The 72,089-nt window shown below is 41.6% G+C and overlaps 2 protein-coding genes and 1 pseudogene across 10 annotated transcripts; 2 read left to right on the plus strand and 1 right to left on the minus strand.

Moving 5' to 3' along the window:
- The first annotated feature begins 8,738 nt into the window (after positions 1-8,738).
- On the plus strand, positions 8,739-11,016 carry LOC309610534 (RNA transcription, translation and transport factor protein pseudogene; annotated as a pseudogene). The gene is made up of 2 exons: positions 8,739-8,744; positions 10,345-11,016. The product of its transcript is annotated as an RNA transcription, translation and transport factor protein pseudogene (transcript).
- Positions 11,017-28,930: 17,914 nt separating this feature from the next.
- SRSF10 (serine and arginine rich splicing factor 10) lies at positions 28,931-45,131 on the plus strand. Of its 7 annotated transcripts, none has more exons than XM_082397917.1 (7): positions 28,931-29,134; positions 30,614-30,718; positions 34,298-34,401; positions 36,389-36,551; positions 36,761-36,814; positions 36,947-37,048; positions 40,348-45,131. In XM_082397917.1, exons 1-7 carry the CDS (start codon positions 29,070-29,072, stop codon positions 40,406-40,408), a joined length of 654 nt encoding a protein of 217 aa, XP_082254043.1. In that variant the 5' UTR covers positions 28,931-29,069; the 3' UTR covers positions 40,409-45,131. The 7 variants fall into 7 exon arrangements, with proteins under 7 accessions (XP_082254043.1, XP_082254045.1, XP_082254046.1 ...); XM_082397918.1 differs by lacking the exon at positions 40,348-45,131 and adding an exon at positions 31,174-31,534 and having other exon boundaries at positions 29,002-29,134; positions 30,614-30,785; positions 34,305-34,401; positions 36,947-40,108; XM_082397919.1 differs by lacking the exon at positions 36,947-37,048.
- Positions 43,990-47,883, minus strand: PNRC2 (proline rich nuclear receptor coactivator 2). Of its 2 annotated transcripts, none has more exons than XM_082397941.1 (3): positions 47,498-47,883; positions 46,390-46,595; positions 43,990-46,089 (listed from the first exon to the last, which is right to left on the minus strand). In XM_082397941.1, exon 3 carries the CDS (start codon positions 46,069-46,071, stop codon positions 45,652-45,654), a length of 420 nt encoding a protein of 139 aa, XP_082254067.1. In that variant the 5' UTR covers positions 46,072-46,089; positions 46,390-46,595; positions 47,498-47,883; the 3' UTR covers positions 43,990-45,651. The 2 variants fall into 2 exon arrangements, with proteins under 2 accessions (XP_082254067.1, XP_082254068.1); XM_082397942.1 differs by lacking the exon at positions 47,498-47,883 and adding an exon at positions 47,202-47,420.
- Positions 47,884-72,089: the final 24,206 nt, after the last annotated feature.

Below are 72,089 nucleotides of genomic sequence, written 5' to 3' on the forward strand. Positions count from 1 at the left end.
AGCCCCACAGCCTGTGTTCCTCCTGCCGCCCCACCCCACCTCCTTTGAAAATTCATTTGGTAAAAGGCCTCTTTGCCAAGCTAGGGACTTTGGATACATTCTGTTGGCAATTCTAAAAAAAGCAACTGATTATAAATATATGGGAACTACTAAGGAAGGAGGAATTATTTCTGCCTGAGATAAATCAGAAAAGCTACCGAGGGGAGGTGGGACTTGTATTTCTATTTCATTTAACTTGTGTTTGCAGAGGTTATCACTGGCTTTTGGTTCCAACACATGACAATCAACAGCACTTTGTATTCATATGAGTTTTCCATCTTGTCATATTTTCAGCAGGTCATTCCTTTGGGACCCCGTACTTTTACGTATAGCCATCTATAGCCGTTTACATCACTTCATTGCCAGAATTTATCATGTTCTGGCAACAGCCACTTTCCAAGGGGCTGAAGCCTCCAACTACAAACCTTTAAGAAAGCAGAGAGCGTGGAGTTTGGAGCCTGCTTGAACCAACGATCCTGTTCAGTGACTTCACAGAGGTAGCTTGAAATTAGCCAAGATGAAAGCATTTACACGGCAGAAACCGACAAATGCTTTAAACTGAGGCTCTTTTTTGTTTCCCCTAGGGAGCCGGTTGTTAAACATTGCACCAACACACAGTTGGCTTAGCTATTGTGAAAGAGCAGAGAGAATCCTGGATAGAAGTCAGAAAACTTGAGTTTTAACCTGGTGATATTACTAACGCACTTCAACCTCAGGCAAGTCGTCTCACCTCTCGGGGCCTCAGTTCCCTTTTCTATTAAATGGAGGGAGATTGACTAGATTCAAAAACCAGTATTGTTAGGTCCCCAAGTTATTCCTCAAAAAGAAAACAGTTTAGAAGTTCTTCAAGCAATCTTCAATATTAAAAAGAATGAAAGAAAGAAAAGAAAACCATGCATGAATCCCCTGATAAGACCCAATAGGTTAACTTAAGGAATAAATTGTGTTTACTGGTTAAAATCTTTCAAAATCTGAAACTCAGGGGAAAGACAATAAAAGCAGTCACCCCTCTGCTCCCCTCAATCCAATATATTGAGCACCGGACATGGGGCAGTCACTGCTGGTCACTGACGCTGTCTTGCTGGGGAAGACACAGTCCCTCCTCCCGGGAGCTTGCAGACTAAGGAGGTAGATAGACAAGCAGGCGAGCATTGTAACAAATGGGATCCATGCTCTGATGAAGGAAGAACCAGGCTTTAAGGGAGCATAGACCAGGGGCACTGTCAGTGTTGGGAGAGAAGAGGAGGCTTCTTGGGAGAAGAGACATCTAATGGGAATTAAAGCCCAAAGGTCAAACAGGGTAGGAACATTGGGGGGAATTTTGCAGGCATGGAAAGTAGCTGAAAAGCATGGGACTAGCTGATGCCGGAAAGGCACTCAGGGCCTTTTGTATCAGGTAAGGGAGTTCAGAATTTAGAGTACCGGGAAGCCATTGAAACGTGTGTAAACAGGTGAGTAATTTGAACGTTATAGAGCTCATTCAGGCTGTTACGTTGGGCAGGAATGGAAAGGAAGCAACACTGTTAGCTGGGGCACCAGTTCAGAGGCTCTTGCAGCAAAACAAGAGTCTGGTGACTTGGTAGAGTGTGAATGCATTAGGGCGTGTATAAGTACCCTGAGGCTGCTGTAACAAAGTACTGTTACCGAACAGGGTTCTTGGCCTTCCCCAAGCAATAGAAATTGACTAGAGGCCAGACAAGAAATTCAGGCGTGGCTTTATTGGCGCCTCTGCTGCCCCAGGGGAGAGTGAGAACAAACAACAGGTTCCCTTGCTTGCTCCATCACTGAGGGGGTGGAGAGCTTGTTTCTTATATGGGGTGAGGGTAGGGATGCGTCCAGAAGTCGGGCCAGAGGGGTGGCTTAGGTGGTGGTGTGTGCAGGGGGTATGCGCTGCTTTTGCTCCTGACACCCTGTTTTTTCTCCAGGCTCTTCAAAAGTGGCATTTGGGTTTTTCCGTCTCTTTGTATCTTTTGGGTCCAGAATTTGTCCCAACTGCCCATGCAGGCAGTTATTTTTAGTCCCATATAGTTTCTTTGTATTTTGTTGCTCAAGGAGAGGTGTGTCAGGTGCAAGCATTGCAGCCCTGCAGCAAAAGTATCCCAGGTCCCAGCAAAGTGTCCCATGTCCCAGCCTGTCTCAGTACCACACATTTGGCGGCTTAAATAACAGAAATGTATTCTCTCACAGTTCTGGAAGCTAGAAGTCCAAAATCATGGTGTCAGCAGGGCTGAGCTCCCTCTGAGACTCTGGGTAGAATCCTTCCTTCGCCCTAGCATCTGGTGGGGCCATCAATCCTTGTGTTCCTTGGCTTGCAGCTGTATCTCTCCAATTTCTGCCTCTGTGTTCTCCCTGTGGGTCTTTGTCTCTTCACGTCATATTCTATAGACGCCAGTTGCATTGGATTAAGGACCCACCCTGCTTCAGCATGATCTCATCTTAACTAATTACATCTGCAACGACCTTATTTCCAAATAAGGTCCCATTCTGAGGTTCTGGGGACCAGGAGTTTAACATCGCTTTTAGGGGGACACAATTCAACTTGTAATAGGGAGAGATTTAAAAATTGAATCAATAAAACTAATAAATGTATTAGGTACTGGGGGAGGGGCAAATAAAGGATAGAAGTCAAGGGTTGCATGTTGATTTCTGAGTAGATAGTGGTCAAGGGAACCAAGTAGGGAACACAGGAAGGAAAGTGGATTTCAGGAAGAAAGTGATGAGTTTCATTTTGGATGTGTATCAATTTAAAAATGTGTTCGGCAGCAAGAAAACAACCCCAAGGCTATGGGGGTTTCCTTGTCCCATATAACAAGCCCAGAGGTACAAAGTCCAGAGCTGGTACAGTTGTACCCCATTGCCATCAGGAAGCCATGCTCCTTCTGTCTTTCCAGTTGCCAACATTACCATGTAGGGCTTCACCCTCCTGTCTGTGTGTCCTGGTCACCTACAGGCTATTCCAGCTCCAGCAACTACATTCCAGACAAGCAGAAGAAGAAGGAGGTGAAAACAGGAGGAAACTGTTAGAAAAGCAAAAACATCCCAGAAACCCTAAGCCTGTGTGTCATCTGGCCACCTCTGCCTGCAAAGGAGACTGAAGTGGACAGTACTTTTAGCTGGCACATTGCCACCCTGAACAAAATCAGGGCTCTGTTAAAAAGAGATAAAGAGGGCTTCCCTGGTGGCGCAGTGGTTGAGAATCTGCCTGCCAATGCAGGGGACACCGGTTCAAGCCCTGGTCTGGGAAGATCCCACATGCCGTGGAGCAATTAAGCCCGTGAGCCACAGTTGCTGAGCCTGCGCGTCTGGAGCCTGTGCTCCGCAACAAGAGAGGCCGCGATACTGAGAGGCCCACGCACCGCGATGAAGAGTGGCCCCCGCTCGCCGCAACTAGAGAAAGCCCTCGCACAGAAACGAAGACCCAACACAGCCATAAATAAATAAATAAATAAAATTAAATTAAAAAAAATTAAAAATAAATAAATAAAATAAAAAAAGAAAGTACTCTTTAAAAAAAAAAAGAGAGATAAAGAGAGAGTAGATTTGAGGTAGAAAACCAGCAGTTTCTGCCACAGTCCACCCCTTTGGCTAGCCAACATTCAAACACATCCTTCTTCCCATAAATAAAAAGCACTTACCCCTCCCCAAGGAATACAGCTGCAAAGTTCCATCTTGTCACCGACTCCAGTGTGAAGTCCAGGATCTTTAGAGGCTTAGAGTCAAGATGTTGCTTCCCTTGAGCAAGGATCCATAAGCTTAAAGCTGAAAGACTAGTTTCTCTCCCCAACAGTAGCGAGTTATAGATACAGATACAGATGTAGATATAGATATAAATAGAGAAAGATATAACTTAAGTGATCACTTATACAAGTGACTGATTGATCACATTTTAAACCTTCTTTGGGAAGAGCAGAGCATGGCAAACACCCAGCTGCCACTGGTCCATGGTGCCCATACAATCCCACTGGGCAGGAACAGTGAGCATTCACTGTCCTGGCAGTGTAACTCCTTGGTTAGCACCATAGCAGCCCTCGTTCTGGCCTCTGGAAGGATTCTCCTTGTTTGCTATTCCCTACTGAAACCAGATGGCACTTTTCAGATGGCACTTGAACCCAGTCAAAACTCAGATTGGGACTTGAACCCACGATCCCTGACTTAGGAGGGAACTCGAACCCACTGTCTTTTTTTTTTTTAATAAATTTATTTATTTATTTATTTTTGGCTGTGTTGGGTCTTTGTTGCTGCACGCTGGCTTTCTCTAGTTGCGCAAGCGGAAGCTATTCTTTGGCTTTCTCTAGTTGCACGAGCGGAAGCTACTCTTAGTTGCAGTGCGTGGGCTTCTCATTGCAATGGCTTCTCTTTGTTGCAGAGCACGGGCTCTAGGCATGTGGGCTTCAGTAGCTGTGGCACGTGGGCTCAGTAGTTGTGGCGCACGAGCTTAGTTGCTCCACGGCATGTGGGATCTTCCCAAACCAGGGCTTGAACCCGTGTCCCCTGAATTGGCAGGCGGATTCTTAACCACTGTGCCACCAGGGAAGTCCCCCCACTGCCTTTTACTTGAAACCACTCACCTGGTGTCTGGACTTACTGAAGCTCAGGTTCTTTGTCTCAGAGCAGAAAGAATTCAGCAAGAGGCAAAGCAGCAGGCAAAGAGTAAGTTTATTAGCACGGGACGCTTGTGAGAGATACAAGCGGGCAGGCAAGAAGGCTCTACCCCGAGGACTGAGAGGACTTTATTTTTATAAGCAAAAGAAAAGTGGGGAGGGGGAGAAGACCACCTTCTTCCTCATTTGGGTGTAGATATCAAGGCTTGTATCATTAGTTCCTCCTTAAACCCTATATGGTCTAACCGGGACTGCCATGCCACCATTTAAATCATATGTATATTAGCAGAAGGGTGGTAATATATACTAAAATCTGGTAATTCATCTCAGGTTTCAGTATAATGTCTCCTTTCACTTAGTGTTTTTCCCCTTTCACCTCTATTCCTATGTTGGCTACAGGCAGAAATGCTACTCTTCAAGGACCATTTACTCCCTGACTTCATGTAACAAGATTCAGACCCCATTATCTATTGTCTTGTGTTTCAGGTCTGTGGCTTGAGTGTGCCTGGTGCTTGAATGTGCCTGGTCTTCCTTCAAGGTAGTGTAGATTGTTACTAGGTTACTGGATTCTTTTCTTGAGTGGTCATTAGCCTACAACAGTCTCCCAAACTCCCTTAAAATTCCCTCTCTCTGCCTTTAATCCCCTAGTGGAATTTTTTGTTAAAATAACTATTTATTTATCCTACTCTATCCCTATCACTGCGGCTGCACCTGATTCGGGCACTGGGAAGAATACCCTTCCTGGAGGCTGTCAAGCTTCAGTAGACACTGCTGCTCATGTAGATCAGGTCCCATCAATGCCTTAGGAGTTTCACAGGCTGTACTGAACAGCCTGGGGGATTCTTTGATAATCCAAACCTTCAAGATCTTAGCAGGCTTCCTCTATTTGTTTCAGTTCTATGAATAACCCTCATCAAAAGATCTTGCCCAGCTCTTTTCCAGAGCTGAAAATTGGCAGAATATGCCAACCCCAAATATGCTACTTTGCCATAAGGATTATTTTGAGCTAAAGACATTTGAAAAGCAGCAGGTACAGGAAGGACACTCTGAACACCTGTGCCCACCCCCTACCCCCTGCACTTTTCTTCCTGAAAGCAGGAGATAAATAACTCCCTAGTGCAAGATGCCAGGAGGAAAGAAACATTCTTACCACCAGAGATGGGGGGTGGAAGCAGGAGAACTCTATACAAACAGACAGACTTTTTTAAAACAACCCATCCTACCTTGGTCTCCCCATATGTTTTACTTTTCCACAGTTGCTCCTCTTTGTTCAACTAAGTTTATAAACACTTGGGCCTTTGGCTTTGTGGAGGGGGCGGGAGGTGGGGGGGGGGCGCATCTTCATTTTCCTATGGGAAATGTCCACATAAAAATCCATATGCTTTTCTCCTATTAATCTTGGTCAATTTAATTCTCAGGCCCAGCTAGCGACCCTGCGAGAATAGAGATACAATTCTGCCTCCCCTACAGATTTAAGTCTGAAGACGTGATTTTTTACCTCTGTATTCTGCCAACCTACTTCTCACTTAAAGGTCTTTGTCTTGAGGCAATCCAAAATTAAAGATGGGGGAGGGCTGGAGTGGGGAAGGAAATGCCCAATGCCCTCTTTGCTGGTAGACCTACTCCCTTGAACTGGCAGATACTTCTTAATGGAAAATGTCTTTTGGAGGACTTTGCCAAAAGGGGCAGGAAATCAGTACACAGCAACCTTCTAAATGTTTTCTATCATTTCCTCTAGCCCTGATTGGCATGACTCTGTCCCAGTGTGTAGCAAAAAACAGTTTGATTGAATGCCACTGCATAACAAAGCTCACCAGCTTTCCAGGCTGCAGCTGTTGGGACCTCATTAACTACTATTCTCCTCCACTCCGTCAATTCCACAGATTAGGGCCTGTGACTTCCAGAAACCACCTTAAAATATGAAAGTCTACATGCATCAGGGTTCTTAATTGTAAGCAACAGAAGCTGATCCTGGCTGATTACAGAGAAAATAAATGTATTTAAAATAATCTCAATAGCCCACAGAATCTGTGTGAAACTGAAGAAACTGGCTCAAGATTAAGCTTCCAAGAAAAGATCGAAAACCGAAAACTTGGCCTGATGAAGAAACTGCTGCTTCTGCTACTGCACTTGCCACCATGATGTGCTAATGCGCCATCTGCATTTCGACCAGAATCTCCATTTGATTATAACCACCGCTACACCAGTAATGCTATCACTTGTGCATCAAGAGCTCAGCTCGACTTGAAAATGCTGTATCCCTGAAAGCAATTCACGTCTGCCACTGCCAGGAAAATGGTCTCCACGCCAAGCCTCCTTCCTCAGATTGTGCCATTCTGAATCAAAGTTTCATATGGGCGAGTCCCATTGGTGGAGAATAGCTCACAGGTCTAAGCCTGACCACAAAAGAGACTGGGAAACACCTTTCTGAGGAAAAGGGACTGATGAGGCTGGGAATTCCCCCAAACAGAGCAAAAAGTACTGAGAATCCAGAAAACATAGCTCTGTGGGGCACTCAAGTGGAGCAATCTGGTAGATGACGACTATGCATATCTATAGTTTGGGAGAGCTGCCTGGGCTTGGGAGCACAGAGGTGGTATTATGGTTTGAATTGTGTCTCACCAAAATTTATATGTTGATATCCTCCTCTCCATTACCTCAGAATGTGCCTTTATTTGGAGATAGGGTCTTTCCAGAGGTAATCAAGTTAAAAAGAGATCATGAGAATTGGCCCTAATCCAACATGACTGGTGTCCCTCTAAAAAGGGGAAATTTGGACACAGAGAGAATGCCATGTAAAGATAAAGGCAGCAAGCCAAGGAACATCAAAGATTGACAGCGAACCACTAGAAGCTAGGAGAGAGGGAGGGAACAGGTTTTTCTCCTCACAGGCCTCAGAAGGAACCAACACCACCACACCTTGATCTAGGACTTCGAGACAGCAGTGAGCGGTCCCAAAGAGAGATATTATTTCCCTGCCCAGGAATTGAACCTGGGTAGCCTGGATAAAAACCAGGAATCTTAACCACTAGACCACCAGGGGCTAGAGGTTGGAAGGAAAGTGGCCCTGGCTCTTGTCCCCGTTTGAAAGCAAGAATGTTTCAAGGAGGCAGAAACTGTAAAAACGAGTACAAAGTTTATTATTAGAGACACAGCACAACAAGTGGGAGAGCACACAGAGAAAGAGTTTAAGACTGAAGCAAGGCTGAAATACACGCCCAGAGAGAAAGGGTGTGGGCGTCCTTCCTAATGAGGAGGAGCGCAGGAAAGAGGTGATTTAAATCACTTGTATAGGGCTTCCCTGGTGGCGCAGTGGTTGAGAATCTGCCTGCCAATGCAGGGGACACGGGTTCGATCCCTGGTCTGGGAAGATCCCACATGCCGCGGAGCGACTAGGCCCGTGAGCCACAGCTACTGAGCCTGCGCGTCTGGAGCCTGTGCTCCGCAACAAGAGAGGCCGCGATGGTGAGAGGCCCGCGCACCGCAATGAAGAGTGGCCCCCACTTGCTGCAACTAGAGAAAGCCCTCGCACAGAAACGAAGACCCAACACAGCCATAAATAAATAAATAAATAAATAGAAATTTTAAAAAACAAACAAACAAACAAATCACTTGTATAGGGCAGTCCTTCTGGGTCTTGGTTTACCTTTGGCCAATCATCTTGTTTCTTTTTTCACACCTGACTGGGCCCAGGATCCTCCCCAACATGGGTGCTCAACTTTTCGCTAAGACGGATCCCACAGCAGAGGCCTGTGACGGTATGTCCATCCTTATTATGGGGTGGCGCCCCCTCCTTTTTGACCCCCAAGGAGTCTTTCTGCTCCTGTGCAGTCGGGGAAGTTTCCCTGACCTCAGCAGTGGTCATCTTACTTCTTTATTCCAGCAGAGCTGAGCTTCTGCCGCTAGCTTTGTCCTTGGAGTGTCTGGGGGAAAACAAAGCTTCACTTTTAGTCCACTTGACAAACACGAGCTCTCCAGCCCAGGAGCCCATCTACCTCCTACCTCGGAAGGGTAAGGAAGGGGAGCGAGGGCTAATACCTGGGGACATATTAAAGGGAAGACATCTCTTCCTCCATGAGAAGAAGGAGGAAAAGCCAGATGCAGGTGAGTTGAGGATTCCTGGGCAGTGACCTATTAGGAAGCATTCTCAGGAATAACCTGAAGGGAAGCGGAAAAAGAAAACAGGAAGGGAAGGGGGCCAAGCAAGAATGCCATGACAGCAAAGTGCCATGAAGAGCACCCTGACTTGGGTTCATCCCCCCGGGGAGCTCTCACACCTCGGAGTCATCCCAGTCATGGGGCAAGTTTGTGGGGGTATTTATACTCCCGAACCCGTCAGTCAAAGGTTAAGAGCTGCCCTTTGTGGGTGGAGGTGGGGAGGATGAAAATTCCCGGCCACCTCAGGTTTTCTGTGCAGGCAGAGTGATTCAGGCAGCCTGAGGGCAGTCCTCAGACAAGAGACAGAGGTGCTGGCTGTGGGGAGTGAAGGCACATGGGGGTGCTGGTGTGCCCTCAGACAATGAAGGAATCCAAGGTGACATGGGCAGAGTTCTGGCAGCCTCTGCTATACAGCTGTGGGTTGGCAGGACAACAAGAGAGTAACACATGAAAGATTCTATATCCCCTTCTATTCTATAGGGAAGACATTTGAGGAGAATGAAGAAGGTTTAAAGTATGAAAGAGGTGCTCGCTTCAGCAGCACATATACTAAAATTGGAATGATACAGAGAAGATTAGCATGGCCCCTGTGCAAGGATGACACTCAAATTTGTGAAGCGTTCCATATTTTGGGGAAGCAGATTCGTGAAGGATTCCGCATTTTTGGGAAGCAGCCGTATAGCACAGGGAGATCAGCTCGGTGCTTAGTGACCACCTAGAAGGGTGGGATAGGGAGGGTGGGATAAGATGGTAGGAGGGAGATGCAAGAGGGAGGAGATATGGGGATATATATACATGTATAGCTGATTCCCTTTGTTATAAAGCAGAAACTAACACACCATTGTAAAGCAATTATACTCCAATAAAGATGTTAAAAATAAATATATTTATTTATTTATATAATAAATAAATAAAATTATTTTATTTTATTTATTTAAAAAATAAATACATTTATTTATTTATATAATAAATAAAAAATAAAGTATGAAAGAGAAAGCTGATCAGGAAGGTACAGAAAGATTGCCAGGCAACAGTGAAGGCCCAGTTGAGAGAGAGACCATGACCTTATTATGGCACAAACACCAACAGCATCCAGGTATAACAGGACAGTGGGGCAAAAGAGGAGTGATTGGCAAAGATGTGGTAAAGGCATTCGGTCTTTCCTGGGCAGGAAAGGAACTTAGAACCTTAGAACTGAATAGAAAGGGAGACAACGGAGAGGCCAGGGGCTTGGCAGTTTTAACAAATTTGAAGAACAGGTATTGTGGGAGCAACTGTGTTAAAAAAATGTGGACGGATGAGAGGGTGTGGTCCCAGATTTAAGAAATGATGATGCAAGGTCCAGGCTGTGGCCATTACGGTGGGTTTACCTAAGGTGGAACAGAGGGGAAGGTCACTGGAGTTGAGGAGGTCAAAGAACCAACAGGCTGCTCTCACTACGTTGCTGGTGCCTGAATCACCCACTCCTCTTCCCCTCTCCTCTCCTGGCTGAAGCCTGGGGGACCACAGCCAGAAGCTGGGACCACTGCAATCCTGCCAACTACAGTGCAAGGATGAAACAGAATTTAGGAACAATTGTTTGGCTTGAAGACCAGAAAACCAGACACTATGAGATTAAAGACAGAAATAATTTAAGAAACGTTCACAGCAGTGACTGACCCAAGTTCTTTGAAAGGTATCTCAGCGCCATGAACTGTTTTTCAAGATCGCCAAGTAGCAGTTGACTGGCTTCTTGGTTTAGCTGTTAGACTTGACTATGGAGGTAATACTGAAAAATACAAAGACTTGGGACCTGATGGTGCAAAACATGCAGACAGTGCAACTAAAAATGCAGAGCCATTGATCAATTTGGATGTAAATAATCCTGCTAGGAAGGCTGGGGTAAAGGCTTTGCTAACCTCCTTTGGGTTCAGCGTCACAGTGATTACCTGGTAACGATTAAGGCACTTCTCATTATGGTCCAGGAGCTCCTGAACAGGATGCAGTTGCTGGAGGAAATCGAACAAAAGAAGGCTTGCCTGTTGCTTTAGACAAGCATATTCTTGGCTTGGACACAGGAAATGCAGTTCTGCATGAAGCTACTCAAATTCTGTTGCATATAGAAGAGCTCAGAGAGCTGCAGACAAAAATGAATGCAGCCAGAGTGGCTGTTCAGACGATTCTTGCTGATCCAAAGACAGACCACAGGCTGGGGAAAGTTGGAGGACGAACACTGTAGGATTTCAGCTTCTCACCCTGCTTAGTACAATTGAGAACCACGTACACTCTGGCATATGTTTGGAAATCAAATGTCACATTTTCAGAGGAGAAACCCCAGAAAATGGATGATGGTCTAGAGATTTACCATCATTGCTTTTTCTTTAATAAAGTTCTAGGAAGTGGGGAAAAGAAAAGAGAACTAACAGGATGGGTGTGGAACGGGTCATGTACATGGACACTGAAGACGCACAGGAAGCCTCAGAGCCAGGGAGAAATGCTGACAGTAACAGCCATCACTGACACATACTGAGTGCTTCCACCTGCTTTATCTCATTTCATCCTTCTCTTCCTTCAGGTCTTAGCTTAAACGGCACCTCATTCCCTAACCCCCTTCCCATCATAGTTCTCCTTCATTCTATCTCAAACTCTTCATAGAACATATATCAATTTATAATTATTTTCTTCTGTTCACTTTTTAGCTGAATGACTGTCGAATGCCAGTAACTATTCTCCAAAGTGGTTACTATTACTATCCCACTTTACATCTAAGAAAATTTAAGCTCAGATATTATTAAGTGCTTTACCCAAGAGCACACAGTGAGTAAGTGGCAAACCTGAGACTGGAACCCAGGAACATCTGACTCCAAAGCCCACATTCTTAATGGTAACACCTCCAAAAACTTTTCAGTGACTGACAGGAGATGACCAGGAAGTGGGGAGAGAGCAGGGCAGAGATGGGTATACTACCCTGTTCTCAGGTTATACGGTAGTTGTAGGACCAAGGACCTCCATACTAGAAATAGTTCAGAAAGTAGCACTGGGAAGGAAGGAGGGCTTTTAACCTACCTTCTGACCCCAGGTGTTCGAGGTGTGGGCAACGCATAGTATCCTTTTGAGAGAGCTGCAGAGAAATCTCTCGGAGAAGCTCTGGGTTTATGTTAGCCAAGAGGTAGAGGGAAATTTCCATGAAGAGCTCACACTCCTCGGGAGGGTTTGCTTAGCATAGGATGAGGCTCCAGGGGGTGCAGTGGGAGGCGTTAGGGGAGCAAAGCAGCAGGAAGAGGCAACACAGAGCAGAATGTAGACGAGGGTGTGAAAGAAGATATATAATGGGGAGGCTTATATTTTGAGCACTAAACCAAGGATCAGAGGGTTGTGGGGAAGGTCAGGTTCAGCTGGCCACATATTTGCAAAGAATCATTCTTACCAGTCTTCTGATGGGCAGGAGAAATTCAGAGCATTCTGGAAGAAGTCAGTCTTGTCCTAAGTTGGTTGGGTTTTGAAGACGGTCTCATCCAGGTACACTGACCCATGAAGTTCTATTTAGTCCCCAGGACTCTATCAGCAGTTGAACACAGCAGAGGGAGTGGACATGATTCAGGTCTCCAGGAATGTGTCAGGGATGGCCTGTACTGATTTGCTTCAAACGGAATCAGACAGCACAACAGGGTAAGCCTGCAAGTCCCTGGGCAAAAACTGTTTACTCAGCTCTGTAACTCCAGAATGTAACAGATGCCCACCTCACATACCAGAATGAAGCTCGCTGAATGTTTGTTGATTGAATGATTGCGGGTTTATACTCTTTGTGATGGAATTCAGCACAGCCATCTAGTAATATGGAGTATTATAGAGACATTTAAGTTCAAGATTAGATTTGAGTAAAGATTGAATCAGTAGGTCTCCCCCGCAAAATCCTTGAAATATAGCAAAATGGAGACTATTTTTTTGTGTGTAGTGAAAAAGCCTAACATAAGATTTTCCATCTTAACCATTTTTAAGTGTACAGTTCAGTGGTATTAAATATATTCACATTGTTGTGAAACACATCTCCAGAACTTTTTCAGCTTGTAAATCTGAAGCTCTATACTCATTAAACAACCCCCCTTTTCCCCCTGCTCACCAGCCCCTGGTACCCACCATTCCACTTTCTGTTTCTATGAATTAGACTACTTTACATACCTCATATAAGTGGAATCATACAGTATTTACCTTTTTATTATTGGCTTATTTCGTTCAGCATAACATCCTCAAGTTTCATCCATGTTGTAGCGTGTGACAGGATTTCTTTTCTTTTTAAGGCTAAATAATATTCCATTGTATGCATATACTATATTTTGTTTATTCATCTGTTGATAGACATTTGGGTTGCTCCTACCTCTTGGCAGTTGTGAATAATGCTACTCTATATATGGTTGAACAAATATCTCTTTGAGACCCTCCTTTCAATTCTCTAGGATATATATTCAGAAATAGAATTGCTGGACCACATGGTAGTATTATTTTTAATTTTTTGAGGATCTTCCATACTGTTTTCCATAGTGGTCGCACCATTGCACAATCTTGACAACAGTACACAAGGGTTCCAATTTTACCACATCCTCACCAACCCTTCTTATTTTTTTTTTATAGCCTTTCTAACGGGTGTGAGGTGTGGGTGTGAGATGTGGGGGTTTTTTTTATAGCCTTTCTAATGGGTGTGAGGTGATATATCATTGTGGTTTTGATTTACATTTCTCTGATGATTAGTGATGTTGAGCATCTTTTCACATGCTTGTTGGCCACTTGTATTCATCTCTGGAGAAATGTTTATTCAAGTCTTTTGTCTATTTTTTGTTTGGGGTATTTGGGTTTATTTTTGTTTGCTTTAGGAATTCTTTATTTATTCTAGATATTAACCCCTTATCAGACATATGATTTGCAAATAATTTCTCCCATTCCCTAGGTTGCCTTTTCTTGTTGATTGTGCCCTTACATGCACAAAAGTTTTTAAGTTCGATATGGTCAAAATGTAGAAGATTTTTTTAACCACAATGAAGTAGCTAAGAGATCGTGGACTAATACATCTAATGTTGGCAAGAAAATCTTGCTTACATGATTAGGAAGATATTCAAGGTAAACTGACATTTTCACTAAAACATCTCTTTATTTGAAGTGTTGGCTTTGGAAATGAGCCTGCAATTACTCTAGGCTGTATTCCTCAAGGGGCTCAGTGCAACACTGGACCTGCTTAATACAGTAAAACTGATGTTATAAAACTTGGTGCAATAAGATGACAACAACAAAAACTAAAAAAACTAAAAAATAAAATGAAACATGGTGCAGAAATTATCACTAAGGAAATGTATTAAGCAAAACCAGTAATATTAGTGGTTTAAAAGTTGCCACCTGGATTATGCAGCCATTACTTTTGTTTGTTTGTTTTTCGTCCGCACCACGCAGCATGCAGGATCTTAGCTCCCCCACTGGGGATCAAACCATTGCCACCTGCAGCGGAAGCATGGAGTCTTTACCACTGGACCACCAGGGAAGTCCCACAAATGTTAATAAAACCCTGAAAGGACATGATAGAATGCTTTGGAAGTAATGTTAAGAAAAAAAAGTTAGATATAAAATTGTAGAATTCATTTTCATAATTTTAACAATACACATGCAAGACCACAAAGCTGAAAATTCTGACGGAACATTGCCAAGACACATTAAAGAAGACCTAATTAAACAGAGAGTTATACACCATGTTTATAGATTGTAACATTCAATATTGTTGAGATATTTTAGTTATCTTAAAACCACTAATGCCCATCAGCAGTAATTCATTATTTAAAATGGTGATTTATGTTTTATATTACTAACAACTGAAAAGTGTAAGCATTTTACTGGGATACTCTATATTGTTGAATTTGATTGATTTCAGGGTGGGCGCAACAAAAAAGTAGTTTCTGAACCTGCAAAGGAGATGACCAGAGCTGGGATTGTGGGTTTTTTACTGGGGACAATCCTATTTTTTACTGAGTGACTGTCCTACAAGTGAGCAAATCCTTTCTGACTCCTCTTCAGCTATAATAATCTGGGATTAGCCTCAGCTTCAGAGGTAGAAGCAACATGTGGAATCACCTCTCAAGATGGTATGAATAAAATAGTCCCTAGGGCAAGAAATCTTAAATTTCCCCATCAATAAAAAGAAAGTATTCCCATGCCCCTGGGTGATGGAGCTGTATTCAGATAAGGTTAGAGCTTTAGATCACTGGAAAATTAACTATTCACGTGAAAGTCATTAACTGGTCTCATGCCCTAGGGCACTCCAATATGAAAAGTCAAGTTGAAGAGGGAGAACCAGCCAGCAAGGGAGACTGAAAAAGAGTGTCTACTAGGATGGGGTGGGGAACCCTGTGTGGTGTCGTAGAAACCAAACGAAGAAAGTATACTAGGTACTGTATGAATCAGGATCCAATCAAAGGAAAGCAAACCAGTTCTAGGTATTTCAGACAGAAGAATTTAATAAAGGAACTGGCTACAAGAGTATTAGAAGAGATGGAGGAGCAGAAGAGGAGAGGGGCGATTACTCAAAGATTATTAACTTCAGGAAGCCATCACCACTCTGGGCTAGAGGTGCAAAAATATTACCTGAAGCCCGGGGCACAGTATCCCTAAGGTTCCTGTTGGTTGTTGGAGCCCAGTTGTCTGAGCAGGAGCCTGGGAGCCTGCACTTACAGGTTGTTGCTCCTGTGTCCACAGGCACCACCCAGATCCACTACTGCCATTGTCACTAGAGCCAATACTGTCACCACCACCAACGCCATACTGCTCAGGTGTACTGCTGTCACTGATGCCAAAGACACCACAAGAAACCAGAGTCAGAAAGGGAGGCAATTCTCTCTTCCTCTCATCTTCCAGTGCCTTTCATTGACAAAACCTAAACAGAAACCAGCTAGCTCGGGAGTCTGGAAAATATCATTTGTCTCTCTCTGATACATAGCAGAGCACAGAAAGGCAGATAAGGGCCGAGAGCAATAGACAAATGACCAGCATAGTCTACCCTTCTGGTCATTCAGCATCCTTTCTCATTCTTCTACCTATATTTAGGTCAAAGACTCCAAGACTAAATTGAAGTTACTTACCAATGTTGCCTACATCTTAGAAACCTTTCATAGCTCTCCATTACCTTCAGAGTAAAGTCAAAACCCCATAGCTTGGAGGTTAAAAACCTACCAAGCTAGACCAAGCTTCCTTTCGTAACTTCTCACTATTCCAACTAGATTGATCCATATTTCATTTCCCAAACACATCTGGTATATTTCTCCTTCTAAGCCTTTGAGCTTGTCACTTCCCCCACCCAAAATGCATTCCCCTTCTCATCTTTTCTACCTCCTCTGCTCCAAGCCTACCCAACGATCACAGCATGGCTCAGGTTCAATTCCTCCACACAGCCCCCTCCCAAAGGCGCCAGCCCTCAGCACTCTTCCACTCACTGAATTCCTCAAGTCTATGCCACTGATAGAGACCAACTAGCCTTCCTGTCATCCCCATGGCACCTAGTGGCATATTGCCTCCAACCTAGCCATTTACTGGCTGATTTCTGGCGGTGGAGGATAGGGAAAATGAATTGGCAATACATAGCTGACTGTTAATTGGAAGCCCAAGGCACTTACTGCCCGATATCAGCTTCCTGCCGTCTCCCATAGGCCCCACTAAGGCTCTGCCTGTTTAATTCTGAATTATAATTTGGAGCAGTTCATCAGTTCTCCATAGCAACCTTCAGAGGAGCTCAGCGGGCCTCCAGAGACATTGTTCTCAGATTACTACCAAGCTAGCAACCTGGTTGAGGGTATTACTAAACCACACAGCTTGCCAGCTAATGTCAAGTCAAAGCAGAAGCAAACAAAATGTTTTCAAGGGTGTTGCTCAACAGGAATCATGTGCACTGAGAAAACTTGCAAAGACTCAGAACTAAACAAATTTCTGCTTAGCCATCCTGAATCTGCTCCTGACAAAGATTAAAAGAAGCAAAGCAGCTATAAATCCTCCTTCTCTATGGAAGTTTAAGATGTGGTTCAGGGCTTCCCTGGTGGCGCAGGGGTTAAGAATCCGCCTGCCAATGCAGGAGACATGGGTTCAAGCCCTGGTCTGGGAAGATCCCACGTGCTGCGGAGCAACTAAGCCCGTGTGCCACATCTACTGAGCCTGTGCTCTAGAGCCCGCGAGCCACAACTACGGAGCCCGCGTGCCAAAACTACCAACGCCCGCGCACCTAGAGCCCGTGCTCCGCAACAAGAGAAGCCACCGCAATGAGAAGCCCATGCACCTCAATGAACAGTAGCCCCTGCTCGCCGCAACTAGAGAAAGCCTGCGCACAGCAACGAAGACCCAACGCAGCCAAAAATAAATAAATTCAAAAAAAAGATGTAGTTCAGAATACTAACTCCTACCAACAAAGAAAATTGTTCATCAACACGAACGGCAATCAGCAAAGAACCAAAGACGTGGTTCTTGTCCCAGTTCTGCCCTGCATGAGGCATGTGCCTTTCCCTCTCTGGATCTCAGTTTCCTCATCTGAAAAATTAGGAATTTGAGCTAGACAATCCCCAAGGGCCCTTGCAATCATAAAATCCAAAGACATCTTTAATTACTTTCTGGTCTCCTTTTACAAAACATCCAATTATTCATTGAAGACTATTAATCATCTATTATCTTGAGAGCCACCACATATGACTGTTCAGATTGTACGCTGAACAAATCCAGAGGGCACCATCTACGTTAGGTTTGTGTGAACTGTACCCCTGTATTGAGTTGTACACAACCTGAACATCTAAACATAGCAGCCTTGATTATGTTCTTCAATTCTGACAATATTTAAGTTTTCACCTTTTATTTTCTTAATACCCGTTGTTTCCTGACCTTGGGTCCCTACCAGCAGAGATGAAACTACATTAATATCTAGTACTGAGTTAAGTACTCTCTTATTGATTAACTTTTAATCATGGACAAGAAATGAGAAAAATAACATTAATACACTATTTATTGACCACATATGTGCAAGATACTTTACATATATTAACATTTAATCCTTATGAAATCCTATCAGGGATAAATATTTCATCCTTATCTTTGGATGGGAAAGTCGAGGCTCGGGGGGACTAAGTAAACTACCTCAGTGTTCCTAGCCAGAGCTAGAAAGTGGCTGAGATGAGGATTCAAAGCCACGTCTGACTCCAAAACTCATCCTCTTTCCACTCCACCATCCATGACACCTTCTATACGCTCCATACTCTGCCAACAAGCTTGACATTCTTCTGATATCAGCGAACACGTACAAGTAATTGGAACATTCAGTTAACCAAAAACAGCAGTAACGTTGCATAATCACACTAGAGAGCAGTCAACACTCACCCATTTCCATCCTGATGTTGCCACTAACTAGAGATGTGCTTACCTCTCTGTGGGCCTGTGCTCTCATTTCAAATAGGAGTGATGTCTTGGGACCTTTTTAGGTAAGCTAAGTACCAGCAATTCCTATAGCAATGAGCATTTAATTATTTGCATTCTCTGAGTTTTCGTAAGTCTTTTTGGCTCCAGCTAAACAGTTGTGCTACTCTTGTGACCGCTTCAGCCACCAAGGAGAGTTCTTTGTGGTCCTTGCTTCTTTGTGCCTCCCTCAGGGCACTCCTGTACTTCTTCCCCGTCAGCCTCAAGATCCCAGGTCTGAGAACTTATTCCATGTAGATTTGTAGGCTTTGAGACACTAGCCTATTATCAGCAGCCCTTGTTTCCTTCCCTCTCGTTTCTCCAGTTCTTTCAGGATTTCCCAGTGAATCGAGCATTGCATTCCTAAAGAGGGCTGATGTCAGAGTTGTGGTCAAACAGGAGGTGAAATGGAAGGACAGCTGCTGGCTGCTCCTTCACAGACCCTGTCTTTCGACTCAGCGTCAATCAACAGAACTAGAGGATGTCCTAATGAGCAGCCATAAAACTTTCAGATCCAGACCAGGTTTTCCTTCTCAATATGAATAGTCAATCATCATGACTATGATTATGAGGGTAGGGGAAAAAGGAGATCTAAATAAAATTAAAATGTGAATTATTTCCCAAGTGCAGCTGTTTTCTGCTCCATAACACCTGGATACAAGATATAATATTTTCTTTATTTGTCTATGTCATACTATATCTGGCTCTGAACTCTTATCTATGTGGATGGGAAAAAAATATAATCTTCATTATATGTAGAGGCCCACATCCTTCCCCTTCCCCTTCCCCCAGAATTGTACTTGGGTATCAGGGCACTTGGGCAACGCTGAAATTTGCGGGAAGGTTCTCTGATCCTCGGTGTGTCGAGGTTGACACTAAGAGGCTCATTACCCCAAACTATATGGCCCATTAAAAGATGACAGTTCATAGCCCAGTTCAAAGTGAGTGGGGACCTCAGTCACTCCCAAGATTCCCATGATGCTGAGGGTTTAAACCCCAGGTTCCACGCATCACTTCCAACAGAGGAGCAGCCCCTCTTGGAATGCTGCTTGGTGGCTGGGCACTGGTCTCTGCCACTCTTGTGACCACCACTGCCACCCGGGAGAGTTCTCTGTGGTCCCTGCTCCTGTGTGGCTCCAGCCTGCCGTCTAACTCTGGAAAAGGGGCGTGTGATTGGTGAAGCTTAGATCACAGGTCCATACCTTTGCTACAAGGGAGGCTGGGAAAACAAGCATCTACACTGCGAGGCAGGCTCTGCCTCTTACCAAGACATGGAAAGCGAGGGATTCCCCAGACAAGTCATGGGCAGGAGCAAAGAAGGACAATGTCTGTACTGCTTTCACCTGTGGATCTTGGCAAAACCCCTTGTCTTCTCTTGGGCTCAGCTTCCTCAACTGAAAATAGAGATAATGACACTGACTTCACAGCGTAAAAGCCCAGGAGACAAAGGCATACCTGGGCGACCCAGCCTCCCTGTCTCCTGGGTGTGTCAGGACGGGGCAAAGGGAGCCAAAATCCCAGGGGAGGGATGAGATGTAGGGAGCATGCCTGGAGGTGATATGTTCTGACCATCAAGGCAAGGACCAGAGCTGAAATGCGCTCTAAAAGTGGGAATCATCCAGAAGTTATCCCTCTCCAACAGTTAATGAGATGGTCCAGCCACCACAGGGGGTCTTCCAGGTCCCGATGGAGAGGGGTAAGGGACTGAATAGCACCGTGAGTATGGGGTCAGAAGGACCAAGACAACTGATGGTTGCAAGGCACTTTATTTAGAATTTACTGAATCTAATATAGACAGAAGAGGAGCTCATTATTAGACAATGAACTCATAGAATTGCTTATCGTCTCAGTTCAATCACCACCATGGACGTCAACAAGTTTACAACAACTATCCTTGAACATTATCTTCCCTTAACCAGGCACACACACAGCCCCCAGCCATAAGGAACAAGCAGGACTCTCAGTTCCCTGAGGTCTCCTGGCTTGAGATAGCTTTGCTAATCTCTTTTACATCCTTCAGGCCTGGGAAAAAGAGTGCATTCCAAGTCAAGGGTAAGGGCTTTGCTTTCTGTGAGAAACATACTGTCTCCTCCAGGAGTTACCTCCGGCTAAGACTGCATGCTTCCCACAAGTTAACACTGAGCCAAGAGCATTCTAGAAGGAGTCAGACTTCAGGAAAGGAAAAAGAGAAAGAAAAAGGTGCTTTAAAATGGGACACTGTGTGCACATGGAGCCAGGAGAGGGAGGAAAGTCAAAACGTAGGGCAGTGCTAAAACAGAGGTCATCTTGCCCTAAATCAGGATTGGGTAACTGAGGCAGCTTCTCACAGAGGGCTCCAAGCCTTCGGATCTTCCCACATGCCTGCGGGCTGCCTGTTAACCAAGTCACCTAGTTGCCAGTACAGCAGCAGTTAGGCTAAACAATTAAATCTCTGCCTCTTTGCTTTTCATGCTGAAGGTCTCTCCATGTGAAAAAATCTAATGTGATTTTTTTTCCCCCATAACTGTGTGCCTCCTCTCATGTTCCAGACAGGAAAATAAATAACAATTGATTATGAAACATGGTTCCAAAAAGAATGTTGAAGACTTGTTTACTGGTGTTTTTAATCTCTACAGTAGTTTGAGCTCAAAAATAATAATAAAAACACTATGACTATATACAGTGAAAGATATATACATATTTTTAAAACACCCTGCACAATTCCATAGTTACTCTATATTTATACACCATATATATGTGTGTGCATACATATAGAGAGAATTTGTCTATATATGTATACACATATAATCACTGAATTGTACACTTTAAATTTTACTAAAAGTTTTACTAAAAATTATTGAATTGTACACTTACAGTGGGCATATTTTATGGTATGTAAATTATACCTCAACAAAGCTGTCTTTAAAAACCACCCTACACAAGATTTGAAAACAAACTACAAACTAGCAGAATATATTTGCCATGAAAATAACTGTAACAGAGGTATCCTTACTATGTAAAGAACTCTTCAACATCCTGAGAAAAATGTTTACATCCGAATTGAAAAATGGGCTAACGGAGAAACAGAAATGGTCAGTAAACATGAGAAAAATCTTCATTTCACTAGCAATCAAATAAACGTAGTTTTAAGAAGTAAAAGTTTTAATCTATAAGAATCTAGAAAATTGCAACTTCTTTTTTAATATGATGTCCAGAATTGGTGAGAGTAGCTGACCCAGGCTGGGAAAACTCCTAGATCTCCTAGATATCATCTCCCTTCCTAACCCAGAGGGAATTAAGTCCTCCTTCTTTGTTTCAGTGTCACCCTAAACTTCCATCTCTTATCCCTTATTGTTACTGGCTACTTACATGACTGTATCACCCAGTTAAATTTCAACCCCCTGAGAACTGTGGCTTATTCTTCAGTGTACTCCCAGTTCTAGCAGAGAATATAAACTCTACACGTTTACTCTATGTTTATTGAATGAATAAGAAGAGTGAAATTGGTACAGATTTCCAAAGGGCATTTTGATCATGTCTATCAAGTCCTTAAATTTTTTAACATTCTTTGACTCAGTGATTCAAAATTGAGAAGTCTGTCCTAACCAAAATGTACAAAGATATTTATCTCAGGGTTAGTTTTAAATGTGGAAACAATGCAAATGTCAAACATTCAGTAATAGATTAAATTTTTTTTAATTTTTATGTCCTTTTTTATTGTGGTAAAATGCACATAACATACTATTTACCATTTTAACCATTTTAAAATGTGAAATTCAGTGACATTTAATACATTCACAATGTTGTGCAACCATCACTACTACCTTGTTCCAGCACATTTTCTTCACCCCAAAAGGGAACCTCATACCCATTGAGCAGGTTCTCCCCATTCCCTCTTCTCCCAGAAGGGGGAACCACAGTCTGCTTTCTGTCTTATAGATTTACCTATTGTGGATATCTCTTATAAATGGAATCATACAATACTGTATGTGGTCTTTCGTGTCTGGCTTGTTTCATTTAGCATAATGTTTTCAAGATTCAACCATGTGGTAGTAATTCATTCCTTTTTACGGCTGAATAATATACCATTGTATGAATATACCATATTTTATTTATCCATTAATCAGCTAATGAGCATTTGGGTTGTTTCCAACTTTGGCTATTGTGAATAGTACCGCTATAAACATTCATGTCCAAATTTTTGTTCAATCACTATTTTCAGTTCTTTGGAGTATATACACCAGGAGTGGAATTGCTGGGTATTTCTATGTTTATGTTCTACAGTAATTCTATGTTAAATTTATTGAGGAAGGGCCAAACTGTTTTCCACAGAGGCTGCACCATTTTACATTCCCACCAACAATGCACAAGGGTTCCATAGATTCACATTTTATTACGTGCTTTTGCGATGTGAGACTGTTCTGGCATGAATAAAACAGACAAGTCCCTGCTTTTAAGAAGCTGACATTCAGGGACTTCTCTGGTGGTCCAGTGGTTAAGACTCCGAGCTCCCAATGCAGGGGGCATGGCTTCAATCCCTGGTTGGGCAGCTAAGATCCTGTATGCCGCATGGCACAGCCAAAAAAAAAGAACCCAGGTGATCTAGTCAGGTCTCTCTTGATATCACTTACTTGACAATTGTACTGTAAATGGACAAGTGCTGCAACTCTGACCTGAGAAGGACGTGGTGACGAGGGGCTCAGACCACCACGGGTGAGCCATCAAGATTTGAAGAAGTGACATGAGCATGAGGAAAGGGAGGAGGGACAAGATGGGTGTCAGCTGTGGCCCAAGACCAGCTGCAGCTACGGAGCTGTAGTTCATCCCAAGAGCCTCCCTCTTCCAATTTTTTCCCTTAGTAGGAAAGACCCGTGGGACCCATGAAGGCGATGCTCCCCAATAATGTCAGAATAAGGAGATCTGCACAGAGCAAGGCATGGACTTTAGCCATCATGTAAGTGTAACCGAGCAGGACCCTATGGGGCCTTCCTGGGACAGACCCCTCCCCCATATCCTCTGCTGTAGCTCCTCTCTGAAGTACCCAGGTAATAGTATCTCATGCATATTTCCTGAGTTTTTCAGATGCTAAAAACCACCACCAAATGCAAGAAATTAACTACCTGATGATCATGTGCAAGTAGGCCTATCTGAGGATCAATCACCATCAACCAATCAGAGAACTGTGCATGAGCTGATGACACACCCTGTGACCACCCCCTCCCTCACCTGGCCTTTAAAAATGATTTGCTGAAACCCTTCGGGGAGTTCAGGTTTTGGGGGGCACAAGCCACGCATTCTCCTTTCATGGCTCAGCAATAAACCTTTCCCTGCTCCAAAGTCCAACGTTTTGGTTTGTTTGGCCTCACTGTGTGTCAGGCACATGAACTCGGAACGTGAGTTCAGTAACAGAAATGTGTCCGCTTAGGTCTCCTTTTCAAGAGTGACCTTCCCCCACCACGTGTGTTGTTAGCTAATAGCCTCAGCCACAGCGCCTTCAGGATCCAGTCCGAGAGCAGAAGACCAATGTCCCAGCTCAATCAGTTAGGCAGGTGAAGTTCCCTCTTACACAGCCTCTTTCAGACGTTCTATTCAGGTCTCGCATTGATTGGTTGAAGGCTGCCCACATTAGGGAGGACAACCTGCTTTACTCAGTCTACCCGTTGAAATGTTAATCTCATCCCAAAACATCTCCACAGACACACACAGAAAGATGTTTGACCAAATGTCTGGCACCCCAAAGCTTAGTCAAGTTAACTATGTTTGTCTATTTGTGCGTTATGCTTCAAACAGTCTCTGACTATAGGCTCAGTGACACTCATAAAAGGTATAGATACCTGTAAGCAAGCTTTTTTACTCGGCCTACTGTTACTCTCTGGGACTGGATGGTAATTGATGGGCATCTTGGATGATATAGAACTAATCTGATTAAAATAAAGATAAGTCAAGTATGAACTAAGTAAAACTAACCTAAAACTCCATTTTACAAATACTGTGTACCTCACTAGCTTAAGAACTCCTTGAAAACACAGGAACTGTCTTAAATTACCTTTTATTCCCTCAGCCTTATATACAGTCAGAAAGCCTTATAATGTCTCAAAGGTTCAGTCTCTTCATCTGTAGAATGGGGATTAAATCATTAAATGAGATAATGCAGATAAAATGATAAACACAGTATCTGGCATGTAGTTAGTTCTTGTTCAGTGTTAGCTTTTATTATCATCATCATCATCATCATCACCGTTTCTACATAAATCAATTATGCTACAACCATGCAATGAAATGTACCCTTTTAATGTATCCACAACATCTTTCCTTTCCCTCTTTTTCCGTACAAACAGAACTCTAATTTTGTTGAGAATAAGAGTGGTTAGCCTCCCTTGATGATAGGGTTGGCTACAAGACTCAGTTCTGGCCAATTAAGTATAAGTGGGTATTGTTGTCTCTGACTTAATAAGTTCCTTGAGTGTGGGGGGGTGGGTGGTGATTCAGGTAGCATATGCCTTTTGAACTTTGTCCTACTTTTTTTTCTTGGAATGTAGACATGATGCCTGCAGCTCCAGCAGCCATCTTGTGACCATGAGGCAATTTGAGTATAGAAGCCAGAACTAGGGATAACAGAGAAGAAAGAATGAAGGAGGAGCCTGGATATCCTGAAGCTGCCATACCAGTCCTGGACTCCCTATTCCTGACTTCTCATTATACAAAAAATAAATAAGGGCTTCCCTGGTGGTGCAGTGGTTGAGAATCTGCCTGCCAATGCAGGGGACACGGGTTCAAGCCCTGGTCTGGGAGGATCCCACATGCCACAGAGCAACCAGGCCCGTGAGCCACAACTACTGAGCCTGCGCGTCTGGAGCCTGTGCTCCGCAACAAGAGAGGCAGAGATAGTGAGAGGCCCGTGCACCGCGATGAAGGGTGGCCCCCGCTTGCCACAACTAGAGAGAGCCCTTGCACAGAAACGAAGACCCAACACAGCCAAAAATAAATAAATAAATAAATAAATAAGCAGAAGAAAAAAAACAAAATAACAAAACAAAAAATATGTTGCAATAAAGGGAAAATTGATAAATTGGACCGCATAAAAATTTTTTAAAATAAATAAATAAATAAATAAATAAATAAGTGAAACTCTAATTTGTTTGGACCACTCTGTATACCTGTTTCCTCATCTATAAAATGGAAAGAATAATAGTAACCTAGCTCATAGGTTTGGAGTGAGGATTAAATGGGTTAATATATGTGACTTAAAATAACTGAAAACTATGAGCAGAATGACCTCTGAAAGTTGTAACATTCTGCTACTTCTTGAGCCATTTCCCTTGCTCTTCTGTGAGAAAAATGCCTGGCATTTAAGTGCTCAGTAATAAGTGTAAGCTAACATGATCAACATTATTATTATTTCGAGTTTTTGTTACAGGCAATTGAACCCAAGTCATAACTGATACAGCAGTGATTAAAAACTATACCTATTAAAACTATCTAATGGCCAGGGAAGATAATTCTTTTTTTTTTTTAATTTATTATTTATTTTATTTATTTATTTTTGGCTGCGTTGGGTCTTCATTGCTGCACGCGGGCTTTCTCTTAACTGCGGTGAGCAGGGGCTACTCTTCCTTGCAGTGCGTGGGCTTCCCCTTGCAGTGGTTTCTCTTGTTGCCAAGCAGGGGCTCTAGGCACACGGGCTCAGTAATTGTGGCATGTGGGCTCTAGAGTGCAGGCTCAGTAGTTGTGGCCCACGGGCTTAGTTGCTCCACGGCATGTGGGATCTTCCCAGACCAGGGCTCGAACCTGTGTCCCCTGCATTGGCAGGCAGATTCTTAACCACTGCGCCACCAGGGAAGCCCCAGAAGATAATTCTTTATAAAATGTTTAGTGAGGAAAAAGACACATTATAAAACTGTATATATAGTATGACCCCAATTTAAACAATTATAGAAATGCTCAGAAATTTGGAAAAGTCTTAGAAGTAATTAGTTCTGAGTGGTATCACAGGTAATGTTTGTTGTCTTTATAGTTTATTTCCAAAATGTTAACAATAAACACAGGACATTTATAACTGGGAAAAATGTTATTTTAAGACATTAAAAAGGAGGCTAAGATATAACAAGTGATTTTTACCTTAAGCAGATTCAAGGTAGCAATCCACATGCTAGAATAGATCATCTAAGGAGTAAGATAAACAAATATGTGCAGTAGTGGTGAATTCACCCACGGAGCAGAACTAGTGGGAGCCTGAGGTTAAAAGAAGAGTCTGTACATAGGTAAATTGATAATGTGTTTATGTATGTGCCCCAAAGTTTCTGACCCACAAGTAAGGAATGTCTAAAAGGCAACACTGAGTCCTCCTCAGTCTGGTGAACTTGGCTTGCTGCCTACTCATTAGAGTGAGAAGGCATCTAGGAAACACCAGGCATGTCTTATTAAACGCATTCAAAGAGCATGCTTCTAATTGATTGTTCATGGAGACAGAGGCAGTGCCGAGCCCCATCCATGGCAATTGTCTGAGTCAAACAGTTGTAGCAATAAAATGAAGCTTGATGTACTGACTCAAGGTTTTGGTTTTGTCTGTGGAGACAGGGTCATACTTCCATGGCTTTAACACACAGAATTTGTCCCTGTGAGTCTCCCTCTAGCTAGCAGCACGGCCCTCTCAGGCGTGATGTTTGTACTATTTTCCACAAATCAGGAATGAGCTGTTTTAGGATCAAGGAAATTCATAGGTATATCTTTTACACTTGGGTCTTACTTGTGCAATTCTGATAACAGTATGCAAGGAAAGTGGTTTTCTGACATAAATCCCAATAAAACATAATTTCTTCAAGAAGAGGTACAGTGCCAACAGACCGTTTTCAGAGATTAACATTTGGCTTTCAAAAAAATTACCAACCCTGGTATTGTGCTTGGAATGAAATACGGTGCTCTTAACCACACATGGCAGCACTTTTGTGAGGAAGTGTTTTACTTCCAAAATTCCTTGGTGTATCTCCCTCCCCACCTGCCTCACGTGCTCCCACCACCACCTGCAGCAGATTTAGAGTTTGGTAAACTGCCCAGCTCAAGCCCCAGCTGAGCGGTGCTTACTTTCTCTACTTTTCCCAGTATCATCTTTTTCAAGACTGGGATACTGAAGCACAAAAGATAAAGGGGCACTTGGTATGTGAGGCAGAAAGCGATTCCAGTGAGTAAATATTTGTACCTCACTTGCTCTTATTATTTCTCAAGGCATTATGAGTAATAATAATAATTGCTAACATTCAGGGCAGGCTTCAATGGCCGTGCCACATGTGTAGTTGCACAGGACACCACTCTCGGAACAATCCCGCACTTGGCTTAGTGCTCTGCTATTGTCATCTTAATTTTTTAACTTTTTCATTTTGCACTGAGCCCCACAAATTATGTAGCCAGTCCGATTAACATTTATAGGGCACTCACTATGCATCAGACTCTGTTCTAAACATTTATCCATATTAAAGTTGGGTGGAGTACCACCAAACTGTATTAATTTCCTCATTACTGAGGGTAATTTACAGGAGTCTGTTTTCTAGATACTAAAAAGTGCTTAAATTAATTTGGGAGGGGGGAGTAAGGAAACACTTGTTCAGCAACTCTTTAAAAAAAAGGTTTTTTTTTTAAACTGTCACATTACAGTCTCTTTCATATCACAGATCTGCAATTACTTGTTGACCAGCTTGTTTCCTACGGAAACATAAGCTCCATGTTTTTCACCACTGAATTTACAGCATCTAACGTAATGTCTGACACATAATAGGTAATCAATAAATGTTTTAATAAACTAAGTGTCCAAAGCGTCTTGGAAAATATAAACATAGAGAAACAACATCTCTCCTACAGAGCACAACAGATTATCAAATCACTTAATTGCTATGGATGCAGATTGATGCAAAAATAATGCTTTTTTGTCGTTTTGTAAAATAAAAGTTCATTTAAACAGTTCTTGAGTCTCTGCTATCTGCTTGGCAATGTGCTACATGCCAGAAGCATTCTAACAGATGGAGAAACACTGCAATACATGAACAATGCACACTCAGGAAGCCGTTAGTAACAAAGACAGTGTAGATGACAATGGAGACTAAGATGTGAGGTTTGCGTCCCATCTTGGTAGGGAACAGCCTTTAATGGGGAGAAAACCCCGTGCATAGGTGAAGGAAACAACCAAGAAGGGTGTATGCGAGGGGCGACCTGGGCAAAGGCGCTCAGGGAGTGAGTCCACCGCGTGCAGAAAGCACTGGAGAGGCAGGCCTATCTCTGCAAGGACACACACCTCCTTCCCATGCACACGAACACGAGAGGCCGTAAATTCTTCTCTTGCCGTTGAGAGATCTGATAAAAGCCAGGTTATAACATGGGCCAGACAGGGGAAAACCTGTCCCTCCGAATTGTAATATTTAAAACTCCGTCCAGTTTGTAAAAACTGTACAGTATGGTGTACGGGTTAAAACATCTGCTTCCTGACTTGGCGGGGGCGGTTAAGAGGGGAGAACGCGGTGCAAGGGAGAAAAGGGCGGCAAAATAAAGCACTTAAGAAAGAAAGAGCGGGCTACCGGGAGAAGGGGAGGCAGCTCAAGAAGCCAATGAATGAGATCTAAGCTGCAGCACGTACTCCCGCCGCCCGCATGCGCAGGCGCACGCCGCGTGATCTCGCGGGAAAGAACCGTTGCAGGTCCCGGCGTTGCACTCAGGTAGGAGGTGGGGGGGAGGCGGGAGTGAACTCTCGCGAGAAGAGGCGGTTGCCGTAGCGGAGTTCTCCGGCTGTGTGTCTCGAGGTTCCGGCGCCGGAGCTGCGGACGGTTTGCTGCGCCCGTTAGTGTCCCTGCTGAGACCCACGCCGCCGTCATGTCCCGGTACCTGCGTCCCCCCAACACGTCTCTCTTCGTAAGGAACGTGGCGGACGATACCAGGTATGTACAGGGGAGGCACTCCGGGCCCAAGAGGGGAGGCCGCGGGCGCTCGGAAAGGACCGGTGCGGCGGCGGCGGCGCGCTGGGCCTGCGCCGGGGGAGGGGAAGGGCTGAAGATGGCGGGTCCCGCGCTGGCTTTCTGGCCCGAACTAGGCCGCGCAGCCGGCATAACCGCCGCGTGGGAGCGAGGGCGGCGCCGCTGGTCCTCCCGGGTAGCCGCGGGAGAGCGGGCCGCGTGGCGGCGTTTCGGTCCCCTCCCCCTCCGCAGATGGGGGCCCCTTCCTTCCCGCTTCCTCTCCGGGCGTTCAGCCTCAGCCTCCACCGAACATCAGCTCCCCCCATTGATTTGAAGTTCACGTTCTTTGGGGTGCACGCCCCCTTGGCCCAGAAATTTTTTTTTTTTCCTAGTTAAAAAGAAAAACTGCTCTGCAGTAAAATAACGGGATCGGGGGAGGGGAGTATGGCGAAGCATTTGCTACCCTTTTTGTTGTTGTGTTTTATTTGCGATTTTTTTTTTTTTTGGTGTTGTAGATGTTTGGATAAAGGGAATGTTGAGATTAGAGATATAAAATTCTTCCACTTAAACGGTACGAACTAGTTCTTCCCATTTCCGCGAAATACTGGCCACCCTTTGAAAACGGAGGTTTAGGAAGCCTCTACCATTAGGACGTTGATAGCTAAATTGGATTAGTCTGGACCGTCCCTTTGTTCTCGCCAATTCCCTTAATTGCTTGGAGTTGCCGTCAGACTTTTTTGGAGGAGATTTTATCACAGGATGAGATTGACTGTTTAACAAATAATCACTCTACACACACACAAATCAAAAAAATTTAGGTAGCCTCGTATGATTTATATTTTTCTGTCTTACCTTTAAGTAGGGTAAGTAAGCAATAGTAATTACTCTAGCATCTAGGAAACTTTCCCCTTTATGTCATATTGACATTTATATATTTGTGACTTTTATTTTTCAAACAGTATCTACCTACTATTAAGTGTGTAACCCTGTCGCTAAAATTTGGAGGTAAAATAAGTGCTTTGTATTTTTCAGAATACTAGAGGTGCTTTGATACTGTTAAAAAAAAAACATAGCAGTAGTTACCTACAACTTAATGCTACTATACTTTTTATGAAAAATGAAGGCTGTGGATAAAAGCAATAGAGATAAGTTGTAATCAAGTTTACTTAAATGTCTGTTTTCCTGTTGTTAATGTAAAATAGTAATAGGTTTTATTATAAACTGCATTATTATCTTCCAGAATCTTGCATTCTGGCTTTTCTTTTTCAAAAAGACATATTGTTGTATATTCTTACTATTGGCTCCTGATGTTGAGATTTAGAAAGCTTGTTTGTTTCAGGTCACCCAGGAACATAGCACAGCCTCTTTCATTAATTGAGATATTACAGAAAGAAACCTATTTCTTACAAATAAACTTTCAAAGGAGTGGACTTAAAAATTTGGCATCTTTTTATGATGTTTTAGGTCTGAAGATTTACGACGCGAATTCGGTCGTTATGGTCCTATAGTTGATGTGTATGTTCCACTTGATTTCTACACTCGCCGTCCAAGAGGATTTGCATATGTTCAATATCCTTTCTTCAGATGGCTGATTAGTGAGGGGTGTTGAAGTTTGAAATTCAAGTTTTTGTAAGAGGTAACATCTAAAAAGTAGTTTTTTTTTTTTTTTGGTCTTCTAATAAATGTTTTGTCTTCAATTTTTTCTAAGTTAATTCTGACTCTGACTCACACGTTGCTCTTACTATTTCTTAAAGTTGATCCAAAAACAGTAACATATTTCAATTCCCATTCATGCTGCTGAAACTCAAATCAATGATTATAATATGTGATTTAAATCTGAATACACTCTGGTTGCTACCACCTTTAATGTAACTCAAAAGTTAGTATGTTCTTGTGCTTAGCAATTAAAGTTTGGTATTCTTGTTTGTTAACTTGAATCACGTGATCAAAAACAAATTGTATAACAATGAGGTAAACTTCTTTAATATTGTCCCCTAATTTGCTGTCCTCTGTTGTTACCTCAGAGAATGTAAAGCTGTACAGTTATGGCGACCCCAAAGAGAAAGCATGAAAGAACCTTTAGAGTAGAGTTCAACACTTAAGGCAAGTAGACAAGCCAAAGACCTTAAGGATCAGGCTTGAAGAGAAGGGAGAGTTTGGGAAAAGAAAATATAAAGAAAAGCTGGAAGAAGGACAAGCCTAATGGGAGACAAAGCCTCGCTTTATCTACAAAAGGGGGAAAAGGTTGTTTTTCAAAGTTAAAGATAAAGCCATCTGTCATATTTGGCCAAGCATCTCATGACAAGTCCTTCTGACAAGCACTTAAAGAGTTAAAGGTCAAGATGAAGTTGAATGATGGCCAAGATTAAAGGAGTCATACCTGATGTATCCTACAGAATAACTATTTTCCTTTTTTTTTTTTTTTTTCCTCCTCATGTTTTGTAAGCAGTTAATTTTCAAAATTATTCTGGTTTGGTCTAGTGACAAAACCTGTAACTTGATTTACGTGGGCCTTTGATGTTGTGATGTGGTCTTGTATAAATGCACTCTCTCTTAGCTTGTGAAGTTAAAGTGTACCAGGATGTAATGTTGTTAAGCTTAAACTCAGCATATTTCTGTTTTGGACCAAGTGGTCAGGTGCTATAGGGTAGCAGGCAGTGCTCTTTGGAGTAGCATGAGGTTCTGGAGTCAAGCCGACTCCATAGAGCCGTGCTTAGAGGGCAGACAGGTGCATGCACTGGGAACTACTTAGAAACGGCTCTGGTGGTTTTAGAAGGTCAGATCCACTAAAGATACTGTCTGTTTATAGATTTTTTTAAAGGGGCTGCTAGGGGCACACACATACTCCTAACATCTGAAGCTTAGCTCTGTGAAACCTGCTGGCCCTGACTGCTTTAGCACATGTGATCAGTTGGCCCAGAATGGGTTGCAGAAGGCCTTATCTTTGGTATGGGTACGTAATCAGGATCTGTGGGAAATTGTTCCTTGGCCCAGAGTTTCAGGTGACATTACTTCCTTCAGTGAGATCACCTCCTTGTGGCAACAAAGGTTTGGGCTGTGGACTTCAGGCTAGGAAGAATTCTCATTGCTTAAATTCAGTGGATCTCTTGAAACTTAGCAGAGTTCTAATGAGACTTAGGCAAAATGCCAAAAGCTGCTACTTCTGCAGGGCCAGTGATCAAGGACAGTTGTGGGAATTGGTTGCAAAGCTCTGTTACAGAGAGGATAAGAGGTATATCTGGCTTGGTTAAAATAAAAAAAGGTAACGGTACATTCTGGCTTACAATGTTGGCCTGAGTTTACCTGGTTTGGAGGTGGCCTGGGAACCAGGATCAGCAGTTAGACTCAAGAGTATGTGATACTTGAGCCAGGAAAGAGTTAACCAAAGGAATCTCAAGGTGAATTATGGCTAAAAAAAAACACAAAGTCTGTCTGTGGTCTTCAAATAGTTAAAACGAAATAGGTATCAGGATTTTGCAAAGACCCTGAGTACAAATTTCTCCGTAACTGGCATCAGAATGATATTTGACTGTCCCTGCTGTGGTCCTCTTTTCTATCTGACCCCATTCCCAGCTAGCTTTCTCTTAACAGGTCAGGTAGAACCTTGCCATGGTTCATCCAATCCAGGATTCTGTTTTTGAGGGTAGCCCCAGAGGATGATTGGCTTTCATTAATAATTTTTATACTTCTTGGTCTAAATCCTTTAAGAAGTTATTCTGTCTCTCAAAGTAGCAAAGTAGTATACCCTTCAAATGAACTTGTTCTTTTTAATTATTTTAGAGCTCAACTGCATTAACCTGGAGGGGTGTTTGATTATAGTGTTCAAGGTTCTAAACTCCCCATCAACCTTTGTCTTTTCATGATGAAATCCTCGTGATTTAGGACTTGAGAAAACCTCTCGTTCACTACACATAATAGCCTCAGAGAGAGAGAACTGGGACCCTGTTGTGGTCTTTAAGTCCTTCCAGAACAAAAAATAGGAAATCTAGTGAGGCAGACCTTAAAGTTAGTCTCTGGAATAAAAGAATATTAATATCAGTCTTGAAGGGAGTATATCGCTTCAGGGATGTTTTTTAATCAGCACTCAAGATCTGCACTCCTCTCAAATTTAAGAAATAGAAATGGACAAGTTAGAATAGTGAATTTTAGTACAGAATGAAAATCCACAGCCAGACCTAGCCTAGCTTCCCTTCAGAAGCTTTTATATCAAACACTGCTCTGAATATGTGCTTGGCTTCTATTAGAATGGTGGTTTTATGAAAGGAACTAAATTTGGTCAGAATAGCTTTGTTGGGGGATAACAAGGCAACGGCCTCTCAGATCAAAAATGGGTACCAGCAGATCCTGCTTTAGGCTTATAAATATTATCTTGAAATTTCTCAAATTGAAAACCAGTCCCAAACGCACTTCTCTACGGGAAGCTTTATGTTTAGTGTCAAGGTTAGGGCTTTCCAGTCCAGGAATCTTTAGAAATGGTCTGTTATTTCTTGGCAGCATGCTTTTATAGTCTGTGCATGGATATAATATGATGTCTTAAGTATTGCTTGATACTGTCTTGATATCTACAAGTGGCTGGTGTACCAGTCTTCCCAGTAGGTGTAATAAGGAAGACAACTAAGTGAAATAATAATGTTAGATATGTCTGAGAAAAATAGCAAGATTAATTTGAGGTTGATGCTTTAGTTTCTTGTAAGGTATATTCCGCTTGCTTACACAAGAACTATTGGCATTTTCTTTTTTTCATTTGAAACAAAAATATGAAAAACAGTTTTGGTTTTATTTTAAGAAATTTTTGTTTTAGCATACAAAATAAAATTGGCATTTGTTTTTCTTTTTTGTCTTGTAAAATTCTTAAAACTCAGGAAAATCTTCTGATGGGATTACTTGGTAGTTCAGCTATAACAGGCCTTATTTCAGTGATAACTTTATAATATGTATTCATAAGTGTTTTCAAACTCATGCCTTAGGGAGTCACAAGTGCTTTAATACTCTAAAGTGTTTATAGCTGAATCAACCAACCAGTTAGTGGGGTCTGGTTGATTTTCTAGAATAATATCGAGAGATTGTGAATTGTTCCAGACTTACCAACTGAACTTTCATTCATTATCAAAGTTTGCAAAACTTCCCAAGCCCCTTAACATTTAGCACATTTGAGGATGTTCGTGATGCAGAAGATGCTTTACATAATTTGGACAGAAAATGGATTTGTGGACGCCAAATTGAAATACAGTTTGCACAGGGGGATCGAAAGAGTAAGTACCTTTATGCCTATATGTAAAATGCATCATTTCTTTTTTTTTTTTTCTGTATATAGATTTTTTTTTACTTGGAGTATAATTGCTTTACAAAGGTGTGTTGGTTTCTGCTGTATAACAAAGTGAATCAGCTATGTGTATACATCTATCCCCTCCCTCTTGGGCCTCCCTCCCACCACCACCCCCATCCTACCCATCTAGGTCATCACAGAGCATTGCGCTGAGCTACCTGTGCTATACCACAGGTTCCCACTAGAGGTGTGGATGGACCTAGAGTCTGTCATACAGAGTGAAGTAAGTCAGAAAGAGAAAAACAAACATGTATTAATGCATATATGTGGAACCTAGAAAAAGCGTACAGATGAACCTGTTTGCAGGGCAGGAATAGAGATGCAGACATAGAGAATGGACGTGTGGACACAAGAGGGGAAAGGGGGGAGGGTGGGATGAATTGGGAGGTTAGGTTTGACATAAATACAGATTTTTTTAATTTTATTTTTTTAGCCAATTTATTTTACTTTTGGCTGCTTTGGGTCTTCGTTGCTGCGCGCGGGCTTTCTCTAGTTGCGGTGAGCGGGGGCTACTCTTCGTTGCAGTGCATGGGTTTCTCATTGCGGTGCCTTCTCTCTTGCAGAACATGGGCTCTAGGCACACGGGCTTCAGTAGTTGTGGCACGCGGAAATACATCATACTTATACAAATTGTTCTGAGAGTGCTTCTTGGAAGTATTGTGCAATATGTCTATCTGTTCAAAACCCAGAAAGATAGTTTTTGGGAAGATAGAGTATTTTGAATACTTTGCAGAATTTCAGGGTAGACAAAAGGATTTAGAATGCAGTGATCAGAATGCCTGAAATATGTTTGGACTCTTTAAGAAGGTAGATCAGTACTGTCAGCTGTGGCATGTTTAATAGACTAAGAGTGGAATTGAAAAGAATAAACTTTGGAAAGTTTTAGTTCTCTTGAGCCATTTCTTTCTGCATAAAGATCAGCAAGGTGTAATTGGGTAATTATGTAGGTGCCTGGCTTTAGAAATGAACAGATAGACTGGGAAAGACTATATAGATTAAATTTAGAAAAGATTTTATACTAGTACTTGGTTTTTATTAATATGCAGGCATACACCAGGTGTTGGCTGCATGCTAATGAGGCATAAGTACAGGCTTTGGGGTCAGATACACCTGGTTTTGAATTCTGGCTCAACTGTTATGTTTCCTTAAGCAAGATATTAAAAGATAGAGATTAAAATAGCTGCTGGAAAAAAAAAAAAAGTTGCTAAAGAGAGGGGGAGTACTTAGGTAGACACAAGCTATTGGTTTCTTGGGTTGAATGATAGGTTCCGGGGTAGTCAGTGTTATTTATACATTCATACACACATGCATAAAGTATCTGCTTCATAGGATGGAATGAGATAACGTAAGGATTGAGGACTGTCCGGGATGTGGGTATTGTCTAAGGCATTCGACAAGTGTTAGTTTTCTTCTGCTTTTCTTTGTCATGGTTTCTCAGAACTGTATAACTATATATTATTGCATTTTGACACTACATATCATTCGTAGGCCACCATTAAGTATTTTGTCATTGTTAATTTTGTTCCTAATGAATGGAGACCATGGTAGGATAATTCCAAATTAGCATATGGTTCAGAAGTCATTTGTTTCTTAATTCGGAATTTTAAAAGTACTTTCATGGTATATTTTCCTAATGTCGAAGTAGTTGGCATATTTTTGGACAACAAACTAGATGTGAGAGGTCTTTGAAAAAACAAAATAGTTGGGGAGATATTTGAGGGTATCATTTTTAACATAAAAGTCTTCTGATAGACTTGCTTGAAAATAAATACCTTTTCCAAGATTAACATTCACAAGTAGCCACAGATTTGGAGGCATAAAGGAAGGGGATGCAGGAATTTTTCCTATAATTTGGAGGCTTAAATACTACGTTTTTAATGTTTGTAAATATTTCTGTTCTGTGTATTTCATAGCTCCAAATCAGATGAAAGCCAAGGAAGGGAGGAATGTGTATAGTTCTTCACGCTATGATGATTATGACAGATACAGACGTTCTAGAAGCCGAAGTTACGAAAGAAGGAGATCAAGAAGTCGTTCCTTTGATTACAACTATAGAAGATCTTATAGTCCTAGAAAGTAAGTGATGTGTACCACAGAAAAGATTTAGTTTGTTGGCCTTTAATTTTTTAAAATCTTGTGTACTTTTAATTATGTACATTGTATGCTTCATTGAGACTAAAAATATTTTTAGTGCTTTGTTTTAAAAGTTTTATGGTTCACTTTTTTAATTAGAAACTTGTAAATAGACATGTGTCACTGTTTGCTTTTTCTGATGTACTTTTTAGCAGTAGACCGACTGGAAGACCACGGCGTAGCAGAAGCCATTCCGACAATGATAGGTAAATAACTTTGCTTTGAAAAAGACTATACATTTTTCAATTTCAGAGTGAACTTTTGCTCTAAAAATAACAAATTTGATTAATATAGAATCTAATTTTTACTCTAATTGTATCTCTCCTCTGTTTTGAAAGATTCAAACACCGAAATCGATCTTTTTCAAGATCTAAATCCAATTCAAGATCACGGTCCAAGTCCCAGCCCAAGAAAGAAATGAAGGCTAAATCACGTTCTAGGTCTGCATCTCACACCAAAACTAGAGGCACCTCTAAAACAGATTCCAAAACACATTATAAGTCTGGCTCAAGATATGAAAAGGAATCAAGGAAAAAAGAACCACCTAGATCCAAATCTCAGTCAAGATCACAGTCTAGGTCTAGGTCAAAATCTAGATCAAGGTCTTGGACTAGTCCTAAGTCCAGTGGCCACTGATAGTATAAACCATGATATTTTTAGGCATGTATCATTCATTTACTCATAGTTTGGTTTACTTAAATTATCAGGAATACAATGTTGCAATGATGCTTAAAAAAACACTTGTCAGTTTTCCCTGTACCAGGCAATGGTTATTATTAAAATGAAATGCTGTTGAGAAGCCACTCTTAAGAGTCCAGTTTGTTTAATGTTATGGGCAGCTACCAATTTGTGGTGTCTCTGTATATTTTTGTAAAGATTCTCATTTTTTAATGCTTGAGGTATTGGTGAAAAGATGTTGGTTGACCATAATTTGCAACATTGTCTTATTAAAAATAAACTTTCATATCCATATTTGGTAGAACTGTTAACCTAGAAATGTAGCTTGCTAATAAGGTAGAATGATACAAAAGTGAAGTTGTAGCCACCGTACAACACTGACCCGACTAGACACATTTAGGTTCAGGGTGGACCTTTTTGTCTTGTCAAGGTGTCGAGACCCACGATGATAATTTATGGCACAGTGTGGAATAGTTCTTTTGTTAACCCCACTGTCTCGGGAAATGACGCCAACTGGGTTAAGTAGCATTTTCAGGGAGATGGAGTTTTTGATTGAAACACGGAGCCTTCACTTTTCTGGTTTCTGTGAAGATTTGGAACCATACAAACATCGGAAAAACCCCCCTTAAAATTTGGGCAGGTTGATGATGGCAGAAATAATTTTAAGGGGAAAAGAATGCTCTTATGCAGTTACTCTAAACTTTAAGGAGCATTGTTGACCATAATATTGCTTAGTTTTCTCACTGCTGTTAAAAGCAAGTAAAGTGTTTTCAAAGTAGGTTTTGTTTGTGTGTGCGCATAGTGTAAAAGGACTGAATTTTGATGCTTAAAGCACTTGGTGTGTGCATTTGTATCAAAATTTGCCCGTATCTTTATGAAGGAGGCTTGTTCTTCACGCCTCAGTTTATTTAATGTGAGGCAAGTAAAAAGACAACACTCCCATTCTACATGATTCTGTGGTGCCATGAGATTTTAAATAATTCTGGAAAAAACTAAGAAAGTCACATCTCTTGAGGTTTTGACTGATTATCCATGTAGTACCTGATGAAAATAATACCCTAACTCTTTATAATTTCTAACATCTCTCTGCGAGATCATTTGGGGGCAATAAAAAGTGACTTGACGTGTCCAATCTCATTTCAGAATAAAAGCTGGCATCCTTAAAATTTTTAGATTGCTTGCTTACAGGCATAATAAGTAAGAAATGTTGTGGGGAAACCATTCCTTTTAGAGGATTACTTTTTTCAATTTTGGTTTTAGTAATCTAGGCCTTGCCTGTAAAGAACAAAAGGTGGTTTTAAATACTGTTTGTGGAATGTGTTTAAAGGATTGATTCTAGAACCTTTGTATATTTGATAGTATTTCTAACTTTCATTTCTTTACTGTTTGCAGTTAATGTTCATGTTCTGCTATGCAATCATTTATATGCACGTTTCTTTAATTTTTTTAGATTTTCCTGGATGTATAGTTTAAACAACAAAAAGTCTATTTAAAACTGTAGCAGTAGTTTGCAGTTCTAGCAAAGAGGAAAGTTGTGGGGTTAAACTTTGTATTTTCTTTCTTATAGAAGCTTCTAAAAAGGTATTTTTATATGTTCTTTTTAACAAATATTGTGTACAACCTTTAAAACATCAATGTTTGGATCAAAACAAGACCCAGCTTATTTTCTGCTTGCTGTAAATTAAGCAAACATGCTATAATAAAAACAAAATGAAGGAAATAATGATTAACTGGAATTATTATAGTTTTGAATGAGATTATACAATAACAGCGGATTTAGGAGTATTTTAAATCAGTGTTGCACTAGGCACAGGTTTTACTTTGGAAATGATAGAACCTGCCAGAAAGGTACATCTTTTACGTAGTAGTTAAAAATTCCTTATGTAATGTCAGAGTTGTTTCATTATTGCTTATTAAACCCCTTGGGTTAAATAACTTAGAGGTTATTGGTAGTGTTAAGATACGCATTAAAATGAAATTTGAGTCAGCTAATTTTAAGTTTATATTTTCATTATTAGATGGACCAATAATTCTACTCTTCCCCATCCTAAACAAGATGGATTGGGCCTTATGTTTATGGTGTGGTTTAAAATATTTTTGCATTGAATGTTCGTGAGCACTTAATATTAAGTGATAATCACTGTGGGGAACTGGTTTAGGTGTTTTGTGGTTTGAGTTCAAGCTGCTTTATAATGACAAGTATAGCTGATATTTATTGAGTATTTATGATGTGCCAGACACTGTTCTAAAAGCTTTATGTGTTAACTCATTTGCTCATCACGAAACCCTATGAGAAAGATACTTTTATTTTCTCGTGTAACAGATGATAAGGAAATGGAGGCACAAAGAAAAAGCAATAAAAGGCAGATCCAGGATTTGAGCTCAGCCGGATCCTTAGATGTTTTTTTTTTTAATGGACTGTAATTAGAGTAGATTGGGGAAATAACCCGTTTAATTTTTCTTAGTCTGTATAGAATTAGAAGTAATAGTTTCGTTTTTATTTTTTACTTGTGTCACTTATTTTTAGACTCATGCTATTTTCTTGAGAACCTTATATGTTATTTCTAAAGTGACATACCTAAATAACATAGCTTCAAAGGGACTATTTTATATTTGAACCCATGATAGGATCCTACTGATACTTAAGGATCCTTATACAGGGCTTTAATGTTGGGTTACATGGTTGAGTTCCATAATTATTGAGTATCTACTGTGTGTCTGGCACGGCTCAGTATTGGAGTAGAACATATCAAGACTCAAGTGAGAGCTGACACTTCACCTCTCTTTTTGCTTAAGATCTCTCTGCATTTTTTTTTTTTTTTTTGAAGCCAAGTAAGCAAGAAGAATAATGACAGATAATGCTTCAGTGAGAAAGGAAAGGTGCTACATAGAGTATGAGCTGTTAAGTTACAACCCAGGGAAAAGACCTGGGAACTATTATACTATTCTCTTGAAAATTTGGCCCTGTAAGCTGCTACATCCAGTTCAACTAACAAAATCCTGTATACCACAGAGAAGAATAAAGAAAACCAAACTGACAAACATCCTTCTTTTATTTAAGACCAAACTGCAGCTGGAATACCCAGTACAGTTCTGCTTACTACACTTCAAGAAAGATCTGAGAAAGCGGAAAAAGAACCAAAGAAGGGCAGTTCAAGCGACCAAAGGGTGGGTGGAAGGTGCTGCAGTATGAATACTGTACGAATATTTTGACTCTGGTCTGAAAAGATAAAAGAATGTTATCGAAACTACATGGAATAATTGAAGTCCCTTCAAGTTTGAAAGTAAGCATTTTAGGACAAATAAAAGGAAATTCAACTTTGTACTTGTGGAAACTAATCCCTAAATCTGAATAGGTTTATATTGATTCATGGGTAACAGGTCCATGTTAAATTGGAAACTAGGATGTTTGAATATCAAGGAAGACAGCCATAGTCTCTTACAGTGCCTCTATTGGTCTGTCTCAAACTGAATTGGGTGAGAAAAGGTATGGTCCAGTATAAACTTGCTTATCTCTTAAAGTCAGTTCTGTTTTTGCTATTGGCAAATCTTGCCTTTGTTTATTCCAGTGCCAGTGTTTTCTGCTTAATGGTTTGCTTTGTTGGCATCTGAGTTTCCTTACTTGTATGCCACATGCGGTTTACATCTTCCTTAAACACTCTCCCACATAAATTCCAATTATACTTGACATCCAGCTAAGAGGGTCCATCTCTTCTCACCTCTTTCCTAGTCAGTATATTCAGCAAACATTTACTGAGCCCTTACTGTGGGCAAAAATTGTACTGGGTAATTGGGGAGAAAAATAGATAAAATTCACTTATTCAATAAATGTCTACTGAGCACAATCTAGTGAATCATTACAGTGTGGCCTCACTGTTTTGTTTGAGGTGTATTATAACTATTTTACACCATTTATATCCTATGTAATTATAAAACCCAATATACTATCAAAGATAAGTAATTTTGTGGTTATTTGCCATTTAAAAGTATCCAGTATTTGTTTTCATCCCATTAATACAAATAATGAAAAAATGATGTTTTAATCTGTAATAAACTGATTTACTGTGCAGTGACTGTAATATACTAGAGTTATATATAATTGTTAACTCTGCCTCCTCAAACACGTTAGGAAACAATCCCCAAAATAAGTATTTAACTTTGCATCAGATGTAAAGGAGACTCTGGGTGCTATAATTAGATTATTTTGAGGCAGACAGCTGTTATTCCCAACTGATTTAGTATGTTCTGTAATTGAAAAAATGTTCACCAAATATACTTTCTAGTGATTTACATGTACATTTTATAGGGGACATGTTCTGTGTATAGTGAATAAATAACTTTTATAGTATCACAAAATGTTTTGGATTCCTTAGTTCCTTATTAGGATATGAAGTTTATCTATACATTGATTTCATCATTTGCATATTTGATTTTTGTCTTTATTTCTGCCACAATTAAAACTTTTTGCGTGAAGTTACTCATCTAAAAATACAGAAGTGTTTAAGCCTTTAATTTATAAAGATTTTGAAAATATAGAAGAATATACCTAAGGGAGATATGAAATGGAGGTATTTTTACCCGTTTTAATTTTTCAAACTTGCCTGAGATCACACAGTAAGTGGCAGATACTAGATTAAGTGTCCAAGGTTTTTCATTTGGTTCATTTTTTTTTTATCAAATGGGGAAATTTTATAACAATACAATTAATATAATGGAATCTAGAGTTCACTTAGAGGGAAGATTTAATAGATTTATGAAAACAGTTTAATTACAAAAAGTATTTGTAACTTTCTTGGATGGAAAAGGGGTTAAATGTAATCCAAGATCTCAACAGCTGTTGACTCACTTTCCAGCCTGGCTTTCCAAATTTCAATCTCGTATTGCATTTTGACCATATTCCTGTTTACAAAATCCTGAGATAATTTTGAAGTGGGGAGGCTGTGACTTGAACAGCACAGTGGCAGCTCAGGAATAAAGTAAGTGTTCAACTAGGCGGTCTGTCAAAGCTTTTAGGAGTCCCAGGAGTGAATTGTCCTCACTGATGAAAGAAGTCAGCAACCTATTCATCTTCAACGACTGACATCTGTAAGACATAGCTAGCTGCTATGGAAAAGGATCTTTTTGGGGTTTTCCCTTTGTCCCTTCCTCCAGCAGTGTCGCTTATGTTCATTGTGTTGTTTCTATGTATTCCTAACAGTTGTTTCACCCTTATGTTAAAGATGGGATTCCTTTTTTATTTGGAGTACAAAGCAAGGCATGTAAATTCATTTTGTTGAAAATTGACAGAGTAGTTTGTAAAGAAGTAAAAGGCCTTTTTGTGTCGTTTGTTGTAGAGCACATCTCTGAATGCTAGATAATGAAATAAACTGGTCTAGGATCCAAAAAATCTTGGATTTTTTTTTTTTTTTTTTTAGGTTTAGTTCTGCCTGACAGATTTGTGGCTGGGTAGGCTTTCCTCATTTGTGTAAGAGGTTTGAGATGTACTCTATCCCACTTGGTTTACGAAGTAATTGCCTATGAGAAAGTTAAAGAAACACTAGAAAACTAGTGTTTTCCTTCAGTTTTTTTCCACTTTGTGCTTGCTTCTGGGATGAAGAGAATTTACCAGAACTTAAGTGTAAAGATAGGTTATGGGCTCAAGATTCCATCATACTATATATGCTGCCATCAGAAAGATACAAGTTTAAATTGTAACACTGACAAGGCTCATGCTATGGCTGACTGCAGCCCTACAGGGTAGATGAGCTCTAACAACTTTGTGGTTCTTACAAGTACGATTTGAGAAATTCATGTCAACCATACTTCCTGTACGCTAACCATAACTTTATTAGTACCTTTCTAAGGTATGAGATATCAATACAATTAACTTTTTAAGTTAACCGTAGCTATTAAAAATTTTTGTAGTTAAAGCCAATGTGCTCTTAATTCTCTGAACACTTTTACCACTTGAGTCCGTCCCAAACCAAAAATCTAGTATATACTGTATTTACATGTATACATCAAAACCTAACATAAAGATGCTTGGGATGAAAATTGTTGACTCTAGTGGGATTCCAGTGCAGTACTGCAAAGAACTGGGCAATTCTTGGCACTGTTAATAGAAATTACACTGGGAATAAACAGGAAAAAAGACATTATTAATTTCTGCCAAATCAATTTATTCTGACAGTTTGCAGGAGAAAATACAGCCTGGCCCTGGGATTCACTGCTTGCTTAGTATAGAAATTAAAAAGATTTTTCTTGAACTAGTTTAAGCTATCCTATCATTTGGAACATATTAGAAAGCCAGTTTAGTTCTTGTCTTTTTTCTCCTCCAAGGTCCCCTTGTGAAAATAATAGGTTTATAGAAAAAAAAATTTGCAGAATTTCTCAAATTGACAAGAACTCTTGTGTTACCTAAGTCATCTTAAAGAAGAGGGAGACAGACAGGCGGTTAAACCTGCTTTACTCAATTTGGTATGAGATGAATTCAGAAGCTTTATGTAAGTTTCCAAAGTAATATTCTGTGGCCGTTTACTGTTAGCCCTGCTGGGAAGCCACAGTTGCTTTCTTAACGGTATAGCTGCTAATCCAAATGTCTATCGGTTAGCAAACTGGTTGCCTCTTAAAACCAACAGTCCTATTGTATTTCAGTAGGGTTAATTATGTGCATTCTAAGAATATTACATAGTCATAACAATTTTTATACAATAAAAACAAGACATGGGAAAAAGCAATTTTATTTTTTAATTTCATGCTTCAAATTCCTGTATGTACATTAAGTACTATTATATAAACTTGTCTTTAGGATATCATTATTTGATGTGGGCAATATTATCTCACCTGAATTTATTAGGAGAAATACAACTTACCCATTTGCTTAAAAGTATCAAAAAAGCTGCCAAGTGAGAAAAGAGGGCACCTACCACCATATTCTAAATAGACCCCCCCCCCACGCTTCGCTTTCCTTTTAATTCATTGGGTTGGCTGTTATAATTAGCGCTTATCTTTAAGGTAAACAAAACATGTTATCATGGTATTAGGCAAGAAATTGCATCTTTTGCTATGAGTGGTCCCCTGGGTTGCACCTGTTGACCAAAAAAAAAAAAACGCTGGCATTGTACACTATACTCATAGGTTACACAAACTGTTGAAAGCCAAAATGAATCTTTTAAGGTTAGAGGAACCCCTTAATAGTTCATCTTTGGGCTTAAGAAAGAAATTAAAATAATCCCATACTGCATTTCACATCTCTCAAAAATAGGAAGTGTTTTAGCAGCTTAAAACCTTTTCAGTTATATAAAACTTCTTACACTAGGATTTACTTTGAAATATAGTTTACAACAAGATCAATCATAGTATACGTACAGTGGCACTTTAGCACAAGGGCAAACTTTAAAAACAAGGTTTTTTTGGACCTTTAAAATTAGGCCATAGTATAAAAGGAGTCCATGTCTTACATTCAGCAAATTCATACTAAAATATTCTATTTTTGTAGGATAAATGCCAACAAAACTTTACATATGCTACAAGTTTATTACATATATTTACATGGCTCTTTCCTAGGTACGTAAAACTTTCACATTATATAGCTCCCAACTTTAAACAAGCTGTGCAGGGATGATTTGAAGCCAGATCACTGTCAGAATAGCTTGTGCAGTGCCATAATACAAAAATGTATTCTGAAAGCTACTCGGTGAACACCGAATACTATTTCTATAAAAAATGGTTTCGGTGCATTTGTTGGCAGACACCTATCCACTGCATGTCAGTAACAGGGACAATGGGGTATACTGTTTCATTCTAAATAGCCCCTAGTGCCCTTTCCGCATTCACCACCATACAGTTCACTAAAATACAACTATACTCTAAAAAAAAATTCACATTTTCTTTTGGCAGTGCATCAGATTGTTGGCATATTACTGGTTTAGGTGTTTCTAGGACATTAAACTTTCAAATATTCAACTAGTTTTCAACCCCTGTATGTCTTAACTGGATGCTTATAATCATTTACCAGATCTCAACAAGTCAATCTGCTGATCTGTGAATGATAATCTTAAATTACTATTTTCCCCCAACAGGCAACAGAAAAAGTTGATTCCTTTACCATTCCCCAAGTCTAAACTTGACTGGTTTCACTTGGTTACTCAATTGAGAACACTTAGTATTTTATATGAAGTACAATTAATCAATAATTTAGTTATTTTAAGTTGCACTGATTCTACCATCACAGTGCACATAACACACAAAACAGTTAAGTCTAATTATATTTTCTACATTAATTAGCAGTTTTACACATTAAATTCCCTAGTGAATTTGGTCTGAGACAATTGCCAATTATCCCTAAATATGACTAAATTTAAACACATTAATACTTTATCTCATTTTACACCTGTACTTTAAGTAAGGTTTTAAGTTGAAATGTCATTATTTCTTTATCAGAAGGATTAAAGGAAACAGGAACCCAGTGGCTTGGTGGTTTAGGAAGAACACTTGGTGATGGCGGCTCACTAAATTTGGCTCCAGCATAGTTCTGATTAGTTTGAGACTTAAAAAGTAAGGTGGGACTTGACAAGCTAGAGTTCCAGTTTTGATTATTTGGAAAATTTTTGTTCTTCCCCCCACTTTGCATGGCCTGCCATGCAGCTGCTGATGAATTGTAAGTATGTCCTCTTTCCTTTTTCTTATGAACAATCTTCATCTGGGAATTCTGATCCTTGGTCTTCTGTCTACTAAGCTGTTGTTGGTTCTTACTAACATTTCTAGACTGAGGGGCTGGAATGTTATACCTCTCGCCACCACCCATCTTCAGCTTCTTTGTCACCTGTAAGTGAATGCAAACAAAACATTGAGTAGAATTCCACTTCAAATAGTTCAAAACTTTAAGAAACTTAAATAGCTCCAATTTGTAACTCCAGAAATCTTGGGTAAGACTCAAATACGTGCTATTCAGCTGCTTTAACTTCACTATACTGTTCACACTTCATTACATGCACTTTACTACCTTTCTAAGAAAAGTGAGCTTATCCACAAATCCGAATAATCCTCTATCTAAAAATAAAAACTGTTTAGGATGAGTCCATCATAAAATGCCTGCCCCATTACAACGGGAAGTTTTTGATACCTTTCAGTCTGCTTTTCAGATTGCAGGATTTCCACCACCTGTCCTCTTCCTTGCTGCCACGCCCAGGATAATAGATGTTGCTTTCTGATAGATCCTTTCCTTTGTCTCAATACAGAAGTTTTCATGGGCCGATCTGCTGAGTTCAGCCTAGGAGCTGAGGCCAACATCTGAGTCTCCTCAGCACACAAGTTTGAGAGAAGTCTTAGCTAGAAAAGCAAATATTTCATTATTTCAATTCAAAAACACAGGAGAAAGTGATTATTTACATTTACTACAGAAATAGTTAAAGAGTGACTACTTCCTGAACTAAAAGGCAGAAAATAATGTCTCTCAAGATGGCTTTGACCTTGTAACTGTCATCATTTTAAAACCCTCGAGATCCAGGAACCCCTGAGGAATGTGGGGAGCGGTGTCCGCCAAATCCCGCAACAAGTTGCATCTTTTTCCTAGGAACCTTTCAGATTCTCACACGGATTTTGTGACCAAAATGTTAAACCATGGAAGCATTAACCTCTACAGCCATGCCAAGAAATGGGCTTAAAATCTTTCCTAAAGACCATGTTTTTAAAGTCCCACCAGAATTTCCCAGTCTTTGGACACATCACATATCTGTTTTCACAAAGCCTCCTCTCCCAACGTGTTTATGTCTTGCAGCTCTTCCTTTGGTTATGAACTCTTGACTCCTCCCCGTCTTAAAATAAGTTTCACAAGCCGTAACAAGCCAAGTCAGTTCTTAAATATAAAAAATTGCCTCCCTATCGTGAACATTAAACATTCGAGATTTCATTTAATATTCCAAGAAACCAAGTTACCGAACAAATAATAAGCCCTCTTCTTTTCGAAAAGGTGAGAGGCCCTTCCACACTATGTTAACAGCCCTAAAAAAATTAGTTCCCGGATCGTGAGTCATTCCCAACGCGAGCCCGGAAAGTTCGGTTCTGCCGACGGCGCTGGGCTTCCGAGCGGCTCAGCGTTCCTCGAGCCCGGCCCGGGAACCCGCTCCTCCGGGCCGCTCGCGCCCGCCCGGCCTCGGATCTCGCCTCCTTCCCCCAACAATGGGGAGCGCGGCCGCCAACATGGCCGCACCCGCCGCGCCGCCGCCACTCACCGACTTCGAACCCGGGACTACGGCGGCGGCGGCTCCTGCTCGGCGTCGAAGCCCCCCTCCCCTTCCAGGGAGAGACGAGGCACGGAACGAGCGAAGCCCACGAGCACCGACGAGACAGCTGCAGGCCACCTCAGCGTCCCGACCGACCGACCTTCCCCTTCTGCCTCTACCGACAAAATGGAGGCGGCGGTGAGCGCTAGAGCGGGGCCGGGAGGCGCGGCGGCCAATCAAAACACGCCTTTGCGCGGCCCGGCCAATGATACGCGGGCCGCCGCCTGTTGCTGGGGCCCGACGGGGCCGGGAGAGGGGAGGTGGTCGCGGCCGAGGGTTTGAAATCCTCCCCGAGAAGAGCATGTCGGGAACAATCGCCGCGGCCCCGGCTGCCGTTCCTCCGCCGGCTGCCGGTTGACACCGGCCTCTCCCGGAGGCGCCCGCCCGGCCTCGCCCGGCACTACAGAACACGGCCAACGCCACCCCCTCGTGGCGACTCCGGGGCCCGAGCCCGGCGCGCCGGGGAAGGGGCGTCAGCCGTCCGCCCGGGCAGCGGCTTTCACCCGGGCTGCCCGGCTCGCGGGGCCCGCGGCCCTCGGAACCCGGTGGTTCCCCGCCTTGGGGAGTCAGCGAAGGGGCTTTGAGTTCCCGAGTTAAGTTCACCGAGCCGTGTACCCGATCTCTTACTGACGGAAGATACTCCAGCAAGTTATTTCTGAAGCTGGCCCCTGACCACTTAGTCCTGACACTCCTGTCACTCTGTTCCCCGGTCACGGGGACTTCTTTGCAGCTCTCCAGCTTGCAGTTCCCCTGCGGTTCCCTCTTGTCCTCCCTGCCCGCAGCCTCGAAATTCTTGAGTAGTTGCCTCCCTTGTGAAGGCGTTTCCGACACAGGTGCGGATCAAGTTAATCAGTTCTTCTTTTGTGTCCCACTGGTCCTGAACTTAAGTCACACGGTGTGGTGGCTACGTGTCTGCCCATCCCCCCCCCCACACACACACCTCTTTCTCCGAGCGCAGAGCACCCTGTAAGCGCACAAGAAAAATCTGTTGAGAGAATGGGGCTCCCTTAGTCCCCTTTCTGCCCAGTTTGTAAGTGAAAGCCGGGAGAAAAGGTAGAGTTCAGTTGATTATGCCACCAAGGTGCAGGGAAGAGGGCAACTTCTTTGGAGTAAATGGATAGCAACCCAGAGTTTGTGTTTTAAAGAACACCAATTTCTATGAACATGTACGCATTTTTGTTACAGCATTTATATGTACTTTTTATTTGTTACAGGATTTATATGTACTTTTTATGAGTCCCACATAATTCCTTTTTTAATCTTCAGTTTTTCTGCTACCATCATCCCCCACCCCTATGTTCTTGTAGCCACGGACCTTAATTAAGTTTCTTAAGAACACCAATTTAAAAGAGGAGTTTGTTAATCAAATTAATTTGGTGAAATGTGTAGAATAGAATAGAAAAGATACTTCTGAGCATGGGACTTTCAGCTGCTAATCATTATAGTCAAGTAAGATGTACATAGTAAGCGACCTTACTGAAAGTGTAATCTATTTTCTAAAAATTCAAGAAGCTGGCTTAGACATCCAGCCAGATTACAGCCAGGCTGTATTTAATGGATTCAAGACTTTGACTTAAGAAAAGACCCTTACAATATATTTTTTAATAAAGTGATTTGTAAAATGAACAGTCTGGTTTCAGTCTGAGCACTTCTCTTTTCTAATTCTTTTTTATTATCATCATCCAAATATCTTTCAAATTCATCCCTCCTATACTCCTACCTCGCCCTCCTTTCTACCCTCATGGATCTGGTTGTGTTACTTTAAAACAACAACAACAAACACAGCATTGGCCCCAAATTGTATTACAAAATTAAATCACCCTCCGGATCTTATCTGTATAAACATACGGGTAATGTATCGGGTGCTTGTAAACACACACACCATGTACTGTTTTGGATACTTACTCTGCCTCCCTCTGCCCTGTGCTAAATTGTTTTGCTTACATCATTTCGTTGAATTTTCACAAATTGTGGAGTAGGTGCTATTTTGATCTCCACTGTACAGATCCGAAATCTGAGGCTCAGTTTAAAGCTGAAAGCCACACACTAAGGCTCCAGAGCCCACCCTATGTTCCCTGCAGCATCCGTGTCTGAGTCACCTCTATGTCCTCCCCAGGGCCCAAAATGTGCTTTGCCCAGAGCAGACACTGACTGGCTGCTGGCTGGCGTGCTGGGGAAGCTTGGGCAGGGTGAAGCCTCCATCTTGCCGTCTGGCTGAGCCAGCTTCTCTGCCAGAAGATCAGAGTCAGGCTGCCCGCCGAAGACTGCCGTTAAAGCCTTTACCATGTCCCAGACTCCCAGGAGCCTCCCAATATAGCTCCAGCCTCATCCTTCATTAATATTTACCAAGTGCCCACAACAGCTCAGAACTGGAGAGCAGGAGTTAAAAATCACATCCTTTTCAGGACGTCTGGTACAGCCTCTGGCTGTGCCAGGCTGGGCTTTAAAGCCAGTTCCACCAACACGATACAATTAGTGATTCTCAGTTCAAATAGGAAAATGTTGATATAAACAAACAGCTCTCAACATGTCGATCAGCCACCAATACTGGGCACCAAATGCATAATAAATACGTGGGTGTTTAATACCAAGCATTTATTTGACAAAGATTTACCTGGTGCCTTCTTTGAGGCAGGCACTCCGCCAAGCCCTGGGAATACAACAGTGAATGAGGCTCCATCCCAGCCCTAAAAAACTCAAAAAGCTTTTCCCTTTACCACTTTTCAGAGAGGGAAGCTGGTGTCTGAGGAGATTCGTTTCCTCAGTTCTTCCCCAGAGAGTCAAGGACAGGCAGTGCCAATTGTATGCAAACACAAAAATCAACCTGCTAACACTGCGAAGGAGTGCAGGTTCCAGACCTTGTGCTCAGACCCTGTAGAATGGAAGGTAAAAGGAGAGGATTTCCACACTCGCTGAAATCCTTTCCCCCGATAATCTGTTTTGAATTATGTATCTGTGGGAGCTAAAAATCAACATTACCTGCCTAATCTGTAAGTAGAAGTGAGGCAAAAAGGCGTTTCTGAAAGTCCAGCTTTGGAGGACTGGCAAGTTGCAGGCTGATGCTTATTCTATTTAGACCCCACGAGGGCCAGAGCAAGTGAGACAAACACCCGAGTTTGCCAAATATTTGGAACAAGTCTCTAGTTGAACTGACTGGCTTTCGGGCTGGATCATTTACTCCGCCAGGGTGTCTATCTCAAAACTAGCCAGTTTGATTCTGTTTCTTCCTCAAGCTCATCTATGAATTCAGAGGACAGCTTTGAATGCTTGCAGGTCTGTCAGCTGGTGGCTTATTTCATTTAGGGCAAGCAAGTTCTTGGCCTCTGCCAAGAGTAAAGTGGACGGACAACCTGCCTGATGTTTTGATGTGCCTTAGGACTCTTATCTTGTTGCCAAACTGGTATCAAAACACACACCCCTCCATGCACAGTGGTTTTGTTTCCTGGGGAAGCAGCTGCTGCTCGCTCCCCAGTTGCTCACACATTCCAGAGCGATTGCAAATCAGTCCTCAGCCATTACAGCCATTTCGGTCTAATTACTAAATGGGGCACAGGAAGTCAATGTGAAACTCCCACACTTCCCCTGACTCTGACCCAGCGATTCTCAATCTTCAGTACCTTTAAAGGGTTCTGCTGCCTGGACCCCCAGCCCAGGATCAGAATCTTTGAGGATGGGTGCTTGGGTGTTCCAGTTACAGCTGAAGGCTGGCAGAATATGCCACTCCTAAATATGCCACTTTGGCATAATGATTATTTTGAGCTAAAGGCACTTGAAAAACAGCAGGTGCAGGAAGGGTGCTCTGACCCACCTCCCCTTTTCTTCCTGAAAGCAGGAGAAAACACCCTTGTGAAAGATGCCCTTCCTGGGCTTCCCTGGTGGCTCAGTGGTTAAGAATCCACCTGCCAACGCAGGGGACACAGGTTCAGTCCCTGGGCTGGGAAGATCCCACATGCCGTGGAGCAACTAAGCCCGTGGGCCACAACTACTGAGCCTGAGCTCTAGAGCCCGCGAGCCACAACTACTGCAGCCCACATGCCTAGAGCCCATGCTCCACAACAAGAGAAGCCACCACAATGAGAAGCCCACGCACTGCAACGAAGAGTAGCCCCCGCTCGCCGCAACTAGAGAAAGCCCGTGTGCAACAACAAAGACCCAACACAGCCAGAAAAAAAAAAAAGATACCCTTCCTATACCAAGAGGAAAGAAACGTTCTTATCACCAGAGACGGGTGGCGGGGGGTGGGGATGGTGTCAAGGCCAGGAGAATTCTGTGCAAACAGACCTTGTCAAAGTAAGTCTGGAACCAAGCAGACCCCTGTGGGCCACCCCCCACCCCTCCCCAAGTATTGATACAAAGGCCCAGTCACATCTCCTGCCTCCTGTTTGTAGAAAAGCTGAAGTCTCCCAGGCCTCCCTGAGTCACAAAAGAGCAGGCTCAAGCAGCTAATGATTAGGACAATAGAGTCACAGACTCAGTGTCCGATGCACCTTCCTGAGTTGTTTTACAGATACTGTAACTGCCACCAGAGGGAAAAAGCTAACTGCATTGATGACCAGACTGCAGCTGTGACATAAACTGCTGCATCTTGAGCAGTACTGAAACTATGGCTAGCACAGCTCCAAGAGCTGGCCTTAAGAGAATGGGATTAACACTACTGCTCATAATAATCTATATCTTTGTGGGCATCAAAATAATTGCAGCTTGTTCTGCCTATATATGTAAAGGGGCGAGACAGCTGTCAGCAGGGAGATGCTACATACCCATGTCGACATCTTCCACTCTAAGGATACAGTGCCCTATGTCAGCATGCAGAAGTTACAGAAGTCGGACTTTCACCCATGATCCCATAGAGATGGAATGATGTTCTGACAAGCGGGGATTTGTGAGCGCTTTTGGCAGAAAAAAAGCTCTTTGCAGGAAAGAGCTCTCTACAGGAGGCACCCCTTTATCTTGACACTAATCTTAAATCAGGCACCCCCATGCTCTACTCATCTCAGGCCCTCGTACCCCTTTTAAATCTTTTGATCACACAATAATTTGCCTAGCTTGTTGGTTCTTTCCATAGATGAGTGAAGTAGAAATGAAGAATAAGTAATTAACGGATGACCAGATCTCTTTCCTAGCTTCCCCTTCAGTAATCTCTTGAACAAACTGTGCAAACAAAATAGCATCTAAATAAAGATCATGAGTCCCCAAGGACTTATTTTACTTAAAATTCATTTGGCCTTTGGCTTATTTCTAAATAAAGAAATAAAGATCAGGAGGAGTCGACAAGCCTGCACCCAAGCCTGCACAGCGGGGTATGGTGACGACTCTGACCCCCGATCTCAATGATTAACGAAGATTACTTCCCTGTTTCCTTTTAAAAACTTTCATGGCCGAGCAGAAACTTGAGATATGGTTTTGGAGGATGCTGAGTCCACCTTCTTCCCAGATTGCAGGCATTCGGTTTAAAGGCAACTTTCCTTTCTATCAGCACTGATAGAGTATTGATTTTGTAGGCAGTGAAGAGTGGGACCAAATTCAGTAACAACTCTTTATCTTCTTTTAGGCTCTCCATATATTTTAGTTACTTTTCCACAGTTGCCTGCCTTTGTTCAATCTAGTAGAAAAGCATTTAGGATTTACCACTTCTTGGGGTCTTCATTTCCCCATGAAGGCTCCGCGTCACATAAAACTTATATTAAATAGACTTGAATGTTTCTACCTTGTTAGTCTGCTTTACATCAGTTTAATTCTCAGGTCCAGCTGAAGAGCTTACGAAGGTGGAGGTAAAATTTTGCCTACCGCACATCTGATTCCAGTGTCTCACTCTGGTTGACAGCTCCTGCTCTAAGTTTTTCTAAGGGTGATCCCCGCGTGGGAATGTATGTGTGAAGGGGACCCCCTTTGTCCTCCATAATCCTCAAAGGTAGTGATCACACGAACAACTGGAAAGAGTGAGAAACTAGCTCCTGAACACCCAGAGGTACTTAGATTAACTTCAGAAGGTGTTTATCTCACAAGTGGACCCCCGGCTCTGCCAGCAAGCTCCCTGCTAGTCCATTGAGCCAAGCTGTCCGCTGCTTGGCCCGCTGCAGGGGCTGAGCTCCCAGTCCTTCAGATCAGAAGCTGTGCGAACAGCGAGATGGGAAGCAATGTTTAGAAGAACAACCAAAACAGGCTCAGACGGGCAACTGGATTGATAATAAGAGGAAATCTGGGACACTCACTGAAAAAAAATAGTGGGAGATGAGAGCCATCTACTTATATTGGGTTAGCCAGAAAGTTCGTTCAGATTTTTCTGTAACAACTTATGGAACATATAAGATCATGACAATACCTGTCTCCCAACTAGTCACGCCCAGGGCATGAGGAAGAGGCACACAATCCTCAGCTCAGAAGTCGTTGGAGTTGCTAAAGAGAATCAGATGAGATATGAGCCCCCTCAAACTCTCACATCCTGTCTGCTCAACTTGACAATCTCTGAATTCCTGCAGACATCTTGCCTTGTCACTTTCTACTTTGTGTTGCTTTGTACTGTAGCACCTAGCACTTTTTTTTTTTAATTTTTAAAATTTTTGTCTGTGTTGGGTCTTCGCTGCTGCGCGAGGGCTTTCTCTAGTTGCGGCGAGCGGGGGCTACTCTTCGTTGCGGTGTGCGGGCTTCTCATTGCGGTGGCTTCTCTTGTTGCGGAGCACGGGCTCTAGGTGCGTGGGCTTCAGTAGTTGTGGCACGCGGGCTCAGTAGTTGTGGCTCACGGACTCTAGAGCACAGGCTCAGTAGTTGTGGCGCACGGGCTTAGTTGCTCTGTGGCATGTGGGATCTTCCCGGACCAGGGATAGAACCCGTGTCCCCTGCATTGGCAGGCAGATTCTCAACCACTGCGCCACCAGGGAAGCCTCACATAGCACTTTTAACACGTTCCAAATCTACACTATCTGAGTGCTTTCACAAGCATTATTTCAATCTTGTCATTAGCTCTACAGGAGAGGTGTTATTACCATTCTACAGATGAAGAAACTGAGGCTCAGAGAGACTTTTTCAAGTCTGCAACAAAGATCTTCTCTCTTAAACATTTTTATTGGAGTTTATCTTGTTACATGAGTAACGTCTGTGAACTGTAGAAAAGGCAGATAAACAAAAAAATAAAATAAAACATCTTACCTCCCAGAGATAAGCACAAAGATAAGGCTTTCAGAGGATGTCCTTCCAGCCTTTTTTCTATACTGAGAAGCAGTATGGAGTGGTAAGATCACAGACTCCAAAGCCTGTCCAGAGTCAAATCTCAGCTCTGTGACTTACTGGCATATGACCTTGGCAGAATTTTTAACCTCTCTGTGCTTTAATTTCCTCATCTGTAAAATGGGGATAATACAATACCTAATAGTTAGTGTAGGGAATTAACTAAGTCAACATCCTTGAAGTACTTAGAACAATGCCTGGCACATAGAAAGCCCTCTGTTATTGAGCTTTTTCTTTTTTCTAGTTATAAGAGTGGTAATAAATGGCGTATGTTCTTTTGTTATCTGATTTTTTTTCACGTCTTTTTTTTTTTTTAATAAATTTATTTATTTATTTATTTATTTATTTTTGGCTGTGTTGGGTCTTTGTTGCTGTGCGCGGGCTTTCTCTAGTTGCGGTGAGCGGGGGCTACTCTTCGTTGCAGTGCGCGGGCTTCTCATTGCAGTGGCTTCTCTTGTTGCGGAGCACAGGCTCTAGGCATGCAGGCTTCGGTAGCTGTGGCACGTGGGCTCAGTAGTTGTGGCTTGCGGGCTCTAGAGCTCAAGCTCAGTAGTTGTGGAACATGGGCTTAGTTGCACTGCGGCATGTGGGATCTTCCCCGGCCAGGGCTCGAACCTGTGTCCCCTGCATTGGCGGGCAGATTCTCAACCACTGCGCCACCAGGGAAGCCCTTTTTCACTTCTTAAACTCAATATATTGTGAATGTGTTTCTGTGTATATATACATGCCTACGTGGTTGTTAACAGTGTTTTATGTTGTGATCATCTGTCGTTAATTTCACCAACCCCCCTACTGTTGCTTGCAATCTTTTGCTATTACGTGCTGAGTTGAATATCCTTATAGATAAATCTTCACTTCCTTAAATAAACTTTATTTAAAATAAATTCCCTTTAAATAAATTCCTAGAGGTAAAATTACTAGGGTAAATATATAGGTAAGACTTTTAATGTATGCCCTCAACATCAGGGTAAAAGTGAAGTCTCAGGCTTCCAGCTTTGAGATACTATTCTCCCTCCTTGTTATTTATGGCTGCTTCTGTGACATTGGGTCTGTAAGAGGAGTTAGTGAATTTACACAGAAGGGAAATAGTCTAAAGAATCTGAAAAGGTTTTTTAAAGATGGCATGTTATATGTGGCCCCTTTAAGAAATATGCCTGTGAGACAGTTCTTTCTTCAGGGAACATGATGCTAATAAGGTCTACTTACTCAGCACAGTTGACAGCCTCCATAGTCATCGATTGGCAGTTAATGAGCTACAAACATCTGGAATTTTCCACTGACTCAGGTGGCTGATGTTCTCTGGCTGATTGCATAGGTTTGGGAAGAGACTGCGCTTCAAGCTTCCATGGCCCAAGAGCTTGTGTTTTGCCACAGCACAAAAGACATAGTGACATAGCTTTAATAGATGATTAACACTTTGGCCTAGTTGACACCATGGTGTGACTACACAGGCACCAAGGAATCTCCATTAAACCCACAGCTTCTAATGCATGGGGAAGTGAAATATCTTCCCCCAGGACAGTCTGATCTCTTGACTCCAGTTCACCGTGGCTGAATTTTTATACCGTCTCCTTGCCTTTAATTGATAGATCTTTATTTTATTTTGTTATAACTGTTAGCTTGTGCAATTCCAAGGTATGACCTTTTGCGTATTCCAAATGTGCCCCTCATTAGATAATAAGGGGTAAGTACTGAGCACTTTACAATGAGCAAGACAGTGTACTAAGCAATTTATATGCATTATCTTATTTAATCCTCAACACAATCCCACTAAGGTAAGTAATATTATTATCCCCATTTAACAGATGAGAAAATTGAGATTCAGAGAGATAGGTTAAATGATTTTCTCAAAGTCACACGCAGAGAACTCACACCTGGGTCAATGAGATACCAAAGCCTCTGCTTTTAGCCTGCTACACTGACATAGTCTTCAGGGTCTGTATTTCTAGAAAATGCTCAGAATACAGCTTGCTCTGGAATGGAAGGTAGCCACCCTTCTGAGTCCAGGCTATCATCAGCCTAGTAAACTTGCACATATATTCTTAACGCCAATTAGAAAGGAAGCAAAGAAAAACTAGACTATAAATATAGTCTACCGTATGTGGGGTTATTTTCAGAGGGATCCTGCCCACAAGGGTATTCCTGCAGTGAAAGCGTACTGCTAAGAGGCAGAAGCTGAGGGAGCTTCTGCAGGAGCCAGCCTAAGGAGGAGCACAGCTCACTGCAAAGAGATTACAGCCAGGTGAACTCATGAAGAGGAGTTCCTGAAGGACCCCCAAAAGTGCCCAAGAGCAAGAGGCAGCTTTTGATATCCATCAAGCCAGGAAAACATGAAGCCATCTGACAAGAGCTCTGGTCCAGAAGGAACTTTCCTGCTCTCCTTTACACTTCTTCCTCTGTGACTGAAATCTCAGAGATGTCAAACGCTATATAGTTAGCAAGCTGCTGAGGGAGAAATAAGGAAGAAGAGAGCATCAACTCTCAACCAAGTTCAGAGTTCTGATTATAACCGGGACTGACCAATTTTAATTACTGAGTCAAAATTGAGTTTAAAATTCAAAGTGACCACAGAATTCTATTACCCAAAAGAAAGGACGGTAATGTAAAATAACAACTGGTGTAGGACAGACAACATCCAATCAGACATTTGACCAATCAAAATTAGACAGCCAGTAAGGCCATTGGGAGCATACTGGCTAAATGTCAGCCCTGCCTACGAGTAAGCAAAAAGGTCACCTCCCCATGAAAATGGGTGTTTTGACTGGAAAAGAACGATCAACCTGAACAGATTTAAAAGAATAAGTTTATGTACCTAATAACAGACAATCAAATGTATGAAGCAAAAATTGATAGAACTGAAGAGAGAAATAGATATTTCTACAACAATAGTTGGAGACTTCAATATGCCATTCTCATTAAAAGATAGAACAACCAGATGGAATATAAGTAAAGAAACAGAGGACTTGAACAACACAATAAACCAACCAGATCTAACAGACATATACAGGACACTCTACCCAAGAAGAAGAGCACACACATTCTTCTCAAGTGCACATGGGACATTCTCCAGCATAGACCATATTTTAGGTCACAAATTAAGTCAAAATATATTTTAAAATATGGATATCATTTAAAGTATCTTCTCTGACCACAACAGGATGAAGTCAGAAGTCAATAACAGAAGGAAAACTGGAAAATTCACAAAATTGTGGAAATTAAACAACACACTCTTAAACAATCAATGGGTCAAATATGTCACAAGGGAAATTAGAAACTACTTAAAACCAAATGAAAATGAGAGCACAACATCCCGAAACTTTTGCAATGCAGCAAAAACAGTGCTAAGGGAGAAATGTGTATGTATAAGCACACTAAAAACAAGAAATATCTCAAATCAACAATCTAGCTTTACTACTTAAGGAACGAGAAAAAGAACAAACTAAGCTCAAAGGTAGCAGAAGAAAGGAAATAATAAAGATTCAAACAGAGATAAATAAAATACAGAATAGAAAAACAACAGAGAAAATCAACAAAACCAAAAGTTGGTTCTTTAAAAAAAAATTGACAAATTAGCTATATTGACTAAGAAAAAAAGAGAGGATTCAAATTACTCAAAATCCGGAATGAAAGTTGAGACATTACTACCAATTCTACAAAAATAAAAAGATTATGAGAGTACTATGAACAACTGTACTCCAACAAATTGGATAACCTAGATGAAATGGAAGCATTTCTAGAAACATATAACCTACCAAGACTGAGTCAAAAAGCAATGGAAAATCTGACTGGACCTATAATTAGTAAGGAGATTAAATCAGTAATCAAAATCTGACAAAGAAAAAGCTTTGGCCTAATGGCTTCGCTGGTGGATTCTACCAACATTTAAGAAGAACTAACACCAATTCTTCTCAAAATTTTCCCAAAAATTGAAGAGGAGGGAACATTTCCTAACTCATTTTATAACACTCTGCTACCAAAGCCAACAAAGACATGACAAGAAAAGAAAACTACAGACCAATATCCCTTATGAACATTAATACAAAAACTCTCAACAAAATACTATCAAACTGAATTCAACAGCATAGTAAAGGGATTATACACCATGACCAAATGGAATTCATTCCTGATATGCAAGAATGGTTCAACATACAGAAAACTGATCAATGTAATACACCACTTAAATGGAATGAAGGAAAAAACCACATGATCATTTCAACTAATGCAGAAAAAGCATTTGACAAAATAAAACACTCAACAAACTAGGAATAGAAAGAAACTACCTCAACATAATAAAAGTCATGTATGAAAAACCCACAGCAGACATCATGCTCAATGGTGAAAGAGTGAAAGCTTTTCCTCTAAGAACAGGAACAAGGCAAGGATGCTCAGTTTTGCCATTTCTATTAAACATAGTCCCAGAGTCCTATACCGTGCAATTAAGCAAGAAAAAGAAATAAAAGGCATCCATATTGGAAAAGAAGTAAAATTATCTCTGTTTGCAGATGATATGATTTTATATGTAGAAAACCCTAAAATTCCACCAAAATCAATTAGAACTATAAACAAATTTGACAAAGTAGCATAATAAAAAGTCAACACCCCCAAATCAGTTACATTTCTATAAACTAACAATGAACAATATGAAAAGGAAATTAAGAAAACAACTCCATTTATAATAGTATCAAAAAGAATAAAATACTTAGTAATTAATTTAACCAAGGAGGTGAAAGTCTTGTTCAATGAAAACTAAAATAAAAAATTTAAAAATGCTAGAAGAAATTAAAGAAGACATAAATAAGTGGAAAGTCACCAATGTTCATGGATTGGAAGACTTAATATTGTTAAGATGTCAATACTACCCAGTGATCTATACACTCAATGCAATCCCTATCAATAACCCAATGACATTCTTTTTCAGATAGAAAAATCCATCCTAAAATTCATGTGGGTCCCAAGGGACCCTGAATAACCAAAAGAATCTTGAAAACAGAAGAAGAAAGTTGAAGTCTCACACTTTCTGATTTCAATACTTACTGCGAAGCTACAATAATCAAAACAATGGGAAACTGGCATAAACATAGACATACAGATCCATGGAATAGAATAGAGAGCCTAGAAATAAACCCTCACATATACGGTTACATGATTTCCAACAAGACCACTCAGTGGAGAGAGGACAGTCTTTTCAACAAATGTGCTAGGAAAGCTGAATATCCACAAGCAAAAGTATGAAGTTGGACTCTCATTTTTTTTTAAAAGAATCCCACTCTTTCTTTTTTTTTTTAATATCCTCAAGGTTTTTATTTATTTATTTATGTATTTATTTATTTTTGACTGAGTTGGGTCTTCGTTGCTGCACACGGGTTTTCTCTAGTTGCAGTAAGCGGGGCTACTCTTCATTGCAGTGCACGGGCTTCTCATTGCGGTGGCTTCTCTTGTTGCAGAGCACGGGCTCTAGGTGCGCAGACTTCAGTAGTTGTGGCTCAGGGGCTCTAGAGCACAGGCTCAGTAGTTGTGGCGCACAGGCTTAGTTGCTCCGAGGCATGTGGGATCTTCCCGGACCAGGGCTCGAACCTGTGTCCTCTTCATTGGCAGGCGGATTCTTAACCACTGTGCCACCAGGGAAGCCCCTGGACTCTCATTTTATACCATATACAAAAAAATAACCCCAAATGCATCAAAGACCTAAACATAAGAGCTAAAACTCTTAAGGAAACATGACACAAGATTTAGATTTGTCAGTGATGTGTTGGATTATGACACCAAAGACACAGACAACAAAAGAAAAGCTAAGCAAATTGGACTTCACGAAAACTAAAAACTTTTGTGCCTCAAAGGACACTATCAACAGAGTGAAATGGCAACCTATCGAACGGGAGAAAATATTTGCACATCATATATCTGATAAGAGATTAATATCCAGAATATATAAGAAACTCCTAAAAACCAACAACAACAAAATGACCCAATTCAAAAATGGGCAAACAAGTTGAATAGATATTTCTCCAGAGAAGATATACAGATTGCCAATAAGTATATGAAAAATATGGTCTACATCACAAATCATTAGGGAATTGCAAGACAAAACCACAATGAGATACCTCTTCACAACCATTGGGATGGCTATTATAAAAACAAAAACAGAAAAGCAAAAAATAATAAGTGGTGGTGAGGATGCAGAGATATTGAAACCCTTGTGCATTGCTGGTAGGAATGCAAATTGGCATGGCCACTGTGGAAAAGCGTATGATGGCTCCTAAAATAATTAAAAATATAATTACCATACGGTTCATCAATTCCACTTCTGTGTACCTACCCAAAAGAATTTAAAGTGGGGTCTTAGGGACTTCACTGGCGGTCCAGTGGTTAAGACTCCTCACTTCCACTGCAGGGGGTGTGGGTTCGATCCCTGGTCAGGGAACTAAGATCCTGCATGCCCACGGCATGGCCAAAAAACAGATTATTTTTTACACCCCTGTTCACAGCAACATTATTCAAAATAGCTAAAACATGGAAGCAACTCACGTGTCTATTGATGTGTGAATGGGTAAGTAAAATGTGGCATATACATACGATAACACTATTCCACCTTAAAAGGGCAGGAAATTTTGACAGATGCCACAACATGGTTGAAACTTGAAGATATTATGCTAAGTGAAATAAGCGAATCACCGATAGATAAATACTGTATGATTCCACTTATATGAAGTTCCTTGAGTAGTCAAACTCATAGAGACAGAAAGTATAACGGTGCTTACCAGGGGCTGGGAAGAGGGAGAATGGGGAGTTATTGTTTAATGAGTATAGAGTTTCACATGATATTGTAAACTATACTTCAATAAAAACAAACAAACAAAAAATGCATGTAGAGTTTCGGTTTTGCAAGATGAAAAAGTTCTGGAGATGGGTGATGCTGATAGTTGCACAACAATCTGAATGGACTTAATCACTGAACTACACACCTAAAGATGGTTAAGTTGGTAAATTTTAAGTTATGTGAATTTTACCACAGTTAAAAAAGAAGAAGTAAAATAAAGATACTTCTTTATAGCATGGATCTTCTTTTTCAACATACTATGATACTGAGACCTATCCCTGACATATGGGGTCTGGGGCAAGGGTGCAGATGGAGACCCACATATCGTTTGTCTAATTATTTAAATGGGGCAAACTAAAAATCATTTAAATAAAAGATGTCCTATCTTAGTACCTTGTCAAATTTACATTCATAATGACAAAATCAACCACAAACCTTCATGTCATTTGGGTGCAATTGCCTTATGTTTCAAGATCATGGGGCAAGAGATGTGGAAAGCATTTCCCTGGGGCCTGAACGGTGTTAATCATTAAGAGTGGATGTTGAGGGTTGTCTTGTACCAGCACTGGTTGCCGGAAGTGCCCATGTGTTCTTGCCATGCAAAGCAACCCGTATGAGCAGACAGTCCTGGAACTCCTATGACTGGCAAAATTAGGTTTATTTAAATAGTCCGGTTTTCATTCCTGTGTTCATTCATTTTGAGATAGGATGATAATCACCTGTTCATGTATTTCATTCTTTTTTTTTTTAAAGGGGTAAGAGAGTTCATATAAATCATCAAAGAAAGGGCATTAATGAGCAAAGACTTCTTTTTGAATTTATTTTATTTTTATTTATTTTTGGCTGCGTTGGGTCTTTGTTGCTGCACGGGGGCTGCTTTTCATTGCAGCGGGCTTCTCATTGCGGTGGCTTCTCTTGTTGCGGAGCACGGGCTCCAGGCACGCGGGCTTCAGCAGTTGTGGCGCATGGGCTTAGTCGCTCACGGCATGTGGGATCTTCCCGGAACAGGGCTCAAACCCGTGTCCCCTGCATTGGCAGGCGGATTCTTAACCACTGCGCCACCAGGGAAGCCCCATGTATTTCATTCTTAACAATTCTTTTTGTAATTTGATTTTGAGCTTTCATTTTTTTCTCTTATTCAATAAATAAGAAGCTCAGGGTCTTCCCATGATTGCAATAAGGAGTCAGCCCGTCATTTCAAGGCTGGATGTGGGGAAGGATCCACTTCCAAAGTAACTCACCTGGCTGTCCACAGGCCTCAGGTTCTTCCTGGCTGTTGGCTGAAAACTTCGTTTCCTTGCCACGGGAGCTTCTCCGCAAGACAGCACACCATACGGCAATATTTTCCTTCAGGGTGAGTTGAAGTGGGAGAGCAAGCAAGATGGAGGTCACAGTCTTTTTCAACCTAATCTCAGAAGTAACATCCCACCGCTGTTTTCGTATTGTGGTAAAATATACATAACATAAAATAAAATTGACCAACTTAACCACTTTTAGGTGTACAGTTCAGTGGCATTAAATGCATTCACACTGTTGTGAAACCATCACCACTACCCATCTGCAGAACTTTTTCATCTTCCCAAACTGAAACTCTGTTCTCATTAAACACTAACTCCCCATGTTCCCCTCCCCCCAGCCCCTGATAACCACCATTCAGTTTTCTGTCCCTATGATTTTGACTATTCTAGGTACCTCACTGAAGTGGAATCATATAATATTTTCCCTCTGTGTCCAGCTTATTTCACTTAGCATAACATCATCAAGGTTCATCCATGTTGTAATATGTATTAGAATTTCCATTCTTTTTTTTTTTTTTTTAAAGACTCATGGATGTTTCCTTTTTTTAATTAATTTATTTATTTTTGGCTGTGTTGGGTCTTCGTTTCTGTGCGAGGGCGTTCTCTAGTTGCGGCGAGCGGGGGCCACTCTTCATCGCGGTGCGCGGGCCTCTCACTATCGCGGCCTCTCTTGTTGCGGAGCACAGGCTCCAGACACGCAGGCTCAGTAGCTGTGGTGCACGGGCTTACTTGCTCCGCGGCATGTGGGATCTTCCCAGACCAGGACTCGAACCCGTGTGCCCTGCATTGGCAGGCAGACTCCCAACCACTGCACCACCAGGGAAGCCCCTCCATTCTTTTTTAAGACAATAATATTCCACTGGTAAGGATAAACCACATTTTGTCTATCCATTCATCTGTAGATGGGCATTTGGGTTATTTCTACCTTTTGGCTACTGTGAATAATGCTACTATGAGCATGGGTGTAACAAATATCTGTTCAAGTCCCTGCTTTCAACTATTGTTATGTAGCCACAAGTGGAATTGATGAACCATATGGTAATTATATTTAAAGAATTTTCAGGAACCACTATTCTGCTTTCCATAGCAGCTGCACAATTTTATACTCTCATCAGCACTACACAAGTGTGCCAATTTCTCCACACCTTTGCCAACACTTGTTATTTTCTGGATTTTTTGTTTTTGTTTTATATTAACCATCCTAATGGTTGTGAAGGGGTATCTCATTGTGGTTTTGTCTTGCAATTCCCTAATGATTTGTGATGTAGACCATCTTTTTCATATACTTATTGGCCATCTGTATATCTTCTCTGGAGAAATATCTATTCAACTTCTTTGCCCATTTTTGAATTGGATCATTTTGTCATTGTTGATTTTTAGGAGTTCTTTATATATTCTGGATATTAATCTCTTATCAGATATATGATGTACAAATATTTTCTCCCATTCGATAGGTTGCCATTTCATTCTGCTGATAGAGTCCTTTGAGGCACAAAATTTTTAGTTTTCATGAAGTCCAGTTTGCTTATTTTCTCTTCTGTTGTCTGTGCCTTTGATGTCATAATCCAACACATCTTTGCCAAATCTGACATGGTGAAGCTCTTTTTCCATGTTTCCTTAAGAGTTTTAGCTCTTATGTTTAGGTCTTTGATGCATTTTGGGGTTATTTTATGTATATGGTATAAAATGAGAGTCCAACTTCATACTTTTGCTTGTGGATATTCAGTTTTCCTAGCACATTTGTTGAAAAGACTGTCCTCTCTCCACTGAATGGTCTTGGCACTCTTGTTGGAAATTATGTGACCATATGTGTGAGGGTTTATTTCTAGGCTCTCTATTCTATTCCATGGATCTGTATGTCTATGTTTATGCCAGTTTCCCATTGTTTTGATTACTGTAGCTTTGTAGTAAGTATTGAAATCAGAAAGTGTGAGACATCCAACTTTGTTCTTCCATTTTCAGGATTGTTTTGGGTACTCAGGGTCCCTAACATCTCACCACTTTTGCTATATTCTGTTTATTGGAAGCTAGTCACTGAGTCCAGCCCACAGTCAAGAGGAGGAAAGGATGTAAATACAGTTGTCTCTCAGTATATGCAGGGGATTGGTCCCAGGACCCCCTCAGATACCAAAATCTGTGGATGTTCAGCTTCCTTGTATAAAATGGCGTAGTAGTTGCTTATAACCTAGGCACACCCTCCCATATACTTTAAATCACCTCTAGATTACTTATAACACCTAATACAATGTAAATATTATGTAAATAGTTGTAAACACAATGTAAATGCTATGTAAATAGTTGCCTGAATGTGGCAAATTTAGGTTTTCCTTTTTGAAAGTTTCTGGAATTTTTTCCCCCTGGAATATTTTCAATCTGTGGTTGGCTGAATCTAGGGATGCAGAACCCATGGATACAGAGGGCTGACTGTGCCAGGATGCAGGGGTTACTGGGAGCCATTTTAGGGGCTGCCTACCAGAAGAGCCAACATTTACTGAGGATTTAATATACTAAGCCACGTAGATGTACATATACTCATTTAATCCTGACAATAACCCTGGGAATCTTTAACTATGATTAGACCTACTTTGTACTGGAAGGTATTGCGGTTTAAACAGATTAAACTATTTACCTATGGCCCCACAGCTACAAAATGATGGGGTTGAGATTCAAACCCAGCCTGTCTGATTCCAAAGCTGTTGTTTTTAGCTGTTGTACTATCCATGCACACTTGGCTGTTTCAATAGCTCAGGTGAATGTAAAATGTTATTGGTTATAATTTAGAGCTTAAATTTACAGTTGCCAGAAGTCTCAGATGACTGTTCATGAGCAGAGGAATGAGCTCTTTCACCTGCATTTAGCACTAGTCAAATGAATCCTATTTTGGTTCAATGTCAACTTGTTAAGGAAGTTTGCTACTCACTGTGGAAAATGAGTGACAAGCCCACTAACACAAACATGTGGAAGAATTTCTCTTCTTGCTATACTGGAAATGGTATAGGCTCTCCAGACTTCTTCTTTCCTTTTTTTTTTTTTTTTAATATTTATTTATTTGGTTGCACCACCTCTTAGTTGCAGAAGGCAGGCTCCTTAGTTGTGGCATGGGAACTCTTAGTTGCGGCATGCATGTGGGATCTAGTTCCCTGACCAGGGATCGAACCAGGCCCCCCTGCACTGGGAGTGCAGAGTCTTATCCACTGCGCCACCAGGGAGGTCCCAGTTCTCACGACTTCTATAAGAAGAACCTCAGCTTGAGGGAAGCTTTTGGACCTAACTTCATGGGCAGCTCATAACATCAAATCTCTCGAACTTCCCCAGAGTTTCTGGGTCAGGTCACACACAAGAGAACTTTGAAAAAACAGGTTTCCACAGAACCTCTGGGCCTGAGAGAGTTCTGCGTTCAAATAACTTCTCCCCCATCTCCTCTCCAGTCAGATTCTGCTGCTTGTGAATGGAAGGTCCTCTTCCTACCCTGAGGAATGTGTCCAGGAAAGTCTGCTGGAGCCATAAAGACTCTCTGCTTCCCTTTCTTCCCCTTCTGTTGAGACCGCATCTGCACACTCTCAGCAAGAAAATGATACATTGAGTTTTAAAGCCCAGGATAGAAAGCGTGGTTTAGAAGTATTTCAGGAACACTGAGATTTTTTTAAATGGGTTTTTGAAAGGTGTTCTTTTTTTAATATTTATTTTATTTTATTTTATTTATTTATTTATTTATTTATTTATTTATTTATTTATTTATTTTTGGCTGAGTTGGGTGTTTGTTGCTGGGCGCAGGCTTTCTCTAGTTGCGGCGAGCAGGGTCTACTTTTCGTTGCTGTGCGTGGGCTTCTCATTGTGGTGGCTTCTCTTGTTGTGGAGCACCGGCTCTAGGCGTGCAGGCTTCAGTCGTTGTGGCTCGCGGGCTCTTGAGCGCAGGCTCAGTAGTTGTGGCGCACGGGCTTAGTAGCTCCGCGGCATGTGGGATCTTCCTGGACCAGGGCTCGAACCCGTATCCCCTGCATTGTCAGGTGGATTCTTAACCACTGTGCCACCAGGGAAGCCCTGAAAGGTGTTCTTGTTTTCCTTACATTGTAATGAGCAAATATAATTGCCTTAGCCCTTCAGCTTAAACAAGGAATCCACTCCATCCACTCTTTTTTCCTGAGCTCCAATTCAGTCCTTGGAGCTGGATTGGATCCTTTGCGGGTACAGCAATGAATGAGACATGGATCTTGCCTTTAAGGCATTTTGACAACAGGAGTCAGAAATGAGAGCAACTGTGTACACTATACAACAGAGCAAGCTAAGTGCTCTGAAGGAGCTGCAAAGAACTATAAATAAGTTTCTTCACATTTTGCACGCAGCACTACTTTCATTCAGAGAAGCCCTTTCACTTACTTTCACAAGCTCTCCTTGAGTTCCGCCCCACCCCACTGGGTCAACACAATGTTAAGAGCACAAGCTCTGGAGCTCGACAGCCTGGTTTTGAATCCCAGCCCTGCCACTCAAATGATGCACAGCCTTGGGCAAGTATCTTAATGTCTCTGGGTCAGGTTCCTCATTGGGAAAACGGAGATGATAATCTCTATCTCACTGGGTGGTTGTGAGGATTAAGGGAAGTGGTGTGTTTAAAGGGCTCAGAGCCCAGGAGGTACAGAGCATTTAATAACATTAGCAGTTACAGCATTTCCCTTCCATAAATGAGGAGCCTGAGGTTTAGCTGACTTGGGCAAACTGACTTGCCCAGAATCATGCAGCTACTAGTCAGTGGACCAGGGCTTGAACCCAAGAATTCTCACACCAAGTCCAATGCTCTTTCTGTTGTTCAGCAGCCTGAAAGCTATGGGAGTTCAGAACTTGACCCCGGGTCTGGGAAAAGGGGTTGGGGGTGGGGGCAGTGGAAATCCAGGGAGGTTTCCTAAGACAGCATGGAATGGAGATTGTCCTTGAGTTCCCGTATCTGAAAACCTTCATCTAAAGATAAATTCAAAAATATACATGCACCTCAATGTTCACATCAGCACTATTTACAATAGCCAAGACATGGAAGCAACCTAAGTGTCCATTGAGAGATGAATGGATAAAGAAGATGTGGTACAGGGCTTCTCTGGTGGCGCAGTGGTTAAGAGTCTGCCCGCCAATTCAGGGGACACGGGTTCGAGCCCTGGTCTGGGAAGATCCCACATGCCGCAGAGCAACTGGGCCCGTGAGCCACAACTACTGAGCCTGCGCGTCTGGAGCCTGTGCTCCGCAACGGGAGAGGCCGCGACGGTGAGAGGCCCACGCACCGCGATGAAGAGTGGCCCCCGCTCGCCGCAACTGGAGAAAGCCCTCGCACAGATACGAAGACCCAACACAGCCAAAAATAAAAATAAATAAATAAATAAATTTATTAAAAAAAAAAAAAGATGTGGTACATATATGCAATGGAATACTACTCAGCCATTAAAAATAGTGAAATAATGCCATTTGCGGCAACATGGATGGACCTAGAGATTATCATACTAAGTGAAGTAAGCCAGAGAAAGACAAATATCATATGATATCACTTATATGTGGAATCTAAAAAAAAGAAAAAAAGAAGCTACAAATGAACTTATTTACAAAACAGAAATAGACCCACAGACATAGAAAACAAATTTATGGCTACCAAAGGGGAAAGGGGGAGGAGGGATCAATTAGGAGGTTGGAATTAACATATACACACCACTATAAATAAAATAGATAACCAACAAGGACCTACTCTATAGCACAGGGAACTGTACTCAATGTTTTGTAATCGCCTATAAGGGAAAAGAATCTGTAGAAGAATATATGTATATCTATATCTATCTATCTATCTATCTATATACATAACTGAATCACTTTGCTGTACACCTGAAACTAACACAACATTGTAAACCAACTATACTTCAATAAAATAAAAAATAAAGATTTCTTCCAACAACAACTCAGTTTGACAGTGTATCCCCTTAGATGTATTAGTGTAATTTCTTTCTTCACGTCGTACATTCAATTACTTTTCATGGCTCCCTCCTCTGTGTTTTCAAACACACAGTGCAAACTTCTGTTATAGCACTCATTGGAGGGTATTTGGGTTACCTGCGGTTCTAGTTACTATTGTTGCCTAATAAGTCACCCCAAAGCTTAATGGTTTAAAGCAACAGCAATGGTTTTATTATCTCTCCAAGTTTCTGTGGGTCCAGCATACAGGAAGGATCGGCTGGGTGGCCTGACTTGGGTCTCTTATGTGGTTGCTGGTGGCAGATGGTGGATGAAGCTGACTGGGCATCTCTCTGTCTTCATGGTCTCTCAGAGCCTCTCCTTGTGGTCTCTCCACATGGGCGAGTTTGGGCTTGCACACAGCCTGGCAACCTCCGGGCTGTCAGATCCTTTACATGGTAACTGATGTCTTCAAGAGCGAGGGTTCCCAGCCTTGAAAGTCACATAGCATCACTTCTGGCATACTCTTTCAGTTAAAATAATCACAAAAGTCTTCCTAATTTCAAGAGGAGGTGACATAAACCTCACCTCTCAGTGGGAGAAGTCATACAGATGGGAGACTTTGCTTAGGTCGTCTCTGGATAATACAGTCCGCCACTCTTGCTTTTGTGTCCACCTTCCATGCTAGAACGCTTGTGCATTCATTCACTCATGCAGTCATTTGTTCACTCATCAAACGTTTGTTGAGCGCCTACTATGTGCCAAGCACTAAGCCAGTCCCTTTATATAGATTATTTCATCTAATCTTCATGTCAGCCCTTTGAAGCCAATGCATTATCCCATTTAACAAGTGAGGAAACTAAGGCTCAGAATGGTGCAGTGATTTGCCCGAGGTCACACAAATAATGGAGAAGCAGTGATTTTAACCCAGAACTGCCCATTCCGGAGCCTATGCCCATTTCTTACACCAGGCTACGCTCCCAGCTTCGACATAACCTGGTCACCTGTAGGGCCTTTTGATCTGATCTGCACCTTGGTGAGTCTCCTTGCCCTCCATTCCCCCAGGGTAGGTCAGTGGCTGGGAAAAGGAATGAGGAAGACACTGCCTGGGACCGGTGGGAAGAAACCCCAAGTCCTGGGCCAGCCATGGGCCTTGCATTTGTGGTTCCAGAGGTTCTGGCTGCACAGTGCATGACTGGGATTCATGCCCTTATTGATTCAACTATTCACACATGGCAAATAAGGTTTATTTCAGTGCCAACTCCAGTGGACAGTGGCAGCCTGGGGTGCTGCATTGTGGAGGATTGTGAGTAGCATTGGGCTCAGCAGGCATAAGGGCCTCTATCGACTAGTCATGTCTACCATGGGCATGCAACTGGGAGTTGCAACTCAACTCTCGGCCCTTGCATCCACCTTCCCAATATTATAAAGTTACATCTCTTTTCTTATGGGAGGATACTAAGATGCAAGCACCATGAGGGCAAGGACTTTGTTTGGTTTACTGCTATAACCCCAGCACCTAGAACAGGGCCCAAAGGGAATTAGGATCTCTATAAACATTCATTGAATAAAAGAGACAGTTATGACATAGAAGTTAAATGGGTTGATTCCATGGGTTTGAATTTCAGCTCTGCCCCTTGCTGGCTGGATAACATTGGGTAAGTCATTTTATTTAACCTTTCTGAGGTTCAGCTACTTCATTCACTCATTTGTTCATTCAATAAATATTAGTTGAACACCTAGTATGTACCAAACACCGTTCTAGGCATTGGAGATGTAGAAGTGACCAAAATAGACATAGATCCCTGCCCTCGTGGAGTTTATATTTTAGGGAAGAGAAACAGACAAGTGAACAAATAAGTGAAATATAGAGATTTATAGAAAGGACCTTTGGATAAATACAAGTTTCTGGCTTTCAGACCATAATGCTGAACTGGATTAAAATGCAAAGAGAAAAAAGCAAATCAGAGTATCCAAGAACAATGAGAGAATATCAAAAGTTATAAGATATGCTTACTTGGACTACCAGAAGGAGAAGAAAGAAAGAAAGGAGTAGAAGAAATATTTGAAATATTAATGGCTGGTAACTTTCCAAAATTAATAACAAACACTGAACCACAGATCCAAGAAGCACAGAAATCTTATCCAATGAGGTAAATACCCCCAAATGCACAGCTAGACATATCATATTCAAAATGCAGAAAACCAAAGACAAAGAGAAAATCTTGAAAGATGTCAGGAAGTTGGGGATAGTGTGATAGAAAGAATACCTTATCTATAGAAGAGCAAAGATACTAATTACACCAGACCTCTCATCCAAAACCAGGCAAGCAAGAAGAGAGTGGAGTGAATAATTTAGTGTGTTGAGAGAAAAAAACCCGTGAACCTAGAATTCTATCCAGCAAAATTATCCTTCGAAAGTAAATGAGAAATGAAGACTCTCAGACAAACAAGAACTGAGGGAATTAATTGCTAGCAGATTTTCTCTGCAAGAAATTTTGAAAGAAGTTATTCAAGAAGAAGTAAAATATAGGTCAGAAACTTGGATGCACATAAAGAAGAGCAATGTAGAAGGAATAAATGAAGAACTCGTCAAGAACTGAGTAGGCATTCAATATCACTTTGAACGTTGCAATAAATGAATGAGTGAGTAATAGTAAATGTCAGCCTTTTAAATAAAGTGTTTGGTGATATTTCAAAAAAATATATATATATATAGTGGGTGTCAGATGATGATAAGTGTTTTGTTTGTTTGTTTTGGCTGCATTGGGTTTTCTTTGCTGCGCGCGGGCTTTCTCTAGTTGCAGCGAGTGAGGGCTACTCTTCGTTGCGGTGCGCGAGCTTCTCATTGCGGTGGCTTCCCTTGTTGCGGAGCACAGGCTCTAGGTGTTCGGGTTTCGGTAGTTGCAGCACGCTGGCTCAGTAGTTGCGGCACGCAGGCCCTAGGGTTTGCAGGCTTCAGTAGTTGTGGCTCGCAGGTTCTAGAGCACAGGCTCAGTAGCTGTGGTGCACGGGCTTAGTTGCTCCCCAGCATGTGGGATCTTCCCGGACCAGGGCTCGAACCCATGTCCCCTGCATTGGCAGGTGGATTCTTAACCACTGCGCCACCAAGGAAGTCCTTGATAAGTGCTTTGAAGAAACATAAATCGAAGCAGGAGGACAGGAAATCCTGAAGTAAAGTAGAAGATTTGCCTCCTGGCCTATAAGACCCTTTGAAGATTTTAATCCAGGGCACAAAGGATGGTAGACCTCATCTCAGCCAAATCACTTGGACCTCCTT

This window comes from Balaenoptera borealis (assembly GCF_965194805.1).
Source record: "Balaenoptera borealis genome assembly, chromosome: 1".
In the NCBI taxonomy this organism is placed as follows: domain Eukaryota; kingdom Metazoa; phylum Chordata; class Mammalia; order Artiodactyla; family Balaenopteridae; genus Balaenoptera; species Balaenoptera borealis.

Coding starts and splice junctions, on each gene's coding strand:
- SRSF10 (XM_082397915.1), top strand. CDS start 29,070: ATGTCCCGGTACCTGCGTCCCCCCAACACGTCTCTCTTCGTAAGGAAC. Junction 29,135..30,613: donor AACGTGGCGGACGATACCAG/GTATGTACAGGG, acceptor ATGATGTTTTAG/GTCTGAAGATTTACGACGCG. Junction 30,719..34,297: donor AGAGGATTTGCATATGTTCA/ATATCCTTTCTT, acceptor AACATTTAGCAC/ATTTGAGGATGTTCGTGATG.
- PNRC2 (XM_082397941.1), bottom strand. CDS start 46,071: ATGGGTGGTGGCGAGAGGTATAACATTCCAGCCCCTCAGTCTAGAAAT.